The following is a 66,034-nucleotide window of genomic DNA, read 5'->3' on the forward strand; positions in this document are numbered from 1 at the left end:
TCGTATTGAGTTCTAATCACTATATACAGTCATTTTCAAGCCTTTACAACGACCGGAAACTGCAGAATCGTCGACATCAGATCTGAATATTTTCAGTGTTCATCGGGCGAAGTTACTGTTCTTCAGGCGAAGTTGCCGTCACTGGAAGTAGGGTTTCGGCGAAGATATAAGGTTGAGCGAAGTTATCCACAACTTCGCCCACCTCATAAGTTCGCCTAAGCGAAGTTATCCTCAACTTCGCTTACCTCCTAAGTTCGCTTACCTTAAGCGAAGTTATTCTCAACTTCGCCAAGTCACGCGAATTTAAGAATTTTTCCAGCGAAGTTAACACTTAAGCGAAGTTATTCTTAACTTCGCCTTTAGTACTGTTTGGACGAATTTTTGAATTTTTCGGGTTTTTGAGAAGATGTCGCAAATTAACATCTCTGAATTGGTAAAAATGGAAGTCGAAGCGGGGTCAGCCACTAAGGCCCCAAGGCTGTTAAAAGGAACCGACTTTGTTGCATGGAAGGATCGGTTTATTCAATATATTAAATACCATGATGCAAAGATGTGGGTGTGCATCCAGGATGGATATATTCCACCGACCATGGTGTACGAAGGTCGCGATGTGGTTAAGAAGTACAGCAAGATGGAGGAAGAGGAGAGGAAGATGTACGAAGCCGAAAGCAAGGCTCACGCAGCTATCACTATGGCTCTTCCACAGGAGATCCTTCATACTTTCAGGAAGTATACATCGGCTCGAGAGCTTTGGGATGCTCTTGAAAATAGATTCGAAGGGAACGTGGGCATTCGTGCCTCAAAGATTAAACTGTTGAAGACTCAGTTCTCTGTCTTCAAATTTTTGAAGAACGAATCTCTGGATGATATTATCACTCGATATTATCATCTAATGACAGAGCTAAACAACTATTCGATTGTTTACAGAGAAGAGGAGATAGTTGAAAAGCTTCTCGATGCTCTCCCGCCAAAGTGGGAAATGTACACAGTTCTGATGAGGGAAGACAGAGACTTTCCTAATTGTGATTTGGAGACAGCAGTAAACAAGCTCAGAACCTTTGAGCTTAATATGGTACGTAAAGAGACACCAACAGATCAGATTCAAGACCCTGGTATGTATGGTGCAAGCTTAACTCAGGCTCAAGTTCGAAGCCTGAATCTGCTGCTTACTACTCCAAAGGAGAGTCAGGTTCTAGCTCGTCTCATGAAGGAAACGTTTCAGTAAACATGAACGGTGATGTTTGCTTTGCTGCTGGAGGTTCAAGTGCTTCGAAACCTCAAACATCCAACAGTAGTTTCTCTCCTAGTGCCTCAAGCAATAACTATTCCAGGATGCCAATGAGTGTCAAATCTGCTGAAGAGCAGTTTGCAGTCTATGCATCTTTTATTGCTTCATATGAGAACTACATACAAGGGAAGATTGTGGACCCTGCTGCCTTGGATGAGGATTATGACCAGATCGATGCTGATGATCTGAAGGAGATGGATTTGCAATGGCAAATGGCCATGATAGTGAGGCGAGTCAAGCGTTTCATGAATAAGACGGGGAGAAAGTTTGTTGGTGGTAGGCCCGGATTCGACAAGTCTAAAGTAAGGTGCTATAACTGTCAACAGTATGGGCACTTTGCTAAAGAATGCAGAAACGAGAGAGTTGAACGGGGTCAAGTCCGGTCTGCACAGCCTACTGGGATTAGTAGAGAAGTCAATGCCATGTTATCTAGAGAAGCCGGTGAATACAACTGGAACCTGCATGCGAATGAAACTGGTGAGCAGGCGAATATGGCTAAGGTAGAAAATGAAGATTGTGAGAAGATGACTGGAGAGGAGAAAGCTGCTGGTGAGGAGAAAGCTTTCATGGCAGATAACGATGGTCAACCCTCCGAGGTAAGTCCTAAACCTGTTTGTAAAAAATGTGAGAATTTGTCTGAGCAACTTGCGACCATAACTGATCAGTATGTTCGTTTAGATGCTGAATTTAAAAATCTTAAAGAAGATCATCATTTTACTAAGGCAAGAGAAAACAGTTATAAAGTTAAAATAAAAGCATGTGAAAAAGATGTCAAAAGCTTAAAAACTAAACTTGCTGAAAAAATTGATGTAATTGACCTAAGTTATGAGGTTTTAGAAGAAAAGACTAAACTTATTGCTGATCGTGAAAAGCAGATTGCTGACCCCCAGGTGAAAGTGGTGGAACTGAACCGAAAACTCGAGCAGTTCCGAAATTCCTCAGCTATTCTAGATCACCTCGTTAGTGATCAAGGTACCTCTCCAAAGAGAGGAGGAATTGGTTATCACGAGGTGCCACCACCTTATAACCACAACTACACTTTCAACCATAGTGTACAGAAATCTGCTGAGTTTGAAGTTCCTTAGACAGTTCCCATCAAGGTTACATGTAAAGAACCAACTGTTAGTAATGGCGAAACGAGTTCGCCTGTTTCTAGTGTAAATATTTCTGTTATGAGTACAGTCTCATCGGATTCGGATAAATTGTCCGAATCAGGTAAGACGAAAGAGGAGGTAGTGTTACCCACCGGTGGAGATAAAAATAAAACTTCTAAAAAGAGTACTCCACTCAACCCGTATATCCCACCTTTTGTGAGACGAACGGCTGGTAACACTGCCTCTACATCCAAACCAACATTTGAAAAGAAAATGGAAAGTAGGTGTTGCTTTAGATGTAATAAATTAGGACATCTTGTTGCAGATTGCCCTCTGACACCGAGATACAAAGGTGTGAGGCCTAATAAAACTGAGAATAAGCATCAGTTTGATACTGCTAAAAATGAAAACTTTTCAAAATGACAAAATGTAACTAATTCAAGTTTTCATAAAAACAAACCTCAGTTTTTCAACCAAACCACAAGATATAACACTTTCAATTCACATAGGTTTGGAAGGCATCACATTCAATCTTCAAGGAGATTTCCTAACAGGACTTACAGGAATTATCCTGATGCTAACTTTGGAAAGCCAGGGTACGGGACGTATCGATCCAAGACCAATTGGTCTTGGGTCCCAAGATTCTAATTCTCTGTTTTATTGTGCAGGAACAGTTGAACAGGGCTGCCCACAGTCTTTGGATTGTAGATAGCGGCTGTTCCCGGCACATGACGGGCAACAAACACTTGTTGCAAGACTTAAAGCGGAGGAAGGATTACTGGTAGAGGTACCGTGTCAAATGGAAGGATGACACTTGAGAATGTGAATTTTGTGGAGGAATTGAAGCACAATCTGCTGAGTGTGTCGCAGATTTGTGATAAAGATTACACTGTCCATTTCACAAAGAATGAAGCGATCGTGTTGAAGCCTGGTTTCCAGATACCAGACGAATGGATAGTAATGAAAGCTCCACGTGAAACAAATACATACGTGATGGATATGAGGTCTACTGAAATGGCCACGGGAGAATCTTGTTTAATGACGAAAGCAAGCGAATCAGAATCTGAATTGTGGCACAGGAGAATGGGGCACATTCATCTTCGGAAGATGAACTTCATTGTCAAGAATGGGCTTGTGATGGGCGTTCCCTTAAAAAGTTTTAACTTTGAAGACAAATGTATAGCATGCAAGAAGGGAAAGCAACACAAGAAATCCCATCTCACCAAGAAGGTCAACTCTATTGCCGGTACTCTAGAACTACTTCACATGGATCTCTTCGGTCCCGTGAATGTAAAAAGTCTAGGAGGTACCTCTTACTGCTTGGTGATCACTGATGACTACTCGCGATATTCGTGGGTATATTTTCTGAAATCGAAAGATGAGACGGCTCAAATGGTGAAGAATCTAATTACAAAAGTTGAGAACGTCATGAGTAAATCAGTTAAATACATCAGAAGTGACAATGGAACAGAGTTCAAGAACTTTGAAATGGAAATCTTCTGTCTTCAGAAAGGAATTGAACATCAATACAGCGCTCCGTATACTCCGCAACAGAATGGAGTGGCTGAAAGGAAGAACCGAACTTTAATTGAAGGAGCCAGAACTATGCTGGCAGATTCAAAACTTCCTGTGATATTCTGGGCTGAAGCAGTTGCTACAGCTTGCTATGTTCTGAATAGGGTGTTAACCGTTAAGAGACTTGGAAAAACATGTTACGAGCTTATGCATGGAAGGAAGCCCAACTTGAGCGGTCTTGAACCATTCGGGTCTCCTTGTTCGATTTTGAAGATTAATTCGAAATTTGGTGAAGTAGCCGATGAAGGAATCTTAGTCGGTTATGTTGTTGGGACTCCCAACAGACGGGTCTTCAATACGTCGACTTGCAAGGTGGAGGTGGTGTGTAACACCGACATTACTAGTTACCAATCGCCAAAACCAAGCAATGGACCTGCTGAGCTTTTCGACTATGTTAAGCTGTTTAAGTCATTTAACATCCCTAATTTGGAAATTTCTGAAGAAGAAGAAAGAATAGCGTCGAAGATGATACTTGATGAGGAAGAGAATCTATTGCAACGACAGCTTATTGAGAAAAGTCAACCTTCCACATCAAACACTATTGATACCCCTGCTGCCTTACCTGAAGATGAGTTTATCAATCCATTTCACTCTCAGCCAGAAACAACCATTGATGAGATCTCTTCAAATTTGGAAGATAATTTGCATGTCGGTGCTGTTCCGACCACGAGAATTCACAAAGATCACCCATTGGAGAATATTATAGGTGATGTGTCCTCCAGTGTACAAACCAGAAGTAGCTTGAATGAGCACACCTGTGTTTATACAAGCATTAAAGAAACGGGTATAATGAACGAATGTTTGTACTCCTGCTTTATTAGCCAGATTGAACCAAAAAATTATCAAATGGCTCTTAAGGACAGCTCGTGGGTAGAGGCCATGCAAGAAGAGTTGGCTCAATTCGAGAAGATGGAAGTCTGGACTTTGGTTGAAAAACCAAGGAATGTGCATGCTATAGGCACAAAATGGGTGTTTAAGTGCAAGAGGGATGAAAAGGGGATTATCATTAGAAACAAGGCAAGGCTGGTTGTTAAAGGTTTTAATCAGCAAGAGGGTATTGATTACAATGAGGTGTTCGCTCCTGTCGCCCGGTTGGAAGCGATAAGATTGTTTTTGGCGTTTGCTGCGTTTAAAAAGATGAAAGTGTTTCAGTTGGACGTGAAGAGTGCGTTCCTCAATGGGAAAGTGGATGAGGTTGTGTATGTTGAGCAACCTCCGGGTTTTCCTGACCCTGACTTTCCTGATCACGTATACAAGTTGAGCAAGGCGCTGTATGGATTACATCAGGCACCTCGTGCCTGGTATTCAACGTTATCGGACTACTTGCTAGAGAATGGTTTTGAAAGGGGTTTGATCGACAGTACTTTGTTTGTGAAGAGAGAAGGAAGCGACTTCCTACTAGTTCAAGTCTACGTGGATGACATCATATTTGCTGCATCAAGAGTCTCCATGTGTCAAGATTTTGAGGATGTCATGAAGAAAAGGTTCGAAATGAGTGCTATGGGTGAACTAACTTTCTTTCTAGGATTGCAGGTTGATCAGAAGAAGGACGGGATGTTCATTTATCAGACGAAGTACGTTCATGATGTGCTCAAGCGATTCAAGATGGAGGACAGTTCTCCATATGACACTCCAATCTGCGTCAATCACAAATTGGGCGCTGAATCAGATGGTGACGCAGATGTGGACCCAACTCTGTATCGGGCGATAATAGGTTCATTAATGTATTTAACTGCTTCTAGGCCTGATATAATGTTTGCTGTTTGTCTTTGTGCACGTTTTCAGGCAAATCCGAAAGAATCTCACTTGAAAGGTGCAAAGAGGATACTACGGTATCTCAAGGGCAAGCCGAAGCTAGGGTTGTGGTACCCGAAGGGAGGAGACGTGGAACTAGTTGCTTATACTGATTCTGATTATGGAGGGTGTAATCAGAGTCGGAAGTCGACAACAGGAGGATGTCAGTTTCTCGGTGGAAGACTAGTTTCCTGGCAGTGCAAGAAACAGACGTCAGTTGCAATCTCAACATGTGAAGCTGAATATATGGCAGCATCCAACTGCTGTTCACAGGTTTTGTGGATTCAGCAACAATTGCGCGACTATGGTCTGAATTTCTTACTCACTCCTATTTTAATTGATAACACTGCTGCCATCTCAGTAATTAACAATCCCGTGAAGCATAGTAAAACTAAACATATTGACATTCGTCATCACTTCATACGGGATTGTGCTGAGAAGAAACTGATTAAGATCGAAAAAGTTGATACGCTCGAAAATTTCACTGATTTATTTACAAAAGCGTTTGATAAATCCAGATTTCAAAACCTAATTGAGCTGAACGGGATGATCAATCCCGAGTAACCATATTTTTGTGTTTATTTAAAAAAAAAAAAAAAAAAAAAACGTCATTATTGCTTAAAATTAGTCGGTTACCTCAGTTTGATGGACATATCCACGGATATGTTTTGGTCCTCGTTTCTACTTAGAAAATGAGGGTCGCCATTAACCAGATGACTGAAAGTGACCGGGGCAGTTATGATGTGTTTTCTTTCTGTCGCTGAAAATTAGTCGGTCATACATAGTTAGAAGGACACATACTTGTATGTGGTCAGTCCAGTTGATCCATTGGATCTTCAGGATTGCCGTTTACCTGAAGACTTTGACTTGATCGGGGTGACTGAAGTCAAAATTTTTTAAGGGAAATGAAATTACTTTTCAAGTCTATTACTTCGTATGAAGTAAATGTGCTATGTTTAACAGAAAGTTGATCCAACCTTGGAAAATGATATATATACTGATTATGTGTGCTTAACTAGTGAAGTTATTAGGCTTAAAAGACTATAGGACAGCCATTGTATGTCATGGTAATTTTTATAGTGCATAAAAGTGTATGTGATATTAACTTAAATTACTCGATTTTACGTGGAAACTCCTTAAGAGTTTTGAATGTCTTCATGCATTTCTTTCCGAATGATAGGCAGAAAAGCGACTACCCAGTCATACACGAGCCCGTAAGTGTTCTGATTCCCGTGAAGAAAGCATTTCAAGACACTGCAGTGATCCAGATTCGGGACTTGCAGTGGTTTAGTACTCCGAAGTCTATAAGTATGTGTGGTTAAAAAAAAAATAATAATAATAATTTTAAGTACTTATGAGTTATTGTAACAATCAAGACTTCTCAATTCTGAAGTAAGAAGAGAACGGGAAGCAGACAACGAGTATCTACAAGTTAATCAGACACTATGGGTCGAAGTCAATTCGGGGTGACTTGGGTATAGCCAAATACGCTTTGAGAATAGATAGAAGGCTTCATTATCTCTGAGTTGTTGCCCACTTAAATTTTGAGCTAAATTGAATCTTAATCCGTATCACAGAAACGATGAAAACCATTTAAGTTATTTACATGCTTACAACCTGTTTCTCTATGTCATAATACGGCTAAACACGGATCTATATGACAGTCACGTAGTGAGTATGATTCCTGTTAGGATCTTTTCTAAAAACATAGTGGTCCCTGACTAGACTGAAATTTGATCCCTTATTTCGTTAAATTTTTATAAGTTTTTCTATTTTTGTAGTTGTATTATTTTATAACTGGTTACTTAGACTTGATCATTTTTGTTTAACTCTTTATGAAACTTTCAAATGTTAATTGCAAAATGTTCAAACTTAAAGGTTTGATTCTGAAAATATAGGCGAAGTTGTTGAATCAGGCGAACTTGTGCTTAACTTCGCCTAGGCGAAGTTATCCTTAACTTCGCCTGACCAACTCTGACCCTATATAAGTTGATTTTCAAACAGTAAACTTCATTTAAATATCAGCAAAATTGTTTTCTCTTTCCGGCGAACTTGCGAGATCTCCGGCGAACTTGATTTTTATCTCCGTTTTCGATCTTTGCTTCTAGTTTCTATTATCATTGAGGGTATGTGTTGTCGACATCTCTCACAACTTGTTCTTTCTTGATCGTTTTTACCCGGTTCGAGACCTCGGGTCGTCGGACCTTCAAAACCGAAATCTTAAAAACTTGTGTTAACGTGTGCATGGACGTCCTTTTCAACTTCACATCCTTAATATCATGTGTATTGATGTTCTTGATCGTCGGATTTAGCCGACAACACCGGAATTCCGATGTTGGAATTCTAACAGTCGCCGTTAGGGTTTAGGCGAAGTTAGGGTTTTGGCGAAGTTATCCGCAACTTCGCCTGGGGCTTAATTTCGCTTGAGGCGAAGTTATCCACAACTTCGCCTGAAGCTTAATTTCGCCTAACACTTATCTTCGCCTGAGGCGATGTTGTGATAAGGCGAAGTTATCATCAACTTCGCCTAAACCAATTCGTTTAACAGTTATTTAGACGAACTTAAAGATGAAGCGAAGTTGTTCCCAACTTCGCCTCACCTTTAAGTTCGCCTATACAGTTTTTAATCACAACTTCGCTCATGGTATAATGCGAACTTGTGAGTTGCTTAACAGTTATCTAACTTAGTTCGTTTAAGTGCAGATATGGCTGCTGTTGGCGGTACTGGTGGTGATGACGGTAATGATCAAAGACAGTTCTTTCCAGCGCATAACCAGTACGTCATGTTAGACCCAGACGCAAGTGGCGTGGAGGACTACAGGGAAATAATCACATTTCTCCTGCGCTCAAGGATCTTCCATGCGATCACGAATACCCTGCCTATATCACTGCCTAACATTGAAGACTTTTGGCAGTCGGTAGAGTATGATTGCCGGGTTGATCCACCGGTGATGCGAGCAACCGTAAATGGTCATGTTGTGCAGTTCTCTTCAGAAGATATACGGTTGGCTTTGCAGTTTGGAGAAGAAACGAGGGATGACCCAACGGAGTTCGTCGCTCCTTTTCGAGATGGGGCATATCTCAGGATGGGTTATTCAGGTCCGTTGGGGGACACGCAGAGGAGAAAAGGATTTTTGTTAGATCAGTGGCGCTTCCTAATGCATGTCTTAATCGTGTGCATGTCTGGGAGGAAGGCAGGAACTGATGGTATGGGCGCGACGATGCAGTCTGCCATGACTGCACTGACTTACAACAGAAGATATTCATTTAGTCCGCTGATATTTTACGAGATTGATCGTCAGAGGAGGGCTGTGGCGCGCGAGCGATTTATTATGTATCCTCGGTTCTTACAAATGATTCTCAATCACGTGGCTCCGTTGCTACCTCAGAGACGCCCTATTAGATACGTTGAATGCGTCACGAAGCGTATCTTTGCTCAGTGTCGCACTTCTAGCGCACGAAGCAAGACTGAGCTGCGTCCCAGGCATACTCCACTGTTCGGGTATCTTGTCAACCCGGAGTATGTTCCTGCTGGTGGGGACGAGTTCAGAGACCCAAGACCACAACAGGCGGCAGCACCTCATACTGTATCAGCTACGCCTGCTGTGCCTGCTGCTGAAGACGTCGACCTTGATGCTGCTTTTAGCGGCCAAGGATTGTTTGATATGGATGTCTCGGGTTCTCAGGCCATGGATGTTACTAGAGCAGTTACTTCGGTAGCTGACTCCGATCTTGATGAGACATTTGCTGAAGCTAGACGTTTGCTGGTGTCTAGGGAGAGAACGCTTGGGAAGAGGACGAGAACTGTTGACGACGATGATGAGGAAGGTGATGAAGAAGAAGCAGTTCAGCTAGTGCTCAGACGTTCAAGAAGAGAAGGACAGGTATGGGTTCGGGAGCTGGAGAAACTTCAAGGCTGGTACGTTTTGCTCCACCTGCCTTGTCTGGTATGTCTCTTATTCCTTCTACAGCACAGGTTACTGCCGTCCAGACATCGACTCCAACAATTGTGTCTCTACCACCTCAATCGCTTACTCCATCGGTGGTAGTAGCACGATTTGTTGAGTCAACAGTCACTACTACTGCAGGGTTACCAAGTGTACCACCTGCGGTCACTTCTGCTGCTGATGTCCCGCCAACTCCAACGCCTACTTCAGACTCCGAAAGGATAGCTTCACTAGAGAGGATTGTAGCTGAGCAGTCCAAGACCATTCAAAGCCTAGTGGAAGCAAACCAACTACAGGCCTCCCTCCTGGTCGAGCATGGGAAGATCATCGATGCTATGAAAGCGTTCTTGGCATCTCAGGGGGAGATGAGCTGTAGGAGAGATGAGTTGAGGACAAAACGAAGAGAAGATCATGACGATGATCCCAATGCACCGGAAGGTGCAGGTGGTGAGCTGCCAAGAACTTCTATAGCTCTTGGTACCTCCACAGCTGAGGGGGAGCCTACAGGCGCAGCTGGTGATGATGTGGTAGATAATGATGATGATGATGTTGATGATGTAATCGACGCGTTGAAAGAGCTAGATGATGATGATGATTTTATGCTTGAAGAAGATGTGCTGCCGAGTGATGAGATTGAGAAGATCGGTGAGCAAATTATTGTTGAAAGTGTGATAGAAGAAGGGGAGATAGTAGATGAAGATATTGAACACGAGATACCAGAGGTTGAGATGCCCGATATGGGTGATGAGACAGTTGTGGAAGATACTGAATGGGAAGAGCAGCCGAATTGGAAGGTAGGTTGTGCTCAATGGTTCGTAAAGACGAAGAAACCGGCGGTCCCTAAAATGTTCAAAAAGAGTTACAATATTAAGGGATACGCTGAAGCAAAGAAAGGTATTATCTGCTGGATATATGATGAGCAGCTGCGGCTCTTCGTGATCAAAAGATATGACGGGATTCAGAACTTCAGGAGAACTTTGAGATTGTTAAACACACTGCCTGAATGTGAGGTTAAAGACTTAGCCAGATTGGGGTTGATAAATCGAAGTGACAATAACATGGCTAGAGTCATCGGAAAGATCGTATGGAAAGAGAGCATTAAGGAGAAGAAGTTTGAGCTACTGAAACCACAAAAGGGGAAACTTGTCGAAGACAAGGATAGAGGTTTGAGAGCTGATGGAAAGCCTTGGATGGTTATGAAGTATAAACCTATCCGGTGCCTTAAAGAAGTACCGATGAAGCTTATGCCCAAGGACGTGCTCAAAGACCTAAAATGGTGGTTCGTGGATTGTGAAACAGCGGAGGCGGTAATGGAAGATGAGGATGAACAAGAAGTGCTTAGGGTTTACGACCCAATGCATCTTGTTAATCTATCGCAAGCTGATCTGAAGATGCTCAACGAAAAGAAGATCTTCTACATTCCTGCTTGGAAGGATCAAGCAAGGAAATATCAAAGGGTGGTGTCGGTATGTGTTAGAGAAGGAGCGCACGCGTAAAGCTACAAGATTACAAGACTCAAGCTTTGAAGATCAAGATATGAAGCTACTGCCAAGGGGGAGTCTGTTGGTACATGTATGTCAGTAGTTCATAGTCTAACGTTTGTAATCGAGTCTGTAATGTAATTATGTTTTTGATTATGTTTATGTTTATGTAACGAGCGAAGTTGTCAACAAGTTCGCTCAGGCGAACTTGTTGAACAAGCGAAGTTGTGGACAACTTCGCCTGAGGCGAAGTTGTCGTGGTTATATAAACTGTTCACTGTAACAGTTTGGAGGTGGTCAAGAGTTCGTGAGTTCGAGGGTTAGCGAGTTACATGTTTACAAGTCAGTCTGTAATAGTGACCGCGTGTCACGTGTTCGTGTTATCAATATAACGTGTTTCGGTTATTACTCGTGTGTTTGATTTATACGTATTCTACGCTCGTATCTAACTACGCAGGGATTCCGCACCTGCGCAGATAGCGACATCCCGTGTACGATCCGCCCAGGAACCTACAATATTTATTTCAAGGTGGGGAGGATGTAACATCACGGGAATTTTGAGCCAAAAATGACAACTCTCCAAAGTTAAGGGACTAATCCTGCCAAATTCAAACTCCAAAGTTAAAAATGAAAAATCTGTTTTCTTGTCTTATCGAGCTACGCGATGGGGACAAGGGACAAGCCATCGCGTATCGTGATGGGGTTTGGTCAAACCTTCTAGAAGGGTCAACAGCGATACGCTATCGCTGGTTGAACCTACGCCATCGCGTATCGCGATGACGTGTCCCGACACCTCTGGCACAAGACTGCCACGCGTCCACACGTGGCACACCTCTCGCTACGTGTCTCGACAAGTGGCAACACGTGGCACATCGTCCGCCACGTGTTAACACGTGGCACACCGTCTGCCACGTAGCAACATGTGGCAGACCTACGTGGTGACGATGCAAAGCTACATCGCGCTACAAGATGGTTGACAAGGAGCCTATCGCGTATCGCGATAGTATCCAAATTTTTTCCTATAAGAGCAGGTCCAGGGTCTTCACAATTCACACCAAACTCAGCTTACAACTCTCTCTCTAAACATCTCTCTAAACCTCGAAATTCGTGCCAATGATCCACCTCGAAAATCGTGCCCCGATTCCTTGAAAAACGTGCCATACCTCGATATTCGTACCACTCCTCGACGACGTTTCGAGCAAGAAGGTGGTGTCGTTCTCACAACCCGACGATCACCTCGAAGTGCGTGCCGAGAAGATTGGGTGTCTCGATTTGCGTGCCGAAGTGAAGTGACGATCAAGGCAAGTGTTGAAAAGGCTAAGCGGCGTAGAAGTGCTTCTCGAGTATCTTGGGAATAATAAGCCAAGAAAAGATAAGGCTTACTACCCGACTAAAATAATAATAAAATATTATAAAGGCTTAATGCCCTAAGTTGGAATTATGCTCGATGTTTATGGAAAGAAATTATATAACAAAGAAAAGAAAATAAAGAAATATGGAAGTGTGTATATATATGTGTGTATGAAATATGTATAATTCTTTGTTATGAATATTATATAAGTAATAAAGGATATTCTTATATGATAAAATAAAAAGAATACGTTTCTTAGAAAAGAAGAAACGTCGGGTTTTTATTATAAACTAAAGGTTTATAAATATTGCTTTTAAAACTAAAGGTTTTAAAGTAAAAGAAATGAACTAAAGGTTCATCGAGGTAATAAGACTAAAGGTCTTAAGCCGGATTGTATATCCGACCAATAAAAGTTATACTCGTACTATAGGTGCGAGATAGCAAGAAAGATTACGCAAGGACGGTGTTGGAAACCGATCCCGATCAAAGGTGAATACCCCCCACTTTTACAAAATTGTTTTCAAATAAATAAACGTGTTATGTGTAAAACTTTACATGAGACTAAGTGTCTCTAAAAACATTATTAATAAGAGTAAAAGCCTAGCCCTCAGGCTGTAGTATATGTTTGTCTGGATCCTTACATATGTGGTAAAATGCGGTGGGCACATCGCACCATGCCTGGTCACGACCTCCAGCCACGATGGGCCGAACCGAAGTATGTTCACGTGAGAATGACCTTGTGTATATTTATGGTACCTAAGTACGTCGGGACGCTGCGGTGTCTTGCTGGGGTGACCTAGGTAGAGGCTCGAGTTATAATGATGTTGTTTTAACTTTGTTATTCCTAAGACAAAATGGGCCGAGGCACGCGTAACCCTCGAGGGGTAACAAAGTAAAAGAAAATATTTTCGCGTCAGCATATTCACCAGCATTCGTTGCTGACGTATTTTTATAACATTTTGCAGGTAACCAAGATTAGAGCTAAAGGACGAAGGCTCAAGAATCTGATGGCTCGGATAATTTTTATTAAATATTAATATAACTAAAATGGTGGTTTTGTAAACTTAAAACAAGTAAACACAAATGGAACTTGTTTCCATCTTTTGTAATGTAAATATTTTATAACTTTGATCCTTAAGTTTTAAAGTCTTCCGCTAATTAACTGTAACTCTGATTTATTTACAAATGTGGTACCAACTATTGAGTCACACGCCTAGGCCCAAGATGGGGGTGTGACATTAACGGAGAGTTTTTCGATTGAGACCTAGCCATAGACTCTTCTCTAACCGCATCCTTAATCATCTTTTGTATTTAACTCATATACTTTTCGGGTATTGGGTCATCTTGTTTATTTACGGGGTCTTTCCCCTTTTCTTTTCTTATATCTTTATCTTTTCGGGCGTTCTCGTTGTTATTACTTTGTTCAGACATTTCTTTTAATATATCTTTATATCTGAAATTTTAACGTTTCCTTTATTAAACATATATATTTTATTACACTTCTATATATATCACATAAGGATATATGTACTTATATTACAACACACACATATATATATCATTTGATATATATATATGGATTATCCTATCTTTATTTCAAGAACGTCTCAATGTTCTTGTTACATACTTATATCACATAACACACAAGATTATAACACACATACTTCCACTTCACATCCTTCATCACCTCGGCTTCAATCTTTCATAAAATTTTTCACAACTGCCACCTTTTTCCTCCATTCGCCAGTCTCATGTAAAGCACGGTCCAAGTGTTCTTCATACGACTGTGGGACTTCGTTGGGGTATCCATATTGTGGAGGTGGGTCGCGGTAACCCAACGTCACCATTTCATAGTGATTCCTCGGTTCTGGATACGGAACTTCGGTCATACCAGATGAAAGGTAGAAGAAAGCTTTAGTAGCTTTGTTCTGTTCTCGGACCTCCTTTGCCTGCTCTTCAATTGATGGAATTTCTCCTTGGAATGGTGGAAAGCTTGACGAAGCTTGGTTCTTGAGATTTTCATGATATTGGACATATGGGTCAACAGAACCGTAGCTTGGGTTTTTGGAAGTGAGTGATCATTCATTGATGTTGATATCACATTGGTATTATCGGGATGCTCTTCTTCCGGTTCAAACTCTTCCTCAGGTCCTCCTCTTCTTCGGGGTCTTCCTCCTATTCTGGTTCCTCCTCTTCCTGTTTTTCTTCTTCCATGGGTTGAGCAGTTTCATTCATCGAAGGCATTTTGAAACTTTCATAGGGCATCATCACCCTCATCCTTGGTTTGCGGTACAGCCTTTCATCATTGGTGGGTTGAGAATTTACTTCGTTAACGGTGGAGCTTCCGATATGCCACCTTCGTTGATCTGAGTGGCACTGCATCCAGTCGGAGGATGGGGATCTTGGTTCTTCCTTGATGGGTAAGTTGGAAAGGAAGGCATAGGATGGGTGAGGATTTGGTGGTAGGTATCCAGTTGGGTAGTACTGCGGTATCTCCGATGGTTGGTAAGTGGGGATCTCCGATGGATGGTACGTCGGCATTTTCGAGGGTTGGTACATGGGTATTGTTGGTGGATGGTAGCTAGAGTGCCTTGGTGGTTGAATTCTTTGTTTCGGTGGACTATCGGGAACGTCTATTGGATAGTGTCTGCTTCCGGGGTAGTACACAGGCTTGGTTCGGTCATGTTCCACATCTTGATAGAAGTATGCTTCATAGTATCCGTCACTCATATTATCCTAGGGAAAAGGTTCGGCGATTCCGGCCTCTTTAGCCTTGCGCACAAAGTTCTCCATATGAGCTTTGAATGCCATCTAACAATTGGGTGGTTTAGAATGTGGAGGGAAAGAAAATGTTACCAGCCTATCTTATCCCTTAAACAAATAATCAATTAATTCCTATACTTGGATCGAAGCTTGGGTATTATTTTACGATACCCAATTCTATAAGATCGATGGCTCTAATACCCACACTTGTCACACCCCAAAACACGGCCTAGGAGTGTGACGCTTATGTTGATGCCACATTTGTAAATAAATCAGAGTTACATTCAATTAGCGGAAGACTTATAAACATGTGGATTTAAGTTGTAAATATTTACATACAAAAGACGAGATATAAAAGTTTCCCGTTTAAGTTTAAAAGATTACTTGTTTTATCATTACAAAACCACCATTCGTTTTAATATTAATTAAAACAAAAGATCCGAGCCATCGGATATCTTTAAGCACTTCGTTCCTCCAAGTGATAACTTTGGTCACCTGCAAAATGTAAGAAAATACGTCAGCAACGAATGTTGGTGAATATGCTAACTCTAAAAATATTTTCCTTACTTAATCACCCCTCGGGACAACGTAGGTCCCGGCCCAACGTGGCTTAGGAATAATCAAGTTAAAACAATACAATTTATAAACTCAAGTCTCTATACTCGGTTCCCCCAGCGAATCACCGCAACGTTTGACTAGTTGAGTGCCTATACGAGTACACAAGGTCATACTCCCCGCAGGCGAGCGTAATTGTGACCAGGTGTGGTGTGCCCACCACATATGAAAGGATCCAGACAAACGAACAAGATAGCCTGAGGCCAGTATTTATACTCTTGCTTATAAATGTTTTAGTGACACTTAGTCACATGTAAAGTTTTTCAAATAACACGTTGACTTGTTTGAAAATGAGTTTGTAAAAGTTGGGGCGTATTCACCTTTTTCAGTTTGGATCGGCTTCAGCATCGTCCGAGGGTCTTTCCCGTTGCTATCTCGCACCTATAGTACGGGTATAACCAATTGTTTAGTCGGATATACAATCCGGCTTAAGACCTTTAGTCTTATTTTATAAACTTTATCTCAATGAACCTTTAGTTCAAAATCTCTTTCACTTAAAAACCTTTAGTTTGAAAGTAAATTTATAAACCTTTAGTTTATTTATAAAACCCGACGTTTCTTCTTCTCTAAGAAACGTATTCTTTTTCTTTTATTATTTAAGAATAACTATTATCACTTAAATAATATTTTCATAACAAAGAATATATACTTACACACATATATATTTATCAATATTCAATATCTTATCTTTTGTTCATTTCTTTGTTATGTTTTCTTTTCTTTTATCGAGGTATCGAGTATAACCTCGACTTAAGGTTCAAGCCTTTGTAATATTTTATTATTATATTCGTTGGCGTTATGCCTTACCTTTAATGGCTTTATGAAAACCCTAATGATTTGAGCAGTACTCCGACGCCGCTTCACTTTCTTGATCGACTCTTTTTCTTGGTACACCTTCATTGGCACGCCAACGATAACACTGATCTTTCACCACTGGTTTACATTATCTAACCAAACCCAAACCTTTTAAATAAAATCCGAACCCAATACCCATTCCTCTTCACCTGACCCACACCCGGCGCCCGACCACCCTAAAACCAATTTCACGAATACGTCTGGTAATAGTTGACACTTTCAAATTCCTCATGTACGTTAATTCTCAAAATTGCTAGTAAACATTGAAACATAAAACTAAGATTATAAAAATGATATTTCAAAAAACAAGAGACCAAAACATGCGTTATATAACGCATATTCCTTATATAAGCCGGGTTATAGTTGATCCTCCCTAAATACGGCATGTTCCTTAATTCTAAAATTAAGAAGTAAAGTTAGAAACACAAAACTAAAACTATAAAAATAATATATCAATAAGCGGGAGAATAAACCTTGGTTATATAAGACATATTTCTTAGATAACTCGAGCTAACCCTTTTAAATACCAGATGTAACTTAATTCTCCAAATTGCGAAGTAAACATAGAATCACAAAACTAAGATTATTAAAAGGATATTTCAAAAAACAGAAGACCAAAACATGACCTATGTTACGCATATGCCTTATATAAGCCGGGTTATAGTTCGTCATGCTAAATACGACATTTACCTTAATTCTCAAACTTCAGAACTAAACTAAGAAACACAAAACTAAGACTATAAAAAATAATATTTCAATAAGCGGGAGAACAAAACGGTGTAATGTAAGACATATTCCTTAGATAAGTCAAGTTAACCCTTTTACATACTTCATGTTCCTTAATTCTCAAAATTGTGAAGTCATTGAGAAACAAAACTAAGATTATCAAAATGATATTTCAAAAAATGAGAGATCAAAACATGCGTTATATAAGACATATTCCTTAGATAAGTCAAGTTAACCCTTTTAAATACCACATGTGCCTTAATTCTCAAAATAGCGGACTAAACATCGAGAAACAATACTATGATTATAAAAATGATATTTTAGAAAACGGGAGATCAAAACATGTGTTATAAAATAAAATTCCTTATATAAGGCCGGTTGTATTTGACACTTTTAAATACGGCATGTACCTTAATCTCAAAATTGGGAAGTTGTAACATCATGAAAATTTCGAGTTCAAAATGTAAACTTTTCAAAGTCTAAGGGACCAATCTTGTCAAAGATCCAAACCTAAGGGTTTAAAATGAAATTTTTGCTTTCTTATCCTATCGCGATATGCGAAGGGACAAAAGGAGAAGCCCATCGCGTATCGCGAAGGGCTTGGTCAAAACCTTTGGGAAGGGTCAACAGCGATACGCGATAGCTGGTTGAACCAACGTCATCGCGTACCGCGATAACGTGGTCTGACACCATGTGATACGTGTGCCACGTGGCATAAGGTGGCACAGTGTGTCGCCACGTGCCACCACGTGGCAACACGTCCGCCACGTGTAGCCACGTGTCGCCACACGGCACAACGCTTGCCACGTGTCGCCATGTGGCAGGTCTATGTGGTGACGCATACGGCCTATGTCGCGATACGCGACGGGCCTGGCCAGGGAGCCATCACGTATTTTGATGGGCTCCAATTTTTTCCTATAAATAGAAGACTCCGGGTTCAAGTCCAAACCATCCAAAAATCTGCTCTCTCTCATCTCTCTAAGATATTTAAACCCGACCCTCGATATGTCTCGATAAGCGTGCCCGATTTCCTCAATCTACGTGTTCGTTTCCTCGAAGTTTGTGCCACCCTCCACCCACATATAAACAATTGGTTATACTCGTACTATAGGTGCTTGATAGCAACGGGAAAGACCCTCGGACGGTGCTGAAGCCGATCCAAATTGAAAAAGGTGAATACGCCCCAACTTTTACAAACTAAGAAGAAGATAGGAGGAAAAAGGTGGCAGTTGAAGGAAAGAAAAATAAGAAGATAGGAGAGACGCTTCTTCACAAGTGCAACAAATTGACGAAGGTTGTGAAAATGTTTGTGAAAGATTGAAGGCAAGGTGATGAAGGATGTGAAGTGGAAGTATATGTGTTATAATCTTGTGTGTTATGTGATATAAGTATGTAACAAGAACGTTGAGACGTTCTTGAAATAAAGATAGGATAATCCATATATATATATATATCAAATGATATATATATGTGTGTTGTAATATAAGTATATATATATTCTTATGTGATATTTATAAAAGTGTAATAAAATATATATGTTTAATAAAGGAAACATTGTTAAAATTTCAGATATAAAGATATATTAAAAGAAATGTCTGAACAAAGTAATAACAACGAGAACGCCCGAAAAGAGAAAGAAATAAGAAAAGAAAAGGGGAAAGACCCCGTAAATAAACAAGATGACCGAATACCCGAAAAGTATATGAGTCAGATACAAAAGATGATTAAGGATGCGGTTAGAGAATAGTCTATGGCTAGGTCTCAATAGAAAAACTCAAAACATTCTCATTCCGTTAATCCTTCTCAAAAATCTATTAAGTCTCGTCCGAATACGTCTCGAGTCGAGGAAAGTGTTCACGAATCGAATGCTGATGGCGGAATCCGCCAAGAATTAAAGAAACTTAAGATTGGAGGGTGTTCGTTCAAGGATTTCAAATACTATTGACCGAAGGAGTTCCATGGTAATAAAGGAGCCATCACCACCGTGAGGTGGCTTGAGGAAATGGAAACAATTGTGATAACAAGCAAATGTTCTGATGAGGAGAAGATTCAATATTCTGCGCTTATGTTCAAAGGAGAAGCGCTCGAGTGGTGGAATACTATGATCATGAGCAAAGGGAGAGAGGTGATGTATAATTTGAGTTGGGATGAGTTCAAGGCTATGTTGATGGGAAAGTTTTGTCCCATGCATGAAACCGACCAAATCTAAACTAAATTTCTCAATCATAAGGTCATGGGGACGAATATTCGTGAATACAACACCAAGTTTCACGAATATTGTCGTTTGGTTCCCCAGCTGGTGAATCTCGAATCCAGCAAAGTTATCCGATACATTTGGGGACTACCGCGGGAAATCCGCGATATGGTGAGGTCACATTTACTTCAAACCACTGATTCCGCAATGGAATTAGCTGGGTACTTGATGGGCGGAATGGTCCGCAACAAGGAATTGGACAAGAAGGTTACAACAACAACTGCTTAAGGAAGAATAGGAGGAAGCGCCAACTTCAAAGGCAAAGGCGCAAATCAAAATCGACCTGGGTTTAACTCGAATGCACCATTCTGCAAGACTTGCCAAAAACGTCACCGAGGGCATTGCCGACATGCCTCAACAACTGTGTGTGAATCTTGCCAACTACCGGGTCATGCTACTGCTGACTGCTGGAAAAAGAAGATGACATGCTATAATTGTAAGGAGATGGGTCATTTAAGTTTCGAATGCCTAAAGAACAAACCCGCGACTGGTGGTGCGAGTGGAAGTGGCCAGAACAAGAAAGGAAACACAAGAGTTTTTGTACTCGACATAAAGAAGGCCGCTGACATGCCGGAAACTATTACCGGTACGTTTTTAGTCAACGACACCTATGCTAGAGTTTTATTTGATTCATGTGCCAATTTGAGTTTTATAGATTATAGCTTTTGTAGTCTATTAAACAAACCCTTAACAAAGTTAAATAAAACTCTAAGTGTCGAGACTACTAGTGGCGAAATCGTTAAAATCTCCGAAGCTCTAGAAAATGAAAAAATTCATTTAGCTGGTTATATTCTACCTATCCTACTCTTACCAATGGCACTTGTTGGTTTTGATATTGTACTTGGTATGGATTGGTCATCCAATAACCATGCTCGTATCATCTGCAATAGCAAAATCGTGGAACTACAAGCCCCCGATAAACGAACCATTCGAATTGAAGGGGACAAAGACGCTGGCCAAGTTAGCATAATTTCCATGATTAGGGCTAACAAATGTGTCACACCCCGGCTTAGGGCCTAAGCGTGTGACCAATAGTTGGTATCTGTTTTGTAAATACATCAGAGTTGCGGTTTATTTTAGAGGAAGACTTTGGTTATATTAACATATTAATTTATTTTAAAACTTCACGGATTATAAATATCCGAGTGTTTGATTTATAAATCATGTTTTAAATCTTATTTATAATAATTCAATAGTTTAAAAATCAGCCATCTCTACCTTGCGAGCATCTATCTTCATGAATGACTATATTCCTTGTACCTGAAATGTGGGGAAAAATATCCGAGTGTTTGATTTATAAATCATGTTTTAAATCTTATTTATAATAATCTGTTTCCCTGAAATGTGGGGAAAAATACGTCAGCGATATGCTAGTGAACATGTATGACTCAATAAAACATTTTGAATGACGATTACAATACAAACGTAGTTTTCTTGATAATCTCAGCGAAAGCATTACTACTTCAGGTATATTTACCACTTCCCTACACACATAACGGTATTCTCCGAGCCAAACGGCCCTGAAGAGAGAACTGGTCATGACCGTTGCAGCCCGCGGCTTCTTTGCTTTTGATTGATTGATTGGGCTTTAACAATTATGTTTGGATCCATACACATGCGTATTCGGTCTGAGTTGATTTTATTCTCTACTTTGTATTATAACGTTTTAGAGATCACATTATCTCATGTAGACATTTGATTGACTCGTTAAGACAAACACCCGTTCATCTTATCAAGTATAAATATGTTTTGACTATTTGAAAAAGGTTAACGTATTCATGTTATAAAAGGTTTGAACGTATTCACCTGTGATTGTCTGTTCTGAATGATATTGTGATCTCGTTTGGAACCTTGACTGTGAATGAATAATTGATTGACTGACTGATTGATTGATTGACCTATAATATAATAGGTATATAAATATCCAGATCGTTACTTGATCCGACGACAGACCCTTAGTCTGGTTTTGATAGCTTTAAACCTTGATTGATCATTTGTTTGAATAAAATATTTAGACCTGTAGTCTGTTAGTTTATTTACTAATCATATGCTGAGTTTCTTCTTCATAAAGAAACATCTATAATCCGTTTCTTCTTCAAGAAGAAACATTCATTGATTGCTACCTTTGTATGTAAAATATTATGTTTTTTAATCATGAAGAAACAATATATTAACTATATAAAATGTGACGTTTCTTAATCGCGAAGAAACTATATATATCCTTATGAATGTAAAATTTGTGTTTCTTAATTGTGAAGAAATATTACTATAATCCTTTGTATGTTTAGAGCTTATGTAAACATAATTATGATCAAGGTTTGGGCTATACCCCTGACTATGGTCTAAGCCATGTAATATAATAAAATAATGACTTAGGCAGAACACCTACCTTACACGTGTATTTGAAGTTATATACTTAAGTTTGTATGAGCAATACTTCTACTTCATATCGCGTAGTGGTGCTTAAATTTTCAGAACCTCAGAGCTTGGCACACACTAAGATGCTTAGCACGCAAAACGAGGCGACATATAGTGGTCGTCGTGTTGTGTACGTACTTTGAGATAGTTTCGTTGGTGTATGGCACATATTACGAGGTGACGATTGTCGGGTTGGGGCACGGAAACCGAGGGTAGTGAGAGAGTAAATCTAGAGAGAGAAAGGATTTTAGGTGTGAGAAGTTATGGAGCCGTGACCCCCCTTTTATAGGCTGATTCTGGACCCCTTCGCGGTACGCGATGGGTTCCTTTACCCCATCGCGTACCGCGGCGCCACAATTTAACGCCTCCATACTAGAAGCTGCCACGTGTCCTTCTGACTCATCAAGGTCCATCGCGATACGCGATGACCTGAGTCCTGGGCTCGTCACGTAGTGCGATGGGTCCCTGAACTCAATTTTCACTTTTAGTCCCTTGTCTTTTGTTAGCTTGTCACTTCCGGGTCTAACTCCCATTGTCCAAAAATATTAAGGCGGCTATCAAGCGGCTCGTGGCCACATTGCGCCCCCCGCCCAACGCCCTTCGCCCGATCCCGTGCCCGTGCACGTGCACGTCGGGTGCTTCGCACCCCCCGTTAGGACCACTAGGTGCATGCTAGGCATATAAGAATATTTATTATGGAAAATCTCTTTTTTATAAAGAGCTTCCATTTCTTTACCACTTTCCATGTAGGATGGGTTTTAATTTCCTTATTTATACCCATGTGGAATGCTTCCATTTTCTTACATCTTTCAATGTGGGATGGAATTTCCTTATTCCATATTACTACCATAAGATGACTTTATTTATGGGATATTTTTATTTCCTTATAGAATGGTTTTATTTTCTTCATTTAAATTTTCTCAACACTTATTTTAGGGAATAATTTTGATCCTTCAACTTTACTTATTAGTCATATTTGGATCGAAATTTTGGGGATGTTACAAAATGTTTAAATCAAGGATGCTTTGCATTAATGGCCTACGTCACTTAAGAATCAAAGCCAAAGGAGATAAAGGACGTACCTGTACTCTCCGACTTTTCTGATGTCTTTCCTGATGAACTTCCCGAAATCCCTTCCCATCGTGAAGTAAAGTTTAGGATCGATCTCATTCCCGGTACCACGCCAATCGCCAAAGCTCAGTATCGCTTAGCGCCAACTGAGATGAAGGAGTTAAAGAAACAACTCGATGAACTACTAGAGAAAGGTTTCATTCGACCGAGTTCGTCACCTTGGGGAGCGCCAATCCTATTTGTCAAAAAGAAGGATGGATCCATGGGTATGTGTATCGATTATCGTGCGTTAAACAAAGTCACAATAAAAAATCGTTATCCACTTCCTCGAATCGATGATCTTTTTGACCAACTTCAAGGTGCTAGCTTCTTTTCAAAAATCAATCTTCGTTCCGGCTATCATCAACTCAAAGTCCAATCCAAGGATATCCCGAAAACCGCTTTTCGAACAAGGTATGGACATTATGAGTTCACGGTCATGCCGTTTGGACTTACTAATGCGCCAACCGCGTTCATGGACATGATGAATCGTATTTGCATGCCTTACTTGGATAAATTTGTTATCGTATTCATCGACAAAATACTTATTTATTCTAAGTATATCTTTGATCAAAAAGAGCTTAATATGTGCCAACGACGCTGGATGGAAACTCTCAACGACTACGACTGCGAGATAGTCTACCATGAAGGTAAAGCCAACGTTGTGGCTGATGCCTTAAGTCGTAAAGAACACGAAAAGCCAAAAAGAGTCCCGAGCGTTGAGGCTAGAACTCCAAGTCGACCTTCTCGAGCAAATCAAATCTGCCCAAACTCAAGCGATCAATGAAAACCAAATCCCCGACGAAAAACATACCGGCACCATTGACTCGCTAGTCAAGGGTGGCGATGGTATCCTTAGACTCGGCAATAGAATTTGGGTACCAATCATTGGGGACTCGCGGGAGAAAATTTTGAACGAGGCTCACAAATCCAAATATATGATGCATCCTGGGAGCGATAAAATGTACCATAATCTCAAATCAAACTATTGGTGGAATGGGATGAAAAGGGATGTCGCTTCGCATGTTGCAAAATGTTTAACTTGTTTGAAAGTCAAGGCTGAACATCAAAAGCCTTCGGGATTGCTTCAGCAACCCGAACTTCCCGTATGGAATTGGGAGTTAATTACTATGGATTTCATTACCAAACTCCCAAAAACGACTCGACAGCATAATGTTATTTGGGTTATTGTGGATCGACTGACAAAATCCGCACATTTCATACCCATCAATGAGTCATACTCTATGGATAGACTAGCGCGTATTTATGTGAACAACATCGTTGCTTTGCATGGAATACTGCTATCTATAATCTCTGATCAAGACAGTCGTTTTACGTCTCATTTCTGAAAAAGCTTCCAACAAGCGTTAGGCACAAAACTCAACCTTAGCACTGCTTATCATCCGCAAACTGATGGGCAAAGCGAAAGGACAATTCAAACGTTGGAAGACATGCTTCGGGCTTGTGTGATTGACTTAGGTGGAAGTTGGGATGACCACTTACCCCTAATGGAATTCTCGTATAACAATAGCTATCACACAAGTATTTAAGTCGCACCATTCGAGGCGTTATATGGTCGTAAGTGTAGAACGCTCGTGTGTTGGTCTGAAACTGGAGACAATCAATTATCTGGACCCAAGATAGTCCAAGAAACCACCGACAAAATTCTTCAAATCCGAGAACGACTTAAGACGGCACGTGATCCCCAAAAGAGTTACGCCGATGTGCGTCGTAAGCCGTTAGAGTTTAAAGTTGGTAACAAAGTGTTATTGAAAGTCTCGCTTTGGAGAGGTGTCGTTCGTTTCGGTAAGAAAGGAAAGTTAAGTCCTCGATTCGTTGGACCCTTTGAGGTACTTGAACGAATCGGCACTATTGCATACTGTTTGCAACTCCCCGAGGAAATGCAAGGGATACACGATGTATTCCATGTTTTGAATCTGCGTAAATGTCTAACTGATTAAATCTTTAGCTATGCCATTAAAAGACGTTGAAATAAATGAAAACTTAAAATTCGTAGAACGTTCAGTTCAAATAGAAGATTCGAAAACAAAGAAATTAAAAAGAACATTGAAAATTGTGAAAGTCAAATGGGACTCGCGTAGAGGGCCCGAATATACATGGGAACTCGAATAGGAAATAAGAAAGAAATACCCCCACTTATTATTGTAAAGAAATCTCGAGGAAGAGATTTATTTCAAAGTGGGGAGGATGTAACATCATGAAAATTTCGAGTTCAAAATGTAAACTTTCCAATGTCTAAGGGACCAAATTTGTCAAAGATCCAAACCTAAGGGTTTAAAATGAAAATTTTGCTTTCTTGTCCTATAGCGATACGCGATGGGACATAAGGACAAGCCCATCGCGTATCGCGAAGGGCTTGGTCAAAACCTTCTGGAAGGGTCAACAGCGATACGCGATCGCTGGTTGAACCAACGTCATCGCGTATCGCGATGACGTGGTCTGACACCATGTGACACATGTGTCAAGTGGCAGACGGTGGCACAGTGTGTCGCCAACACATCCGCCACGTGTCGCCACGCGGCACAACGCCTGCCACGTGTCGCCACGTGGCAGGACTATGTGGTGACGTAGACGGCCTATGCCGCGATACGCGACGGGCCTGGCCAGGGATCCATCGCGTATCGCGATGGGCTCCAATTTTTGCCTATAAATAGAAGGCTCCGGGTTCAAGTCCAAACGTTCCAAAAATCTGCTCTCTCTCATCTCTCTAACATCTCTCTAAGATATTTAAACCCGACCCTCGATCCGTCTCGATAAGCATGCCCAATTTCCTCGAAGTTCTTGCCACCCTCCACCCACATACAACCAAGAAGGTATTTGTTATCACGGCGATGAGTCTCGAAAAGCGTGCAAACGAGTGGTGAAAGATCAGTGTTATCATTGGCGTGCCAAGGAAGGTGTACCAAGAAAAAGAGTCGATCAAGAAAGTGAAGCGGCGTCGGAGTACTGCTCAAATCATTAGGGTTTACATAAAGCCTTTAAAGGTAAGGCATAACGCCAACAAGGAATATAATAATAAAATATTATAAAGGCTTAAACCTAAAGTAAAGGTTATACTCGATACCTCGATAAAAGAAAAAAAAACATAACAAAGAAATGAACAAAAGATAATTTATTGAATATTGAGTTAACGCTATATAAGATATATTATTTAGATAAGATGAGTTAACGCTTTTAAATACTACATGTACCTTAATTCTGAAAATTGTGAAGTAAAAAATTGAAACACAAAACTAAGATTATAAAAATGATATTTCAAAAAACGGGAGATCAAAACATGCATATAAAATAAATATTCCTTATATAAGTCTGATCGACATGCACCTTAATCTCAAAATTGCAAAGTAAACATTGAAACACAAAACTAAGCTTATAGAAATGATATTTCAAAAAACATGAGACCAAAACATGTGTTATATAACGCATATTCCTTATATAAGTCGGGTTATAGTAGACAATCCTAAATACGGCATACACCTTATTTCTCAAAATTGAGAAGTAAACTTAGAAACACAAAACTAACTCCCTAGAGTGGATTTTTGCATTAAGACTAATTACACGGTTAGTCCAAGTGGTTTGCTCAGATTTCATCACATAGAAGTAGATCCAAAGCTGAATTATGTCGAGAAGCCGTTTGCTATACCGGATAGAAAGCAGAAGCGTCTACCAAACAAGACGGTGAAGTTAGTTAAAGTCCAGTGGTCGCATAGAAGAGGATCTGATATGACTTGGGAGTCAGAATCCAAAATGAGAAGAGATAATCCAGAGTTGTTTGAATGACAGTTTCGGGCACGAAACCTATTAAGAGGGGGGGGGGGGGGAATTGTAACACCCGGAATTTTATTTTTTGTGAGAATAAATCTAGGAAATTTAACTACTAATAAAATTTAAATATGTAAAAAAATGAAAATGGAAGTGTAAATGTCACAATCATTTCACCCAAAATCTTGAAACATTCTGGAATCACCCTGAATTTTCGTGTTTCAAAAACTTAGAAAAATGACAAAATTTAAGGTGAAGAATCGAAATATTCATGAATTACCATGAATTTATTGTTTTAATCCCTCAAAAAGTAAAACCAACATCAATCAAGATCAAGTATAAGGGGTGGAAACGTCCATGTATCACCATGGCTCAAGTGTTTCCCTCCACAAAGACTAAACATGATAAGAAGAAAATCGAATCGAAGGGTGTGAAGCGCTCATGCATCACCATGAACTTTTTGCTCCACAAAACAACATAAGGAGTGCAATTACCCTTATTCAGGGTAACCACGAGACACGTCGAAATTTTTAATTATATCATGCACGTTTTCACTTTTGCCTATAAGTTCAAACACTATGTTCGGAATCCTCCGGGAAAGGAATTGCATCTTTCCTTTGATTCTCGGAATCATTTTGCCAAGGCCCGATTCATAGTGTTATCCATCTTCCAGTTCGTAGGAAAACTCACCATGCTCATCATGCTTTGATAAGAGGAAAAATTGTGGGAATTCTTGAGGAATTTCCCAAATAAAAATCAACGAATTTTAAAAATGATTTTGAAAGCAAGGCATAGCCTTAGATCATTGTGTGTTCATGACAAAATATAAAGGAAATAATTGGGAGGCTCATTACTTTAATTAGTCCCCATGTTCCTTAGTTGTTGAGAAGGTTGCCCAAAAGCGGTATATAAGGCGCCCCAGTAAAACTTACAAGTAACCATATATAAAGATGGCTACTAAGGTAGCTATTTCCACTATTATATAATATCAAGACCACAATGGATCTATGATAAGTTTATTTACAATGGGATGGTATACAAAGTCAACGGATTTCAATGAATAAAATAGGATTTATAGCTACGCAAACTGTTGAGAACAATTGTATCATACTTGTGATTAAATTACATGCATTTAGATTTCTTTATATCACCTTGTGCTCTTGATTCTCGAACATATTCGCACCTCGGAATTTCCACTTAAGGTCGGGGTGTGACATCAGGATTCCAAAATATAGTAAAGATTTGGGATACCAAGACTTATCTGAGGATCCGGGATTCCAAAGGGTAAAATTTGATCCCCTAACATACCTTAATTCTACAGGTTGAGAAGAATGATATGGACTACTAACAGTACTTCTAACAACCAAGAGAATACTGCAAGATCAGAATCGGAGTGGGGGAAGGTGTGTCTTGAAATGAAACCAAAGGGGGGTATTTATACAGGATGGGAAAACTCTAGAAATGCAGGCTAAAGAGGAGGCGCGAGCGCGCATCCTCCCCTCCTTCTTCCAGAATCTTCGACTTCCGCGAATGTTTGATGCATGTTGCCCAATCCTTTGACTATATGACTCCCTGGAGCTTTTCTTTGGGTCAAGTACTACTATAGACCACCCATGGATATTATTCATGGATAATTGGGGGTGATCCATGGATCTTGGATAAGCATGGAAGATCATGTTTGACCCTTGTTACTCTTGTTAATTCTTATTGAATTCATTGACTTCTCTTCTTTTGACTTGACTTCTTTTTGACTTTTATTGACTTCCTTTGACTCTTTGAAGATGTTTGGCATATCTAAGTCCTAATAATCTCCCAATTGGCTCCGGGAATGTGTACGTGGCTTTGGCATGTTGTAAATTGTCCACGTAAGGCTCCAGTTTGTTCTGTTTTTATCGGTTTTGCTTCATTTTTATCAACAGCCCCGAAATCCTAAAAATATCAAATATGAAAGATATAAATATCAATTCTAATGATAAAGTCCCAAAAATACCAATGAAGTGAGGGTAAATATGCATGATAAATATGCATATTTTTCAATACATCAGTTATATCGTCGGTCTTTAGACTTAGAGGATAGGGGAGGCACAGTCCTAAGTTCTATTTACTTTAGGGTTAACTAGCTTATACCCCATGTAAGACACGGGTTGCATCATTTAAATTAGATAAAAATAAATATGTATAAACTACGTAGGATATAAATTAACATAATTTATATGGATTTAAAATTACTTATGATGAAATAAGTGAGGGTACCCGGATGATACCCCGTGTAAGACATCACTGGTGACCCGGTCCGTCAATAATTCCAGAGAAAACCATCGTATAAAGGCCAGTGTCGTTATTTTGTGATTTAGAAAAATAATCAAGTTATGTACTCATAATGTAAATATGACATGAAAAAAGTTCCAAAACAGAAAAATAGTACCTTAGATATCTTATGCTCCCTGGACATATGCTCCAGTATAACATATATGGCGCATATGTTCAGATCTGGTTATTTTAGACGCGTTTTTCGGGATGTCTTCTATTCTGGCGCTGTAAATCGTTGTTGGTCGTCGTGTTTGGTCGGACTTTGATCGTTTCTGACCTAGGAAGCCTCGGGTGATCCATATACGAGCTGAGGTGACCCTAAAGCTTGTTTATCAACCGTTTAATCACCCGACTCATTTCCAGATCTAGAATCCGATGTCCGTGGCTGTGGTGTCGGGTGTTAGTTTGTTAGCCCTGTTGAGACAAGTTATTTCTTACGTCTCGGTTCGGGTTATCGAGCGTTGTAGAGAGCGTTTGGCTTATGTGTGTGTTTTGAGTGTGCGTTGGTGAAAGGAATGAAATGGAGGAAATGGAAGGATTTGGGGGTTCAAGGGTATTTATACCATTGACCTTTGGACCTCAAGCCAATTTCCTTCTAAGTCCATGACCATTTTTACCCGGTTCACCTTTACTAATCCCTTCTTTTTACTTATTCCGTTTAATTAACCCTTTCGTTTATTTTATTATTATTTATTAGATTTCAGGATGTTACATTTTTTGCATGATGATAATGAATCGGGATTTTTGTATCATCAAAATTGCTTTCACTAAATTGTGTCGTTTCGTCGTCGAGCTGACGATGACTTAGACAGACAAATGGATCTGTAGTTGATGTTATAGCTAGAAAGAGTAGCAACGACTTAGTTAAGATGTATAATTTACTAATTATATTATTTAATGATTAAAAAGATAAATAATAGTTTATAGGTACGATGGCTCGTTTGGTAAGTCGGTTCGGTTATTTTAAGTCAGTACTCCGCCCGTTTACCGTTAGACTAACTTGTAATATATTGTTTTTAGATTTTAAATCACTGCATAATAGCTGTTCGTTTATGTTGTAACTAAGTTCCGAGTTGACTTTATTTTAAACATGTTTAATGTATGCAGTGCATCTTTTCCCCAGTCGAACACCACATTCTTCCGTGTTAACATCGTTAATGGGGAGGCTATATTTGATATATCTTTAATGAACCTTCTATAGTAGCCCGCCAATCTTAAGAAACTACGGATTTCAGAAAGGGTCCTTGGAGATTTCCGTTGTGTGACTGCTTGAACCTTTTCTGGTTCGACCATAATCCCATCTGAATTTATAATGTGCCCTAGGAACTGCACCTCACGTAGCCCAAATGCACATTTTGAGAACATTGCATACAATTTCTCCTTTCTAATGTTTCTAACACTTCCTTAATATGGCAAGCGTGGTCTCCTTCGTTCTTTGAGTAGATTAAGATATCGTCTATGAAAACTATTACTGATATGTCCATCATCGGTCGACACACGCAATTCATTAAGTTCATAAATGCTGCAGGGGCATTGGTAAGTCCGAATTCTGAGATCTATTATGGAAAACCAACTTGCTCCTTGCAACTGGTCAAATAAATAATTTATTCTAGGTTAAAGGGTATCGATTCTTCAGTGTCAACTTATTCAATTCTCTATAGTCAAAAACACTCATTTTGGTAAATAAGTTTCAAACTATACCTATTTGGTAAATAAAATTTTCAACTACACTAATTTGTGAAAAAAAAACTCCAACAATTTTACCGTTTTATGAAGTTGGCAGCCCTAACAAAACCAGGGTGGTGTTTGCCCGGGGCTCCGCCTTCCACCTCAGCACTTCAGCGGTAAAACCCTGTTAACACCGTATAGTCTAATACCAAATTCTCAATTCGAATATCTCTAAAATAACTTAATAAGAAAAACGGAATTCGCAATATGATTTATTTTGATTTTAATTAAATTATCTTCTAATTCTAATTTTGAATACGATATTCCTCCCTTATGGAGTGTCCTTTTTAGAAAGTTGGTTGACATTTTAAAGTGTCATGTCATTATCACCAATAATAGAATGAGTTTTGCTTATTAACTCACCATTTAACAAGTGTGAGATGATTTAACTAAGAGTATTAACATCCAACTATCTATGAATATATATAAAATTACACTAAAAGTCACAACATATTTCTTCATTTTTGACTTGATAATATTTTTTTATACATTTATCTCTATTTTTTTCCTCTCTCATCTAGTCATAACATTTTTCAAAAAGTATTAAGATATTAATAGGATGAAACAATAATGTTTCAAATATACTATAAAATCATTATATATTTTTCTACCCTCCACCCACAACACACTAAACACTTATAATATTATAAACCCGGCTCACATAATGTGAGGGATAAGATGTGAATGCTCAAATATTTAATAAGTAAATGAAAGATAGACAAAAAAATAAATAGATGTGTGTGTTAGAATGTGATTGGTGGAGAGAGGTGGAGCCTATCCATTGGGAGGACACTACGAGAGTGGCGTTAATGGGCTAAATGGTTTGGTGAATGCATGGGTGATGGTGGTGTTGTGGTTTGGCGAGACGATGAGTTGTAGTGAGTGCTAGCGCACAACACCCAACCTGATAATCAAAATAAATAATAAAAATCTAACAATTAGCGATATTCTCGTTAATCATTGGGGATAGATTAGTACACGCCATATATAAAACGAACAATAAATTATATAAAAGTTACAACTTTATATGAATAAAATGATTTGAACCACAATGTTGAACGAGAGTTTCAGTATCTTCTACTTTGTTTTGATTGCAAGTCGAGCAAGTGATCGTTGATTGCTAAGAGTTTGTGTTCAATACAGGTTTATTCAAACAAATTTTGAGTCTCCTCTTGAATAAATTCGCATGTCTACCAAGGTATAACGACCAGAGACGGAGGAATCATGGGTAAAATGGTGTTCATAATTTTGTAAAAAAAAATCTACTTTTCAACCACTCATAAATCATATAATTATTATTTCTTTATCTTTATAATAGTTTAATCACAAATGCTTTTTAAAAGATGAAGTTAGTCCACAATCTACATGAAGTGACTCTATTTAACCAACACCTACTAATTAACCCGGAACTATAGAATAACTAAAAAAAATTATAAAACTCATTAAATTTTTAAATATTTAATAAATCATGTTCCAATTTGTAAATATTTTATACAGGCAAGGACAATGACATTATCATTTACCAAGGCGAATTTATACCCTGACAAAACCGCCATACCCGTCTTTTCTCTTTCTTCAAACTCCAAAAACATCCCACGTGTCACCACTTTCATCACTCCACGTATGCCCTTCAATGCCCGTCATCATCTTCAATGACTTCAAACTCCACCGCAACACCATTTTAAGAATAAATTCAAACAAAAACCATCATATATTCTATCAAACAATTAATAATGAAGCTGTAAGTGTATGTATTGGAGGGTAAAGATTGGCCAGTTGCAGAATCATTTGTAAGACTTAAAGTTTGAAAGTTTATATCAAGAACCAGGGTTTTGAAGAATACCAAGAACCCTGTTTGGAATAAGGAGTTTGCATTCATGGTTCATTCTTTAGATGATAATGAGCTTGTTGTGTCTGTTTATCATCATCATCATGATGTTGTTAATGATGAAGAGGATTTGGTGGGTCGGGTTCGGATCCCTTTGTGGTCTGTTGCTGCTGAAGAGGATCATCTTTTGCAACCCACTTGGTTTTCTGTTGAAAGTCACAAAACTAGTAAATCAATTAACAAAGAATGTGGTAAGTATTTCAAGCCTTTTATAAGTTCTTTGCATCATGATGGTGAGAGTGTATTTGTTACTTGTATATCGATTGATTTGTATAGACTAGATTTGCTTTAACTTAATTGATTGACGGTAAAATTAAGCAAGTCACACAGTTAAGTTAACATGTCTAAAGTTAAAAGTTAATTTTAATTATAATAAATTGAATAAAAAGGAACTTAAAAGAATAATTAAATGTACAAAAGAAGATAAAAGAAGATAATATTTTTTTAAAGAAGAAAATATAAAATTACGAAACATTATCTCTATTGAAATTTAGGGTAGTGGTAGAAAAGTAAGTTGGTTAAATATGAAAATGTATTTGTATTATTTTTATTTAAATGACTATACAATTTTTGATCAGCTAACTTTTGTCGACGTAGACTTTATTTTGTATTGTATGGAGCCCAATAGTCATCATAGTGATTATTCTTTTGGACTCCATAGCCCAAAATTTCATTCATATATCATGGTGTGCTACTAGCCTACTAGTAATTAGTAAATCAAGATCTATAGTTACAACTTACATGTGACACTTTAATTTCAAGCCTCATTTGGTTTCATTGGTCTTTTATAACTATGGAAAATTTCATACTTTTTTTTGTAGTCCGTTATTTTGTTTCAAGCTAAATTTGAAATTTTAAATACCAATGTGTACTGTGTAGGTTGAGGAGGAATCATATCATTACTTTCTCTTTTAGATTAGATTTCATTAAGACATATATGACCAAATTAATTTAAAGTTCACGAACAACTAACTAATTAATAGCATATGAGATCAGTGATGATTTTTTGGTTTCTACGGTTGACTGATGTGAAGAGAGAGAGATGTAGGACATAGTTGCCCTAGAAAAATATTTAAAATTGTAGTTGGAACTAAGAAAGTATCTGAAAATAAAGTTGAACGGATTGATATTGATTCTAATTGTAGATTTCTTAGAAAAGATTGATTATGATCAATGACTTATAATATCTTTTGAGGACTCAAAACAGATAAAGTGGTTCGTTAATACAAGATAGATAATTAATAGATTTATTTATAAAGATCTATAATTAGAATTCGTTTGAAGCTAGCTTGAGATAGGTTGAATTGTCCCATATAGGGTGGATATGTTAAAAACGATACACATGAAAAAACAAATACTCCACAACGGAAAGGTAAAAAGTTGGTATAATTCTAATTTGTTTATGATGATATGTATTTTATTAGCTGTCAACTCTCATTCTTGAGAAATTTTGTACATTTGTAAAGATTTTTAGTTTCAAAACATTCAATGATCTTATTAGGGTGTTATATCTAGTACAATGAAAAAAATTCTTTAGGGTGTTATATCAAATATGAATATTGATTTCAGGTAAGATTCTTCTTGCTCTTTCCTTACATGAGAAAGACCAAGACATGTCCAATGGTAATAACTTCTTCTTACAACCAAGCATCGCTAATCACTATGTTGATAGCAAACAAAGCCCTTCTCGCGATTCTAACTCCTCTAAATCACCACGAAAGATGATAAAATCCATTACTAGACGATTTGAGAGGATTTTTAAGAAACACAATGATTCCTCCGTTGTAGATGATTCATCCGACTTGCCAACGACAACCTCATCCGACAACGGCGAGTCAGCTAAAGAACCTCCCCTCACTACTACGTTTGAAGATTCAATGGAAACCATGGAGTCAATAGTTGACCAAAAAGAAATGCCTGAAAATCTACACGGAGGTGTTCTTATTGATGAAACATATGTAGTGCCTCCTAAAGATCTCAACCATTTATTGTTTTCACCGGATTCACAGTTTATGAAAGAGTTGGCAGCAATTCAAGGTACAACGGACGTTCATGAGAGCCCATGGGTGTGGGAATCCGGTCAAATGTCGTCTTTGACTCGTATCGTTACTTATACAAAAGGCGCAACAAAATTGGTCAAAGCTTCTAAAGTTACCGAAGACCAAACTTACATCAAAGCAAATGGGAAAGAATTTGCAGTTTTTGTAAGAGTGGATACGCCTGATGTTCCTTACGGGAGTACCTTCCGAGTTAAATTATTGTACAAGATAATTAAAGGCCCCGAGATCGGAGGAGATGAAACTACACGGATTGTAGTTTCTTGGGGTATTGATTTTCAGCAAAGTACAATGATGAAGAGTATGATTGAACACGGAGCTAAGCAAGGAATGAAGGAGAGTTTTGACCAGTTTTCGGAATTGCTTAGTCAAACATTCAAACCAGCCAACCATTTTACCGTATCGGACAAAAGTCAAACATTGGCAACATTGCAAAATGAGCACGAATCAGATTGGGATTTAGCGGTGGGGTATTTCTTTAACTTCACCGTGGTTTCAACTGTTTTTATGGTTATTTATGCTTTCGTGCATATCTTACTGTGTGGGCCAAATCGAATTCAAGGTTTAGAGTTTAATGGTCTTGAATTGCCGGATAGTTTTGGTGAATTTGTCACTAGTGAGATAATCTTATTCAACTTGCAACGCGTTTATATCATGGCTTCACATTTCATCCAAGCTAGGTTGCGTAGAGGTACACTTCTCCAGACTATTTGGATTTGTATTTTGAAACTTATTACTAACAAAACGCATGTTCAAATTAAAACGATCTATACCCAAACATATGTATATACATTCATGTATATCAGTAAACACACAGGCACGTAAGTACATACATAGACTTTCATGATTAAAACGATCTATACCCAAACACATGCATATACATTCATGTGTATAAGCATATAGACACGCAAGTACATACGTAGACTTTCATGATTAGAACGATATATACCCTAACACATGCATATACGTACGTTTTATATGCACATTGACAAGTAAGTACATGATACATATATTTTCATGATTAAAACGCATGACAGAAAGACACACATGATTTGGCAGGAAATGATCATGGTGTTAAAGCTCAAGGTGATGGGTGGGTGCTTACTGTTGCAATAATCGAGGGAACCAATTTAGCCCCACTGGATTCTTCGGGTTTCTCTGATCCGTATGTAGTGTTGACATGCAATGGAAAGACGAGAACAAGTTCTGTCAAGCTTCAAACACTCGATCCACAGTGGAACGGTGACTATTCATTTTACGTGTTTGTTTGATGTTAACTTCTTTTTTTTTCTTTATCATTAATGTAACTTGATATCGGACATTTGTTAATATCTTGTAGAGATTCTCGAGTTTGATGCTGCAGAAGAACCCCCGTCCCTATTAGATGTTGAGGTTTTCGATTTTGATGGTCCGTTTGGTCAAGCAGCTTCACTTGGACACTCGGAGATTAGATTCTTGAGACACACATCAGAGGAATTAGCGGACATGTAGGTCCCGCTTGAAGGAAGACTTGCACAGTCGTTACAGTCAAAGTTGCATTTGAGAATTTTCTTGGATAATAACAATGGAGTCGAAACAATCAAAGAATACTTGACAAAAGTTGAGAAAGAAGCTGGGAAAAAGGTACGATAAATTCAAAATAAAAATAATGCATATCTTTGTGTTTAGCGTATTTCGTAGTTTGATAAATGTGGTAGTGACATTAAAAAATTACAGTTTTCTTGAGCATATTCGAGCTACAAGTCTATAAATTTTTCTTTTCGGTTGACCTGAACCATACCAAAAACTTACCAGCTTTAATCTGATATCAAAACCTTCTGGCCCGCACATTTTCCACCTAGAATGTGTAGATCTGATTATAGTAGTTACTTGACAGATTAATGTGAGATCGCCTCATAGGAACTCGACATTTCAGAAGCTGTTTAGCTTGCCACCTGAGGAATTTCTTGTCAGTGATTTCTCGTGTTCTCTCAAAAGAAAATTGCCACTTCAGGTACGCTCAGTTAGAGCATTATGAAAAAACCCTGACTATAAGTCGTCTTTATTACAACATATCATTGGTTTCTGTTCTCATATATATAGGGCCGATTGTATGTATCTTCAAGAATTGTCGGGTTTTATGCGAACTTATTTGGACACAAAACAAAATTTTCGTTCTTGTGGGAAGACGTTGAAGACATTCACATGCTTCCACCAACACTGGCATCAATGGGGAGCCCGATACTTGTGATGGTTCTGGTTAAAGGTCGAGGCGTAGACGCGAGGCATGGTGCCAAGTCTCAAGACGAAGAGGGCCGACTGTGTTTTTACTTTCGTTCGTTCGTATCATTTAGTTCGGCTAGACGGTAAATATAACTGAAACGACTTTGCATTTCTTTATTTCTTAATAAATAATCTTTAATTATCTTTTGTGAAAATTAGGACAATTATGGCGTTATGGAGAACAAGATCATCAAGCCCGGATCAGAAAATCGACCACGTTGAGGATAAAACCGTCACGCTTCACGACCAACAAGAAAAAGATGAGAAGTGTTCGTGTGAAGACGTTACTTCCCATATGGTCGTTGGAGATGCAAAAATGTCCAAGATCTATTCGGAAGAACTTCCGTTCAATGTGAGTACTTGAAAAACATTTGCAAGCATACCGGCGTTTACTTTGACTTGACTTGACTTGGCTTACAGGTGGAGTCAGTTATGGAAATATTTAAAGGAGGAGACTTTGAGCATAAAGTTATGGAAAAATTGTGTCGTTTGAATTACAGCACAACCGATTGGGAACCTGTTACGGGACGTTCTGATACGCTTGAAAGACGGTTATGTTGGAAGTTTAACAAAGGGGTGTCGAGTTTCGGCGGTGATGTTACGTGCACGCAACAGAAGTTACCAATCACTGACAGGAAAGGGTGGACCGTGAACGAGACTATGTCTCTCCATGATGTGCCATTTGGCGATCACTTTTATGTGAGTCTCACTAACCATCGCAACACGAAAATGTGACAACTATTATTATCGACAAAATTTCTTTTTCTCTAGTCTCTACGAAAATAGTAACAAAATACGTTTGTTTTTGTGTTTTTGTGACGGTCGTGGGCAATATCTGCCGTAGTGGCTTTATAGTTTCTGTACATGTTTAAGATGGTCTAATGTTCAATTGGAAAATGCAGGTTCAGGTCAAGTATGAAATGGTTGATAGTAGACCGGGGCGCTGCACGTGTGATGTTTTCATTGGGGTTGTGTGGCTCAAAAGTTGTAAATTTGAGCAACGAATAGCTCGAATTGTTGTTGTAAAGTTCGGTGATCAGGTTCGAGAGATGTTCGTGTTGGTTGAAAGAGAAGTTCTGTTCGCAGTTGATAGTTGTAGTTGATGATGATGTTACAAAGGATTGCATCTTCTCTTAGTTTGTGTTTTAAAATGTAAGTTAAACATTAAAGGGGTTCATTGAGGATATAGAATTATAGATGAGCATTTTTTTTTTGGGTACTTTTTGAATGCGTTGTATTTTTTAAGTATAATTTAGAAAAATTGTAACTATTATTATAACCTATTGTTCGATAATAATCTATTTTTTATGACTTGACCAATGATGGTCTTAAATTTCAATTTTGTTTTCAAAAGAAATTCCGGTGAATGCCAAAAAAATATATATAAAGTTTTTTGTTGTCAACTCAATTTAGTTAAATAACTAGTGAGAATTTCTTCAGTTAATAAGATTTATATCAAAATGTAGTTAATACTAATATCTGAATAGAAGTCGGGTCGGTATCGCATACCAACAACTTTGTTTTTAACAAAATTAATATTGGATTGCCAATAAAAAGTAGAAATCGGTTTCTGTGCGTTTATCTCAAGATCTAGTGCAAGCTTAATTGCTAAACAGTTTGAATCATTGTAATATCAATTAGTGTGATCAAGGGAAGAGGCAAACACGATTAGATTAAGATATATTTAAAGCCAAAGATACAACGGTTTAGCTTCCAAAACGTCCAAAGCTCCTAAATAATATATCTTCATGAGTTCGAGCGACACCAGGAATTAGTGTTGCAATTCTTTGGGTGACACTCCTAACGTCACTGGGAGTGTTCTTGTCATCATCAAAATTAACTTTTATTATTTTGCTCGTTCTCGATCTGATCTTCATTATTACTTATTTGTAGCAGCCTTAATGATCCTACAGTTTGTTTTTTTTAAGTTGATGAATGAAAGTTATTAGAAAAAGATCAAATTATAATAAAAAAATAATTTGGTTATACATATTATAGATATATTTGAGCTAAATTTGAAACTGAAAAACAATATTTACATAACATACAAAGATGCCTATCTACCTATTCTAATAAAGGAAAATCACTAAGGATACATCTCATTTGTAGATTCATTCATACCCTAAATTTTCCGCTCAATCTATTATTCTATTTTTAATGAAAACATATTTATGTCATTGTAATAAAAACATATCAGTTCATCATTTAATCAAATAACTAATTACATAAATTATAGAGATTAAAAATATGTAGATATTTATATCAATATAATCAAAATATTTTTATCATTAATGAAATCAAATCTAGTATTTTTAATTTAATATATTTGTATACACATTTGAGTGTAGGAGATGAATGTTGAAATTCGATGAACGATATTTATAGGTTTAAGAAGATGATAAAAATTAAAAGAAACTATGAATAAATAACAATTTTATTCTCACATATTCATTGTGAGATGAATGTTGAAATTCGATGAACGATATTCATGCTAACTTTATATATGACGTTCTTATTTTTTATGTCATTCATATTGAAACATCTTATCATCTTTAGAAAGAATTCACTATTCCATTAAAAAAATATAATTACAAATTATAAAATTACTATTTGCATCTTTTTCATGATTATGAAAAATTGTGTGAGAATACACCATGTATTCGTATGAATATTTCATTAGAAAATATATTTTGAACTTATAAAACCATTTAATTTGAAAAAATATAGTTTTTTTTATTTAATCATTTAATTTTATAACTTAATTGACGTTTTTAAGGCTCTCGTGCATCATACGAGTTCTAAAGTTTGTATATATACATCAAATAAAAATAAATAAAAACTAGAAGTATAATAAATAATATTAAAAGAAACTATGAATAAATAAGATGATATTTATAGGTTTAAGAAGATGATAAAAATTAAAAGAAACTATGAATAAATAATAATTTTATTCTCACATATTCATTCAACCTCCATGGATCCATAGAGTTTTCATCTATCTTTTTCGAAACTGTAATTTATTCATGCTAATTTTATATACGATGTTCTTTATTTTTTATGTCATTCATATTGAAACATCTTATCATCTTTAGAAAGAATTCATTATTCCATTAAAAAATATATAATTACAAATTATAAAATTACTATATGCATATTTCTCGTGATTATGAAAAATTGTGTGAGAATACACCATGTATTCGCATGAATATTTCATTAGAAACTGTATTTTGAACTTATAAAACTATTTAATTTAAAAAAATTATAGGTTTTTCTAATTTGATCATTTAATTTTTTTAACTTAATTGACGTTTTTAAGCATCTCATGCATCACACGAGTTCTAAAGCTTGTATATATACATCAAATAAAAATAAATAAAAACTAGAATTATAATAATCTGTAACTTAATTAGCATTAGTTACCAAAACCAAATCTTGAACTTTTTACTAATATCCCCTAGAATTAAATAATTACAATTTTTGATTAATTTGAATGACTTTTTACATTTGTCGCACTAATATCACTTCTCGCATAAACTTAATCTATATGTATATATAAAATTTTTCGTCAATCTTTTTTCAAAATAAATAAAAGTCTTAATTACATAAAAGAGAAACGTGCCTTTTGTTTTCAATATTTAAATTAAAATAAATATTACAAGAATATAAAGCAACATCATCATATCTCACCTGGCTCGATCTTTATAGTTTTTGATACAAGTAATTGTTTTGGTCATAATTAAGTAATTAACCCATATTCCTTACTTGTGATATAGTGGTAGAAGGCTTGGGTTTTCCGGTGAAGACCCAAGTTTGAAACCCACTTTTGCACTTTTGTGTGGATATTGGTAAAAAAGAATCTGAGCCAGCTCTTATGTAAATGTTATCAGTTTGAACCCTAAGCTCACCAGGGTTTTCATCCCACTGTGTTTTACGCAAGAGAGTTATGCTTTTGTGGTGGGGCAACAACTGTCAAGTGCCAGTCGGCGGTATGGTTTCCCGAGGGAACGCACAAGTCAAACTCCGAAGTTAGTGTGGGCCCGGTTAAAACAACATAGTCTCGCCAGAGTGAGCACTGGGACTCTTCAAATTCGATAACTTAAATATAAGAAAATTACCGTTTAAAAAAACAATTAACTCATAAAAGAGAGGTTTGTAGTAGTTAAAAAGCGTATGACATAGGCAATAATCTTACCAATTGAAATATTAAGATTAAGCCATAGCAATATGTTATTACGTAACAGTTGCGGTTACTCAATTTATCACGAGAGCTAATTCTTACAATCAATGTTTAAAAACTCTAATTGAACCATTTACCGACTTTACAATTTCTTTTTAGTGACATGGGACACATTTAATCACTGCTTTTATATTTATTTATTTCGAATGCCAACTCATACACTTTTTAATGCTATTCTTAAACTACATACTTTTTAGTCAATTATGGAACTCGAGCCCACACTTCTTGAAAATAAAAAGTCTTATCCAATTCTCTGGTATGATAGGATCTATCAGAATATAACATTACAATGGCTTCAAAAAGTTCAAGCTTCTTACAACTTTGTATTTCCATTCAAGTTTTTAGGCTTCTTCAATCCTTTACACTCATTAGTGAACCTACATACAATATATGGGAGACAACCACCTAATTCTTTTTAATGTTATATATATATATATATATATATATATATATATATATATATATATATATATATATATATATATATATAGGGTAATGATCCTAAGTGAACTATTTGCAAATTGAGAACTTTAAGAACCATTTTGAACCACTAAAAACACATTTAAAAAAAATATTTAAAAAATCATAAAACAAAAAATAATAAAAATTTTAAAAAAGTAAAAAACCAAAATTCTTATATTTCATTCCGGTTTCATTAAAAAAATAAAAAATAATAAAAAAAACGTCGTATTATACACCTATGTATAATTTTATATAATATTTGGTTACGTAATATACACATATATACAATATCATGTATCTTAAATTATAAACATGTGTACAAAAAAACATGTAAATATACATATATGTATATATTATACATATGTGTATATAATTTAGCTAAACCGAGTTTTTTTTTATGAAACCGGAATGTTAAAATAAGAATTTTGGATTTTATACTTTTTTGATTTTTGTGTTTTTTTTATTTTATGATTTTTTTTATTTTTGGGTTTTTTGTGGTCCAAAATGGTTCTCATAGTTCTCAATTTCAAAAATGTTCTCTCTTGATCCTGATCTTATATATATATATATATATATATATATATATATACTAGTTTTTATCCCCCGTATTACGGGGGTTGTTTTATATTATTTGTTTATAATATTTATTTAATTTTTGAATTTTTTATTTTTTTATTATATGAAAGTTAATAATATACTTATGGTTTAATGATAAATTGTTTCACAAATAAATGAGATGTTTTAACCCGGTTTAAAAGCTATATGAGTTTGATGAGACTCAAGAGCCGTTTATTTTGTTACTATATAATTGGTTTTTTAATTATAAATAATATATATATATATATATTAAATAAATCAAATATTAATTGTTAGTAATAACCACACTTTATAGGATTTTTATATCAAACATTTAGTGAGATTAGTTTTTTAATTTAATGAGATGTAATAACCCGTTTAAAAAATATTTGAGTTTGATGAGACCCATACCTGTGAATTTGGGTCAAATGCATGAGAAACATTCATTTAAAAATCAAGCAAATCTGGTGACTCCAAAAAAAGGGGGAGCGACCACATTGCGACACGTAGGATTTTTATGTTTTCGTTTATATAGATTATATATATATATAGGATCAGGATCATGAGAGAACCTTTTTAAAATTGAGAACTATGAGAACCATTTTGGACCACAAAAAATCCAAAAATAAAAAAAAATCATAAAATAAAAAAAAACACAAAAATCAAAAAGTATAAAAACAAAATTCTTATTTTATCATCCCGGTTTCATAAAAAAAACTCGGTTTAGCTAAATTATATAACACATATGTATAATATATACATATATGTATATTTACATGTTTTTTTGTACACATGTGTATAATTTAAGATAAATGATACTGTACATATATGTATATTACGTAACCAAAGATTATATAAAATTATACATATGTGTATAATACGACGTTTTTTTTTATTTTTTTAATGAAACCAGAATGAAATATAAGAATTTTGGTTTTTTTACTTTTTTAAAATTTTTATTATTTTTTGTTTTATGATTTTTTATATATTTTTTTTAAATGTGTTTTTAGTGGTCCAAAATGGTTCTCAAAGTTCTCAATTTGCAAAGGGTTCTCTTCTTGCAAATTGAGAACTTTGAGAACCATTTTGGACCACTAAAAACACATTTAAAAAAATATTTAAAAAAATCATAAAACAAAAAATAATAAAAATTTTAAAAAAGTAAAAAAAACCAAAATTCTTATATTTCATTCCGGTTTCATTAAAAAAAATAAAAAAACAAAAAAAAACGTCGTATTATACACATATGTATAATTTTATATAATCTTTGGTTACGTAATATACACATATGTACAGTATCATTTATCTTAAATTATACACATGTGTACAAAAAAAACATGTAAATGTACATATATGTATATATTATACATATGTGTATATAACTTAGCTAAACCGAGGTTTTTTTTATGAAACCAGGATGATAAAATAAGAATTTTGGTTTTTTTTACTTTTTTGATTTTTGTGTTTTTTTTATTTTATGATTTTTTTTTATTTATGGGTTTTTTGTGGTCCAAAATGGTTCTCATAGTTCTCAATTTCAAAAAGGTTCTCTCATTTTTCTGATCCTATAAATATATATATATATATATATATATATATATATATATATATATATATGTATGTATAAATCTCGATCTTCCCAATGAAATTGTGGTTAAGCTCTTTGATCACTCAGTATTCTTAAAAAAATTATGGATCTGTGACTGTCTACACTTTTATTCATAATTGTGTAGTATTATAAACTTTTTCTAGCGTGGAATATAATAACCCTTAAGAAAGATGATAAAAGTCTTGCTTTATGTTGAACTTTTAATTGGACTATGAAATATATGATGTGAAATTTGATTTCGTGTGTGGGCCAAAGATTCATCAGATTTAATTATGCGATATTTAATACGATATTTGATTTGTTTCATGACTTTGCTTAATGATTCACTAGATTTAATTATGCACTATTTTTATATGAAATTTGATTTTGTTTCATGTCTTTGGGTTAATGATTCACTAAATTTAATTGAGGAAAATTGAATTTTAATAACCTTGCATTTTGTAGATGGTGGTCGGTGTCCGGCAGCCTAAATACAAAAAAGAAAGTCAGTGTTCTAATAATAATGATGATGATGATGATGATGATGATGATGATGATAATCTCATCTGAGAATAAACATGTCATCAGTCTGACCGTTTATACTATTTCTTCTCATTAGACCTCTGTTTAAAGAAACTTAACAGTGTTAAATTTTATCCGAATTTCAAACTGATGTTTTAAGGCTTTAGATCAGAAGGAATATACAAGTTGAATGATGTAAAACTTACCTCGAAAGGATACTCTAAACGTCGATCAACTTGATTAACTGGAAGTTTAAACACCCGTATATCCTTCTTCAAATCGTGTTTAAAACTTGATCAAGGTACATAAGCATCCACACTATTTGGATAATTAGGTAGCACACATGCATGTGCACGGGCTATAATGGCATCCTTAAGACTTTCTCACATTCCATTATTAGCAAAATGACACAAGTACACAATTTGGTGTCATGGTTGTGCCAAGAAAACACCAACAATCAGCTACTAGTGTTAATGATCACCATTTTATTACTAATCTTGGCTAGTTTACGCTATAAGTCCATACTTTCAAATTCCTCAAATGGTGTACCGTCGTTGCCACCAGGTCCACACTCGTTCCCAATAATCGGGTACCTTCCGTTTCGTAGTCCTGACTTGCACACACAGTTCACCAAAATGGCTCGCACCTATGGCCCCATCTTTAAGTTCAAGGTTGGAAGCAAACTTCATGTTGTCATAAACACCCCAGAGTTGGTAAAAGTAGTGGTCCGTGACCAAGATGAGGCGTTTTCTGACCGTGACCAATCAGTCGCCGCCTTATTAGTATCTTATGGAGGTCAAGATATAATATTTTCTAAAAATAACCACAACTGGCGTAAGCTTCGGAAGATATTTGTCCATGAGATCCAAAGCAACATAAATCTTAAAGCATCTGCTTCGTTTCGAAGGGAGGAAGTTAGAAAAACCATCAAGAATCTTTTAGGTAAAGTTGGTACCGCGGTTAACATCCGTGAAATGGCTTTCGATACAGAGACAAATGTCATATTGAGAATGATTTGGGAAAACCCAGCAGACAACAAGGCTAAAAGTCACAATCTTGGAGCCGAGATAAATATGGTGGCAACAAACATTGTTAAGACTTTTGGTTGGGTGAATTTGTCGGATTTCTTCCCTGGTCTTGCCGGGTTTGATCTACAAGGTGTTGAGCGGGACATGAAGATGCAGTTTAAGAAGTTGGATGCAATATTCACTAGCATCATTGAAGATCGAATCGAATTTAACTTCAAAATGTCACAAGGTGAAATGGGGCGCGGAGGAAAGAAAGATTTTGTACAGATCTTACTAGACCACAAGGACGAAAATGATGGAAGCGTAAGATCGCTTAACATGACCCAAATGAAGGCACTTCTCTTGGTTAGATTACTCTTTATCCTTTGTGAATCGCTTCTAGTTGCCGAACCTGAACTTTTTAGCCGGTATCATCATAAGGCTTTTCATAATCTACTAGTTACAATTTGCAATAAGGGCCCAAATCTTATTATTCTAATGAAAACACATATTTATATACAAATTTTCCAATAAATTATGATGATTTGGGGTCGACGAACCCTCTTAAGACCCCATTGGTTCTGCAATTTGTCGCTATTGATCCAACTATATGAACTTGAGTATTATCATTTTGTTCTGATTGCAGGAACCGATACAACGGAAACAACTGTAGAATGGGCAATGGCAATTATTATGCAAAATCCTAACGTAATGAAAAGGGTTCAAGAAGAATTGTTAGAGATTGTGGGACTAAACAACATGGTCGAAGAATCTTATCTCCCAAATCTACATTACCTAAATGCAACATTCAAGGAAACATTACGATTGTATCCTATTGTCCCTTTCTTAGTCCCACGATCGACAAGCAAGGCATGCACAATAGGTGGATATGCAATCCCAAAGGGTTGTACTATCTTTATTAATGTTTGGTCAATCCACCGGGATCCTAGATACTGGGACAATCCATTGGAATTCAATCCCGATAGGTTCTTGACAGACAAATGGGATTATAAAGGAAACAATTTGACGTTTTTCCTGTTTGGATCAGGGAGAAGATCTTGTGCGGGTGCTCCATTGGCCGAGAAAATGATAATGCTAATCTTGGCTTCGCTCTTGCACTCGCTTGACTGGAGCTTGCCCAATGGTGAAGAGCATGACCTTACTGAAACATTTGGCATTGTATTAAAGAAAAGAAGACCACTTGCTGCTATCCCGTCCAAAAGATTGCCAGATGCGGGTCTCTATATGTAATCTTGCAAGGCTTCTTCCTTATGTTGGTTGCATGTGTAACGAATTATGTTATAATTAGCGTTTTAGTGTGCCTCCTTGGAATAAATTTTGATGTTCAAAACATATATTATTCTTAATTAGTTTGATAGCATCTTGACACATTGTAAACCATAATAAACAAAAAACAATTTTAAAACAAAATAATGAACGATGAGTACTATAACACCTCGATGGCTCGACCCATCTAGGTCGACACGTGACAAATTGGTATCAAAAATAATATATAGCAGATGCATGTCTAAGTTACTAAACTTATGTCAATCTAGTTATGTATCACCCGGAAATCTTAACAATCATAAATGGTATATATCTTTTATGTATCTTCTAGTCTTCATTATTGACAATGGCTATGTCAACCAACTATTTTCTAGCATCTTGTCTATCTTCAAGACATCTAGTACCCCAAAAGTAATCCAAGCCATCCTACTCAATGAAATTTCACATGCTTAATAGAACTAAAATTGGTCAGCTATAAAACTTGTAAATCTATAAAGTAAACACAGTAAAATATGCATCATGGGATTGCCTTCTAGATCGACTTGGAGATCTCAACCAAGACTACTGCAAAAAGAAACGAGTTCAGCGCAATTCCTTGGTGAAGGCCCACCTCCATAGGGAGAGAAGTTTGTATCTCTTACTAGTGCCAAATGCTTGTTTTAGCTCTGTCTTCTCCCTATAAGTTTTTTCCCCATTAATCTACAAAGAATGTGTATCGCCCCCATAGCAGATGACTCTTGCATAAATCAAAATTGGTTTTTCGTAACATAAGTTTCCCGTATATATTGTCCTAGGCATTGCCTTAGTCCTTCCCATCTTCCTAAGGGATCTTCTCACCTCTACATGCTGATATTGTGACAATAGTAGTTATTTTGTTGTCGACATTGGGTAGTGAGGGCCTCACATTCTTCTTGGTTAGGCCTACTTTTTAAATTTTTAACAGCTAATTAACCTACTGCTAAATCCACCTAACCTGTTGATGATTTGAACCCTCGACCTCAAAAGGAAGGGAACATGCACCTACAACATACCGGATATCGTTGAGCCAAATGCTTTCTGCTTTTGAAAAGAGTGTGAAAAAAGGCTTGCCATCCAAACTTGATGTCACGCCCCTTTACCAAAACCTTTCCATCGTCTCCCTTTATATCTTCATGACCCCTAAACCTTGTCTCCTACGTCCCTAGCTTTGACAATCTTAATTAATGTATCAACAACCCCTACTTAGTTATCAGTCGGTGATTATCTTCTCATTAGGCAATGTTATTTGCCTGCTACATAAGAAAAGATATGATATATCCGGATAAAATAACGCATACCCCAGAAAAAAAAAAAGAAAATTAAACATCTCGAATATATGATTGCTATGTTCTATGAATTATTAAAAAAAATAAAACATGTTTTAAGATCGGCCGAATCTTTTAGACTAGCCTGTTAGAAATCTCGAATTAGTTTTTAAAACATTAATGTCACAGTCGTTTGAAAATTTCTTACACGGTTAACCACTTTAATTTTAATTTAATTTTGTTTCAACATAACCATTTAGAAAAAAAAAAGGCAATTTACTTTATCACTGGGATTATTTAAAAATCTCATGTATCAAGCGTATGGCAGGAACAAAAAGATTTTCTTACAGGAGTTAGAATATTTTTGGGTCTCTATTCAGTTGACGATCGCTATATATATAAACTCTTTTTATTCCGATTCAGCCTTTCGGATGGGCCGTTCCGGTCGGGTCGGTTCATATAGAAAAAAAAAGTAACAAAACAAAATTACATATAACAAAAAAAAAGTACGTGAAACTTTATTAGAAATTCATAAAACATCATTTAGTCTGACATTCACAGACAAGTCTTTTTAAATGAAACAAATACAACTATAATTTAATTTCTTATCACCTATCCCCGCAAATCAGACTTCACGTAATTCATCATCGAAAAGCATTCAACATCACGATGGGTATGAGCTAACTTCAATAAAGGATGCACCAACACAAATGAAGTTGGTTATCAAAACAATGTAATATATAAATTCGAACATTTTCTTTTAAGATTTAAATTCTTAATTCCTTGTACTCACATGACATATTAGTTGTGTCATCATAACCTTTTTATAATAGGTTATAAATGTAGACTCGGTTGATAGTTTTAGGGTTGGGCTTAAAAATTGGGTATATATTGATTGGCCATTTGAACTTATACTTGTATTAAAATTTGTTTCTATCAAACTCAAATTTGGAATAAATTATTTATATACATTTATATAATTAGTTATGATTGTAAATACGTAAGTTTATTTTTATTATGAACGGTCTCGAAATTTCATGGGGTCGTTCTCAAAATTTCACGAAGCCATTTTATCATTTCTTGAAATTTCACAGGGGTTGGTGTCAAAATTTCACAAGGATCGGTCAAGATTTTAACACATATATACTACTAATTTTTCTTTTCACATGGGTCGGCCGGCCCCTAGTTAGAGAGTAGGGTCCGCCAATGATCAAGCGTCACTTGAAGAAAAAAACTCATTCAAAGTCAGCATGGCTCGATTTGTAAACAAGCCGAACACAGGTGAATGAAAGATCGCTAGGGGTGTTCTTCGGGTTTCGGGTTTTTCGAGTCAAGTTATTCGGGTTTCAAAGTTTTAAATCTTGACCGGAAACCTGACCCAAATCTCTCACGGGTTTTTTGGGTTCGGGTAATTCGGTTTGGGTTAATCGGGTTTCGTGTATCATAGAAAAAAACACAAAACCAAAATTTTTTAAAAAACTATAATGCTAAAATTAAAACAAAATAGTCTTCTTTGCTAACACATATAATCAAATAATAAATTAACCTAACTTGATAAAACAATTCAAAAGAAGAGTAATACTAACTCGAACCATAATCGTAGTTAATCGGGAGTGATTTGGTTGTTTGATTATGGTTGCTATTAGTAGTTAACGGAATTCATAAATTAATAATAAGCAATCGATTCATAATAGTTAGAATGACAACACTTGATTAAATCCTGATTCTGATAACTTTAGTGACTAAGACTTAGCCTATTATACATTAAAATATATTTAATTTCAAAACTAAAAGTTTATTCGGGTTTTTCGGGTTGACCCAAATCTTACAAATCAAACCCGAGAACCAACCCGAATTACTTCGGTTCGGGTTCGGGTTAGTCTTTTCTCGGGTTTGGGTTCTTCGAGTCAGGTTAGTTCGGGTACGGGTTTTTCGGGTTAGGTTTCGAGTTTCGGGTAAAAGTAACAGCCCTAAAGATCACTGGTTGGCTCAATTGCATGGCTATTTAAAAATGACTAATAATATTTGGTTACTTTGAGAATTATGTTTATCCAATTAGATTACATTAGAGATAAACAATTTTCAAGAAAAAATCTATTCTAATTAATATATTTTTAACTACATTAAATTGGTAAATTAGTTCGAGACCCGTGTATTGATGAAAAATTTAAAATTAACTATTAAATGAAATACAGTCAACAAACTAATCATATATTGTTAATACAATTATAATTTACATTAAATTACAGAAATTACATAACCAATATTACACAAAAATGTTACAAATAAATAAAAAATTTCTTTTACACTACATTTATGATTGTATTAGTAGGTATACATTGTTTATCAAAAATCAAAATATTTAGTCCATTCAGCTTGTAACTCTTAATAAGGTAACATACAGGTCTGCTTATAAGTCTTGATATAGTCAAGTGTAGTTGTCCACATGACAAAATACATACCAACTCTAGTTTTACCAACAACAATATTTTGGGGGGGGAAAAAGAAGAAAAAAAAAACTCTGCATTTTAGCATGTTAAGATAAGTGAGTCGAACCGAGCTAACTCACTTGACTTCGAGACAAAATCCAACCTGCTTAGGCTCGATTCGGTTACCAACTTATTTATCAGTTGGTTAAATAATCAGGCATGATGGTAAATTGTGTAAAATAGTAGGCGTCTCAATAAGTTTTTTACAATTACGTTTCATGTCAAATTATATAGATTGCACTTTAAAGTTACTTTTTCAATTTATTTTTTCTTTTCTAATAGTTGATAACCTAGGTGAAATTATTTTAAAACTTGATCAGGTTGGTGAATAGGTAGGTACTAGGTACGTAGCACACATTTGCATGGGCTATAAAGGTATCCATATATGAATTATTTGGGAGAATTTAGAAATCTTGGAGCTGAAATAGACATGGTGGCATCAAACAATGTTAAGATTTTTGGTCGGATGAATTTGTCTGACTTCTTTCCGAGTCTTGCCTGGTTTGATCTACAAGGTGTTGAGCAACCTAACAAACTGGATGAGATTTTAACTCGTATCATTGAAGATCGAATCGAATCCAACCACAAAAGGTCACAAGATGAAGTAGAGCTTGAAGTAAAGAAAGATTTTGTATAGATCTTACTAGATCACAAGGAATAAAGTGATGCAACGTCGCTCAACGTGGCCCAAATGAAGGCATTTCTCATGGTAAGATTACTCTTCATTTTTTAGAATCGCTTCCGGCAATGGAACCATAAGTTTTTAGTCGGGGTTGTCATAAGGTCTTTTTTCTCTCCCAGTTACAATAGGGTTCTAACGGGTCCAATTACTCAGATTTTTTCCTTGAAAACTCAAATTTCATATAAATAGATCCAACAAACTGAAATTGAGTATAATACTTTGTTTGATCAGAACGTTCTAATAGTAGGAGCTGACACAAGAGCAACAATGGTAGAATGGGCTATGGCGGTTCAAGAAGAATTAGTAGAGATCGTAGGACTAGACTACTAACACAAATGCATCAACTTCAAATAATGTTGATTGATATATTCAAATAAATGAAAAATTCTAGAATCAATGCTTAGTCAAAGTTGTTGTAACTTCCATGTATATCCCTTTATTTGCTCATGTAATCGTGCACCTCCTCCTATATGTACACAATGTATCATTGAATAGAAATTATGTTTTTCCATTATCATTATATGGTAATCAGAGCCTAAAACACTCCCACGAGTAACCTCAGCCGATCCCATTTTTTTTCTTCTTTCATCAATGGCTTCCTCTAACACAATTATCACAATTACTGCCTCTACTAACTTCAACATCACTCTCACCTCCCAAAATTTTTCTGTTTGGAGACGCCATGTGCAATCAACTCTTGTCGGCCTTGACCTCGACAATTTCATCACCGTTGCTACTCCGGCTCCATCACAAACCATTGCTGAAAATCAATCCGTCAAAACCAACCCGGCTTATACAACTTGGTTTCGTCAGGACCAGGTCATCTTTAGTGCCCTTCTTGGATCTTGCTCCAACGAGATCCAACCCCTCATCGTGTCGGCCTCCACGGCCAAAGATGCTTGGGACCGGTTAACATCCTCCTTTGCGAGCAAATCACGCTCCCGAATAATCTCCCTAAAATCTAAACTTGCTTCGAAACCTAAGGGCACCAGATCTGTTGCAGATTTCCTCAATGAGATGCGTTCCATTGCCGACGAATTGGCTCTCGTTCAAAGTCCAGTCACCGAGGAGGAATTTATAGTTCATGTTCTCACCCAACTTGGTGATGAATACACCTCCATTGCTGCCGCGCTTAAGGTACGGGAAACCCCGGTCTCCTATCCGGATATTTTTGACAAACTTGTGGACTTTGAACGATCATTGAAACCGGCCGAACCTGTTAACCCCATTATTGCTACTGCAAATGCAACCCAAAGACAACAAGTTCGACACCAGTTCCGCCATTCCGATCCTCAAAACTGGAATGCCCGAACTCAGTCACCCGCCTCATCCCAACGACCATCCCGGTCTAACAGGTTTCAACCGGGTCCATCTAGTATCCGTACTAATCAGTTTTGCAACTTTTGTAACATCTCCGGTCACGAAACTCGTGACTGTCGGAAACTCGCCAGGTTTCTAAATGATAATCAGATTACCTTCAACAACCACTCGTCCAACCTTGTTGCCAATGCCGTCACCTCCACTCCGGGATCTCAAAGGTGGATGATGGACAGTGGTGCCTCGCATCATCTCACTTCTTATCCGGCCACACTCTCTTCTGTTTCTGAATATGGCGGTCCAGATGAAATCGTTCTAGGTGATGGTACAGGTCTCTCTATATCTCATATTGGTTCAACTCAATTTTCTACTAAAACCAAACCATTATCCTTACCGGATATTTTATGTGTTCCCAACATACGCACCAATTTAATATCGGTTGCTAAACTTTGTCGTACTAATCAAGTTTCTGTTGAATTCTTTCCTTTTCATTTTTTTGTGAAGGATCTCAAAACGGGGGCGCCTCTCATGCGGGGGGAGAACATCCATGATGTTTACTATCTTAATCAGTTAACATCGCTTCCACAAGTTAATGCAACTACATCCGCATCACCACTCCAATTGGAGTGGCATCATTGACTTGGACATCCGTGTTTTCGTATTTCTAAACTTCTTTGTAAAGACCTCGGTCTTAGTTTTAAGTCTTTGTCATGTTCTACTTTGCATTGTCAATCGTGTGCTGTTAATAAATGTCACAAGTTGCCATTTGGACCAAACTCGTTTGTTGCTACTAAACCTTTAGAGCTTCTCTATTCGGATGTATGGGGACCCGTTCAACAATCTATTGACAGGTTCAAGTATTATGTTGTGTTTGTGGATTATTACTCTAAATATGTATGGCTTTATCCTATTAAACACAAATATGATGTGTCCATTATTTTTCCACAGTTCAAATTACTTGTGGAAAATTTTTTTCAAACCAATATTATATCCATCTTTATCGACAATGGTGGCGCATATGTCGATCTTCTACCGTTTCTCCAATCCATGGGGATCTCACATTACACCACTCCTCCGCATACACCTGAACAAAACGGAATTGTTGAGCGCCGCCATCGCCACATCGTGGAAACCGGTCTTGCGTTGTTACACTATGCCGGTCTACCACTTTCATTTTGGTCTCATGCGTTTCAAACGGCGGTCTATCTCATTAACCGCCTTCCTACACCAATCCTTCAATCTAAATCGCCATATCAAATGCTTTATAATGCGTCACCAAATTACACAAAACTAAAAACCTTTGGATGCTTATGCTACCCGTGGCTTAAACCTTATGCTACATCCAAACTGCAACCCCATTCCCAATCATGCATTTTTTTGGGCTACTCAACCTCGAAGTCCGCTTATAAATGTCTTGATTCACAAACCAACCGCCTTTATCATTCCAGACACGTAGTATTTGTTGAGGATATATTTCCATCCAAAGGAAATTCATCCAAACAATATCCTCTACCAACCACTGATGATTTTTTTCCCACTCCTCATACTCCATATCCTTACGTATGCCAACTCCAACTTCACCCAACTCCACACATGCACCACCTTTGCATGTGTCACCTCAAATCCCTACCAACTCCACTCATGCATTCTATCATGAAAACTCTAACCCATCCATCACCTCCTCATCTCAGGACCCAAGTACTACTGATTTCCCTCCCACCCCATCGTCTCCCACCACCTCTGCTCCTTCCACATCTACCTCGTGTGACAACTCGCATAACTCTGCTTCTACCACCTCCTCATCAGCTCCGGATACCCCCTCCAACCCACTCACCTCACCAACGGCTTCTTCCACTTCGTCCACACAATCGCCATCCGCATCAGCCCCTTTACCTCCTAGAGCTAGGAAACCCAACACTAAATATTACAATTCTCACTTTGTTAACGCTACCACTGTTCACCCTATTCCTCCATCCCTTGAACCAAATACCTACCTTCAAGCATCTAAAGACCCGTTATGGCGTAAAGCTATGGATGATGAGTATAACGCCTTACTCCGAAATCAAACGTGGGAACTCGTTGCTCCCTCTTCTAGAAAACCGATTGGATGCAAGTGGGTTTTTCGAATCAAACGCCGACCCGATGGTAGCGTTGAAAAATATAAGGCACGCCTTGTCGCCAAAGGCTTCTTACAAGAATACGGTAAGGACTATTTCGATACTTTTAGTCCAGTTACCAAACCCGTGACCATACGAACGGTACTTGCCATCGCCTTATCTCGGGGATGGTCCTTACGCCAATTAGACGTAAACAATGCGTTTTTGCATGGGCACTTGCAAGAAGAGGTATACATGGTTCAACCTCCCGGTTACACTCATCCACAACTTCCGAACCACATTTGCAAACTACGCCGGTCTTTATACGGTTTAAAACAGGCACCACATGCATGGTATATGGCTCTCACTTCCTTTTTGATTGATTTTGGGTTCACGAAATCCCTTGCGGATGCCTCGCTTTTTGTCTACAATCGAAACGGTACCATGTGCTATTTTTTGGTTTATGTTGACGATATTATCTTGACAAGCAACAACAATAGGTTCATGCATGAATTTGTTAAGAGTCTTGCATCTAAGTTCTCGGTGAAAGACTTAGGGTATCCAAGTCATTTTTTGGGGTGGAACTCATACCAACTACACATGGTTTATTTTTGTCTCAACACCGGCATATATGTGATCTTTTATCCATGCATCACATGGATGGAGCCAAATCTGTTACCACACCCTTATGTTCTTCTCAAGTTCTAACACTTGAAGATGGTACTCCAAAAGTGGACCCAACACCGTATCGTAAGCTTGTAGGTTCTCTTCAGTATCTTGCTTTCACACGCCCGAATATTTATTTTGCAGTCAACAAGCTCTCACAGTTCATACATCAACCAACTCAAACACATTGGCAAGCTCTAAAACGCTTGCTTCGTTACCTCAAGGGAACAATTTATCATGGTTTATTTTTGAATAAAAAGTCTCCCCTGGAGCTCACTGCTTTTTCCAACTCAGATTGGGGAGGCGTCTCCATAGCCGGTCGCTCCACCACGGCTTACATCATCTATCTCGGTAGCAATATCATTTCTTAGAAATCTGCACGCCAAAAGTCGGTCTCTCGGTCTTCCACCGAAGCCGAATATAAAGCACTTGCAAATGTCGCCGCTGAGCTCGCTTGGATAGAAAATCTACTCAAAGAACTTGGTCTCCATGTGCCCGTGTCACCTAAATTGTATTGTGACAACACCAGAGCAACGTACTTGTGTGCCAATCCCGTTTATCAGTCGCGTATGAAACATGTTGCCTTTAATTATCATTTTGTTCGTGAGAAGGTCGCCGCTGGTACTTTACGAGTTCATCACATCAATTCAACGGATCAACTGGAAGATCCTCTTACTAAACCACTCTCTCGAGCTCCATTTTTAAGGTTACGGTCCAAGATTGGAGTCTCTGACGGAACCTCCATCTTGCGGGGGCGTATTAACACAAATGCATCAACTTCAAATAATGTTGATTGATATATTCAATAAATGAAATATTCTAGAATCAATGCTTAGTCAAAGTTGTTGTAACTTCCATGTATATCCCTTTATTTGCTCCTGTAATCGTGCACCTCCTCCTATATGTACACAATGTATCATTGAATAGAAATTATGTTTTTCCATTATCATTATATAGACAACATGATCAAAGAATCTACATACATTACCTAGATGCAACATTTAAGGAAACATTTCGATTGTATCCTATAGTCCCTTTCCTAATCCCAGATCGCCAAGAAAGGATTGCAAACTAGGTGGGGTTGTTCTTTTGGTCAATCCGTCAGGATCCTCGCTACTGGGATAATCCATTGGAATTCAACCCCGAGAGGTTCTTGTAAGACAAATGGGATTTATATACAGGAAGCAATTTGACTTTTTATCCCGTTTGGAATAGGGAGAAGATCGTGTGTAGGTGCTCCACTTGCCGAGAAAATGATAATGTTAATCTTGGCTTCGCTCTTATACTCGTTTGATTGGAGCTTGCCCATTGGTGAAGAGCATGACTTTACAGAAGCATTTAGCATTGTATTAAAGAAAACAAAACGGCTCGTTGCTATCCCATCCCAAAGGGTGTCGGATGTGGGCCTTTATATGTAATCTTGTAGGACTTCTTTCTTATGGTGAGTGCATGCGTATTGATTTCTATTATTAGCGTTTTAGTGTGTCTCCGTGGAATAAATTTTGACGTTCAAAACGTTATTCTTAGTTTAGCATGATTGCTTCTTAATGAATTGAAACCATAAACAAAGGCAGGCTATAAAACACAATCGTTAATGATGAGTGTAACGCGACCCATGCAAGTGTTGGGTTCGTAGGCCTTGTGTGGCCCGGTTTATTATTTGAAGTCCAAAGGGCAGACTGGTGTAGGGTAGCCAAACCGAAGCCCGGCCCGGTTTGGATTTCTTGTTCAATAGTTTACAAACCCTATTTCAATTTGTATATAAACCACATTATGTACTTGTAATCATTATCACTCAATAAAAAAAATACATAGTTGCCACCCGTGGACGTAGGTCAGTTTAGACCGAACCACGTTAAATCCTCGTGTTCGTTATTGCTTTCGTGTTTGTGTTCAGTTCGTGTGTGGGTTTAATCATAACAAGTGGTATCAGAGCTTAGGTTCGGATCACACGAAGAACACAGGAACCAGCCGAGTCGCCGCCAAACCTTCCGCCGCCGCCACCCTACCGCGTTAGGGTTCCACCGCCGTTACGGTTTTCTGATCGTTGTTAGTGTTAGGGTTTACCGTGTTGCTTCGCTGCTAACCCAGCCCGACGATCTGTGTTTTGTCGGTTGTTGGGTTTGTAATTTTCTGAAAGAAGGTCCACCGCATCACCACCGTTTCACCGCCACCAACACCATTAGTATATTGTTTCTGGTCGGATCAAAGGAGCAAAATTCGACGCCGGTTAAGTGTCTTGCAAGGGCAGCTAGTGCAAACCCAGGCGTTGTCATTCAATTTTGCCATCGATCGAAAAAAAGAAAAAAAAAAGGAAGATAAGAAATATCAAGTTCTTAGTTTTGTGGTGAAGTTTTTTTTTATTGTTTTGTACCAGGAGCTTGATTTCTTGGTTGGTGCATTTGTGTTCTTAAATTGGTTGGTTTTTTATTTGGGCCGTGATTACAAAGGCAGTAGCCTAAATTGTGTGGGCTAGAACTTTGGGATAAAATTTTATTCAAGTTGGTTAGTCGAGTGGGCCGAAATCAGATCCTATTTTTTGAAGAACTGTTGTCAATCAGAAGAAGCGATAAAGAAATGAAGAACCAGTGCCAACCGAGTTTTTCAGGTTTTCTTGTTTCAGTTTAAAGTTTCAGTTTTCTGATTTTCCAAAGTTATTCCGCTATGTATAAATAGGTTGATTGTTTAACAGAGTTCAGTAGAACAATTGTTAAGTTCAGGCCCGTGCGATTGTTGTGTCTGTCTATGTTTTATCCAGTTTTTTGTTTAGTCATTGTTATGGCAGAAGACGGAAATGTTTCAATACAGAAGTTTGATGGACAGAAATTTGGTTGGTGGAAGATGCAGATTGAAGCGCTACTTTGTCAGAAAGACTTGGATGTAGTGCTTGAGGATGAAAAACCAGAAAAGTTGTCAGAAGCAGAGTGGAAGAAGTTAGACAAGAAAGCTAGGGCTTGTATTACACTGTCGTTGTCGGAAGATGTGACGTTTAACGTCATGAAAGAAACCACAGCCCGTGGTATGATGGATGCACTATCCAACATGTATGAGAAGCCTTCGGCAGCAAATAAGGTCCATCTTATCAGAGAGCTAGTGACAACTCGAATGAAAGAGGCTGGGTCAGTTACAACGCATATTAATAATCTTAACTCGAATCTCTCCCGCTTAGTATCAATCGGCATTAAGTTTGATGATGAAGTTCAAGGTCTTTTGTTGTTATGCTTTTTGCCCGACAGTTGGTCGCAAACAGTGACTGCGGTTTATAGTTCGTCTACAAAAATTACTTTTGATGGGATTCGGGATTTGATTCTTGGAGAAAATTCAAGACGCGGAAATTCAGGTGAATTATCAAGTGATATATTTGTCACAGAAGGTAGAGGTAGGGGAAAACAACGAGACAGTGGGAGCTGGAAGAGGAGTCAGTCTAAGACTCGTAAAGATATTGAATGCTAGTGTTGTAAAGAGAAGGGACACTTAAGAAATTAGTGTCCGAATGGTAAGAAAGAGGTGAACGTTACAGAAGTCAACCCTGCAGAAGAATGCCCAGAAGATGAGTTTTTAGTTCTTAGTATTGAGAGTAACATTGATTCTTGGGTGATGGATTCCGGTGCATCATTTCATGCCACTCACTATAGTGAAACGATGAAGAATCTAAAGTTTGGGGATTTTGGAAAGGTTCGACTTGCGAACGATGATATTCTAGAGGTTACGAGTATGGGAGATGTTGATTTGATAACTTCAGCAGGTACTTCTTGGACTTTGAAAAACGTGAGGGTTATTCCAGGTTTAAAGAAACGTTTGATTTCAGTTGGGCAGTTGGATGGCCAGGGGTACGATGTTAAGTTCGGGAATGGGCAGTGGAAGGTAGTCAAAGGGAATCTCTTGGTTGCCCGTGGCAAGAAAATGGGTTCGTTGTATATGGTCGATATGTCACCGAAAGGAGTGGATCCAATTTTGGTGAAAGACAAAGTCCGGTTCATAGAATCTCGTGGCCAGAAGAAGGGTCGTTTTGCAAGTAACAAACCCAGAGCCAAAGTGAAGATTCAGGATGAACGGGCTAGGAAGATTAAATCAGTCAAAGGACATCGTGACAGTGGGAGCACAGGTCGTGCTTCAGTTACAGTTCCAGGTCGACAGTGGATTAAGAAAACAGTATTCCAGCTGTAAAAGTCTCTCCAGTGGATTACTTGCTGAATATGGAGAGTGTTTCTTCTCAGGGTATCTCAGGATCCGGTAGTTTGTTTAAGTGGGAGCTGGTAGGGACAGAGAACGGGTCAGGGGCAGTTTTAGCCGTGACTGATGTGTTGGAGCTCCGGAGAGCTTCAACGGGCCTTCAGGTTAATTGATGAGAAGGCGGTGACAACTAGAAGATGGTTAATGCTCGGATTATAAAAGTACAATTAAGAGTGCAGACGAGAGTACTCAAGGCCTCCGAGTGGGAGATTGTTGGGTTCGTAGGCCTTGTATGTCCCGGTTTATTATTTGAAGTCCAAAGGGCAGACTGGTGTAGGGTAGCAAGACCGAAGCCCGGCCCGTTTTGAATTTCTTGTTCAATAATTTACAAACCCTAATTCAATTTCTATATAAACCACATTATGTACTTGTAATCATTGTCAAAAAGAAATACCTGGTTGCCACCCGTGGACGTAGGTCAATTTAGACCGAACCACGTTAAATCCTCGTGTTCGTTATTGCTTTCGTGTTTGTGTTCGGTTCGTGTGTGGGTTTAATCCTAACAGCAAGTCGACACGCGGCAATTGGATATCAACAACAATGTATATCAGATGCATTTCTAAGTATTATTATACATTTATATAATGTCAATCTAGGTAAACGAAATCAACAACCTGAGTGAAAAGCACTCAAACCTGCTTTAGTTGTGTGATTAGTACTATATCTTGGGTTTATCTTTAAACCGTTGCTTCCTTTTGTACTGTTCTATCATGTTTTATTAAAACAATATATGAAATACAGTCTCTTTCTATCCTTATTAATAATTCTCAGGAACACTTTTGTATCTTAGGTATTGAGTACTAACGATCATGAACAAAATTAGCCATAAGTTTATGTGTCCGTTAATTATAAATGTGAGTTTGGACCAATTATAACAATATGTACAACGGTGAGTCCAGCTTGTCTAGGTCTTATGAAATAGTATGTTCTAGCAATTACAACTACGCAAGCCAACTTCTTGCACAACCTGACACACATCACAAACACGATATGTAACATAATCAAGTTCTGGTTTAGGTTTTCTAACCTATTTAATAAATATGACGTGTTCGGGTTAATAAGTTATATTAAACGGGTAAATTTTGAGTTGATATGTTTAACTCATTTATTTAAACAGTTTAACTCTCCAACGTGTTTAGTTAAACAGTCAACGATTAGATAAAGCCACTTTATTAAAAAATTAAAAGGATGCAAAAATGATTTAGGTAAGTGTATAGAGGGGGGGAGGTGTTACAATTTGTTATTAATGAAATCAAGAAATTATTGTTTTGTTCGATTGTTTACATTCATTAAAATTGGTACCAGTGTGTAACGTTCTTATCTCAACATGTGGAGAGATTAACTTAATGGCTTTTTAATAACCAGGTATAAATTTTGCGTGAAATTCAAATAAAACCAAAAAATACCGGTCATATATATAACACCTCAACGTCTACTCTGTGAATTTTGTTATCAAACACATGAATTATTTTCTAATTCTTCTTATTAGTGATTAGACTATGTGTAGTCATAATGCTCCATCCATGGGCATTATGCGTCATGTAGCGCACAGTCAGAGTTATGGTTTTTTACAAAAAGAGAGTGTAATCGTAACTCTCCATTCATAGGCATTATGCGCCATGTGGCGCCCAGTCACTTTTACACTTTTTTGTTTTTTTTTTAATTTTTTATTAGAAGTAAACAAATAATAATAATAATAATATTTTATTAAATAAATATTACATTAAAATAAAAACAAAAATACTTTGTTGAAAAACCCCAAAACACCTCTCGATATCCTTTCTCGCAGACTCTTGTACTTTCTTAAAATACTGTTCTTTTTTCATCTAACTGGTCTCTAAATGTTTTCACGATAATCGCATATTCTGTATATATTCCAAAGGCTTAATCTTGCGACGGTTAAAGCCACTGAAAATGGGTTCGGAGCTGCCATTGCTGTTGAAGAGAAGAAAGATTCCAATGAGGGTGGAGGAGAAAGATTCATGAAACAAAGGTTTTTTTTTTTAATTTCGTGCCATTCTTGTGTTATACACAAAACGCTAAACCAAATTAAACACCCCAAAACGGCGGGGGGCCAAAACGACGGCATACCGCCACCACTACGGGTGGTCTTATAATATGTAATATATATACAAGAAACCTTTAAAATCCTACGCGTCGCGATGTGGTCACTACCCCCTTTATGAAAGCCATCAGATTGCTTAATTTATAAATGGTGACCTCTCATTACTCATTAGTTTAACCTGGTTTACACCTGGTTAACTTTTAAAATCGGTCATAACTCCTCAAAATTTTAATTCCTAGCCCTCTCAATCTCACGCTCACGGGTTTCTCCATCTCTCTCTCCTCAATTGTAGAAAAACCTAATATCTTATATGGTTTCGAATTTAGGTCTCGGAATTGGATTCAAGTGTTCTTCGATTAAAGTCAATTGCTAAGTGAACATTCAATTATGTTAATTTGGTTTCTACCATAGTGGGACTTATACTTTGTTCTTGAGTTTTTTAACCAAGGAAAGAAAAGGAAAGGAGAGGGAATGATAAGAAAGGGAAGGGAAGGGAAGGGAATGAAACTTTTTTTAATTAGGTGTGTTCTTGAGTTGGAAGGAAATTAGAGGAAAGGAAAGGATAACTATGTTAAAAAATAGTTATTCTTAGTAATCATCCCATTTTTGGGAGGATAACTTATTGGGAAAATGCATTAATTTAATCCCTCCTAACTCCTCCTACTCCTTTCCTTTCCATCTTAAAAAAACTCAAGAACACTCATTTTTTAACAATTCTTAGTTTTCCTTTCCTTTCCCTCCTTTAAAAAACTCAAGAACAGGACGTTAGAGTTTCAAAAGTACTGAAATTGGTGGTGACTTTGTTGATTTCCCTAACTTTTGGTGCTGACTTTGGGATTTGTGGTTTGTTTAAAGGGTGTTAAATGCTTTACATAGGGTTTCCTTTGTGTTGTTTTTCTCTGCCATAAGATATAATTGGTTTGTTTCGGTGGCTTTTATTTTTGGGTTTGAGGACTTATTTGTTGTGGTTGTTTTGGTTTAATAATACATGGCAACTGATTAAAAGTTAATTACCTTAAGCCCTAAATCAAAGTTGTGGTTTGTTCGTCTTACATACACAACCAGATGACTTTGTAATATATTATTTTGTACATTAGTTTTTTATTCAACTTTGAAAGGAGCAGAAGGAGATTAGTAATTTGTACAAACCTGTTAAATCATAGTGACTAATTAAATTGGTAGAGTAATTGATAAGTTGTAATCTTTTGAGTAATGCAAAATTGATGTATTCTTTCGGAAGCTTTTGAAACATTAAATAAATATGTTCTGAACCGGTATTATACTTTTATAACGGGTCAAATTAGTTTGTTGAAAATGTTATTGTTTTCACCATTTTCTGAATTGTTTATTATTTAATATTACATTTTTATAACGGGTTAGAATAGTTTAAACGTCTAATAAATAAAAGTAAACTTATATCGACCCTTTTGCGTTTTTATAACGGGTCAAAATGATACTGTTTTTAATTGTAACATCATACTTTTAATAATAATAAATAAAAGAAATTTCGTTTACTTAAGGGCGTGTTATTATTTAATTAAGTTAAATAAAATGATAGAGTGTGTGCTTGGTAAATAAAAGATGGAATAAGGGTGGTGATAGGTCTTATGTACATGGGCTTAAGGGTATATAAACTCCATTAAACCTCCCTAAAACCCTAAAACCCTCATTTTCATCTTTTAGCCTCCATACACACTAAAAAACATACACAAACACTCTCATCATTCGGACCTAGATCTGAGCTGAAGAAAGATTTGGCTTTCGTGTTCCATATCATTAAACAACAAGAGTAATGCGTCCGGATTCACGTATTGAATCCGAGCCTAAGCAAATCAAACCAAAAGGTACGTTTTTAGATCAAATGTTACATTTTTAAGGTTGGTTTGCCCTAAGATTTGATACTAAGGCAAATAGGGTATTTTCATACAAGAAAAATATAAACTTGAACATAAACGAGATGTTTTGTATGAAACGGGACAAACATGTAACGTTTGGATCGAGTTAGCGCAAGTAAACGATGTCGTTATAGACCAAGGCTCGTTTTTATGAAAGACGGGCAAAGCGAGTCGAAAGGAAATGCTGGAAAGTGATAAGAATGAAACCATATGTGAATCCAGCCTTTAAGAAAATTGATTCAAAAGAAAAGTGATTGAATCAGAAAGTAATCGAATCGAATCGAATTGAAAAGTAATCAAATCGAATGGTCATTCGATTAGAACTGCCATTCAATTAGAGTGTGGCATCCGATTATAATTACCATTCGATTAGTATATGCCATTCGATTCGAATCTGTCATTCAATTACAATATGCCATTCAATTAAAATATGTCATTCGATTAAAATATGCCATTTAATTAGAATATGCCATTCGATTGAATTTTCCATTCGATTAGAAATTGTCATTCGATTAGATTGGCTCATACTTAATTTTTTTGATGAATTTTTTAGTAAAGGACTGTTAATGAAAAATAATCGAATCGAATGGTCACTCGATTAGAAATTCAATTCGATAAGAATATGTCATTAGATTAGAACTGTCATTCGATTATAATCTGTCATTCGATTTGAATATGCCATTCGATTAGAATATGCCATTCGATCAGAATATGCCATTCGCTCAGAATATGCCATTCGATTAGAATTTCCATTCGATTAGAAATTGTCATTCGATTAGAATTTCCATTCGATTAAATTGGTTCAAACTTAAGTTTTCTGATGAATTTTTAGTAAAGGATTGTTAATAAAAAGTAATCGAATCGAATGGTCATTCGATTAGAAATTCCATTTGATTAGAATATGTCATTCGATTAGAACTGCCATTCGATTAGAATTACTATTCGATTAGAATATGCCATTCGATTAGAAATTCCATTCGATTCAATTGTCATTCAATTAAAAATTGTCATTCGATTAGAATTTCAATTCGATTAGATTGATTCAAACTTAAGTTTTTTTGGTGAATTTTTAGTAAAGATTGTTAATGAAAATAAAATTTTTCCAAGCTGACCTAGCAGCTCGACCCCATCTAGGGGCTCTGCCTCTTGGACCCTGCTAGGTCCGCTTCCAGGGGCGCTGCCCACGGACCCTCGTAGCTAGGGGTTACAATAACTTAGAAGTATGACAAGGTTAGAGTTAGTTAATTAACACTTAAAATTATTACACAGTTAGTCGTGCACAGCTAAGGAAGGGTGTTACCGTTAAGCAGAGAAGAACATGACACATGTGACTTTCTAGCCCCATTTCCTTGTTATGTTTTCGGGGCCGTGTGCATACTCTATGTGATAGTTAATACACTTACCTTAAGGGGTAAGTGTATGCCTTATGAATGTTATATGTATGTGAAATGACAAGTGTAAAGATGAATTTATATAACTGTATGAATGTATGGATGTATGAGTAAGAAGTGAACAGACCCCAATAATATTTGCGAACATAAGGAACATACCATAATAATATCTGCGAATGTAGGGAACATACCCTAATAATATCTGCGAATGTAGGGAACATACCCTAATAATATTTGCGAACGTAGGGAACAGACGCAAACAATATATGCGAATGTTATAGAGCGAAATGCTCTTTAAAACATATAAATAATTATGTAAAAATGAAAGTATGAAAGAAAGAATGAATGTATGTATGTATGTAAGTACGAAAGAAAGAATGAAAGTACATATGTATCTTCGGATATGTATATATGTAAGTACGTGATCGTATTGTATTTGCCTGATTAACTAGAACTCACTCAGCGTAGCTGACTTTTAGTATACATGCAGGTTAATAGGCTAAGACAACTCGTTTGAATGAAGACACAAGGCATTGGACTGAAGAGGCAGACATCTTGAGAAGAATGTTATGTTGTCATATTTGAATATGTTTCTATTTTTTAAAGACAAATTTGAATGATGTTAAGACAAGATTTTATAGGTTATGTAATATATGGTTGACTTATATATTCCGCGAAAAGTTTTAATTAACTCTGATATTTAGAAATGTGTTTATGAGTAAATCCAACATTAAAGTAGGGCACCGGGACAAGACCTTACACTTATTCTTATTTGAACTCTTTTCACACACATATATATATATTAAGTTTAATTATTAAAATAATATAAGTATACTTTTACATTTCAATTTCACCCTTATATTGTAACATGTACGTCTTTAACCCATTTAACCTTTTTTAATAATATTAGTTTTCTCTATTATAAGCACTGTTTTGAAA

At 37.0% G+C, this 66,034-nt stretch overlaps 1 protein-coding gene and 1 pseudogene across 2 annotated transcripts; both read left to right on the top strand.

The window, feature by feature from the left end:
• The first annotated feature begins 32,620 nt into the window (after positions 1–32,620).
• Positions 32,621–38,484, top strand: LOC143575987 (C2 and GRAM domain-containing protein At5g50170-like; annotated as a pseudogene). The gene is made up of 9 exons (XR_013142868.1): positions 32,621–33,171; positions 34,550–35,728; positions 36,097–36,279; positions 36,377–36,660; positions 36,914–37,030; positions 37,120–37,382; positions 37,459–37,651; positions 37,720–37,998; positions 38,202–38,484. The product of XR_013142868.1 is annotated as a C2 and GRAM domain-containing protein At5g50170-like (transcript).
• A 6,604-nt stretch (positions 38,485–45,088) lies between these two features.
• On the top strand, positions 45,089–47,065 carry LOC143575993 (flavonoid 3',5'-hydroxylase 1-like). Its single transcript, XM_077060212.1, has 2 exons — positions 45,089–46,057; positions 46,313–47,065. The coding sequence occupies exons 1-2, from the start codon at positions 45,089–45,091 to the stop codon at positions 46,940–46,942; spliced, it is 1,599 nt and encodes a 532-aa protein (XP_076916327.1). The 3' UTR covers positions 46,943–47,065.
• The last annotated feature ends 18,969 nt before the right edge of the window (positions 47,066–66,034 follow it).

The sequence above is a fragment of the Bidens hawaiensis genome, unplaced genomic scaffold (assembly GCF_021521415.1).
Source record: "Bidens hawaiensis isolate Kalapana, Puna unplaced genomic scaffold, B.hawaiensis_p1.1 tig00027827_1, whole genome shotgun sequence".
Classification (NCBI taxonomy): Eukaryota; Viridiplantae; Streptophyta; class Magnoliopsida; order Asterales; family Asteraceae; genus Bidens; species Bidens hawaiensis.

Coding starts and splice junctions, on each gene's coding strand:
- LOC143575993 (XM_077060212.1), top strand. CDS start 45,089: ATGACACAAGTACACAATTTGGTGTCATGGTTGTGCCAAGAAAACACC. Junction 46,058..46,312: donor AAATGAAGGCACTTCTCTTG/GTTAGATTACTC, acceptor TATGAACTTGAG/TATTATCATTTTGTTCTGAT.